The sequence below is a fragment of the Petromyzon marinus genome, unplaced genomic scaffold, assembly GCF_048934315.1.
Source record: "Petromyzon marinus isolate PM22_M1 ecotype Great Lakes invasive population unplaced genomic scaffold, UKy_Petmar_22M1.pri1.0 PM_G_Scaffold_20, whole genome shotgun sequence".
In the NCBI taxonomy this organism is placed as follows: Eukaryota; Metazoa; Chordata; class Hyperoartia; order Petromyzontiformes; family Petromyzontidae; genus Petromyzon; species Petromyzon marinus.
The window spans coordinates 804,425-876,069 of record NW_027422762.1 but is presented as its reverse complement, the minus strand read 5'-3'; the positions used below and the strand labels follow the sequence as shown (position 1 = coordinate 876,069).

General features: G+C 46.9%; 3 protein-coding genes across 3 annotated transcripts; 1 reads left to right on the top strand and 2 right to left on the bottom strand.

Moving 5' to 3' along the window:
- The first annotated feature begins 1,800 nt into the window (after positions 1 to 1,800).
- On the top strand, positions 1,801 to 8,928 carry LOC142912430 (hydroxylysine kinase-like). The gene is made up of 4 exons (XM_076060627.1): positions 1,801 to 2,753; positions 5,699 to 5,841; positions 7,280 to 7,460; positions 8,609 to 8,928. The coding sequence occupies exons 1-4, from the start codon at positions 2,429 to 2,431 to the stop codon at positions 8,926 to 8,928; spliced, it is 969 nt and encodes a 322-aa protein (XP_075916742.1). The 5' UTR covers positions 1,801 to 2,428.
- A 14,830-nt stretch (positions 8,929 to 23,758) lies between these two features.
- Positions 23,759 to 46,423, bottom strand: LOC142912393 (uncharacterized). The gene is made up of 15 exons (XM_076060565.1): positions 46,360 to 46,423; positions 46,129 to 46,181; positions 43,911 to 44,015; positions 43,615 to 43,718; positions 42,244 to 42,361; positions 42,077 to 42,147; positions 40,495 to 40,567; positions 38,945 to 39,007; positions 37,613 to 37,732; positions 35,421 to 35,528; positions 33,760 to 33,852; positions 28,357 to 28,503; positions 27,170 to 27,247; positions 25,762 to 25,821; positions 23,759 to 24,359 (listed from the first exon to the last, which is right to left on the bottom strand). The coding sequence occupies exons 3-15, from the start codon at positions 43,956 to 43,958 to the stop codon at positions 24,177 to 24,179; spliced, it is 1,266 nt and encodes a 421-aa protein (XP_075916680.1). The 5' UTR covers positions 43,959 to 44,015; positions 46,129 to 46,181; positions 46,360 to 46,423; the 3' UTR covers positions 23,759 to 24,176.
- Positions 44,006 to 65,782, bottom strand: LOC142912429 (uncharacterized). Its single transcript, XM_076060626.1, has 13 exons — positions 65,559 to 65,782; positions 63,750 to 64,537; positions 62,161 to 62,246; positions 57,024 to 57,188; positions 53,812 to 53,879; positions 52,503 to 52,576; positions 51,697 to 51,755; positions 51,495 to 51,564; positions 51,270 to 51,343; positions 50,504 to 50,612; positions 50,269 to 50,363; positions 49,187 to 49,362; positions 44,006 to 44,015 (listed from the first exon to the last, which is right to left on the bottom strand). The coding sequence occupies exons 2-13, from the start codon at positions 64,498 to 64,500 to the stop codon at positions 44,006 to 44,008; spliced, it is 1,737 nt and encodes a 578-aa protein (XP_075916741.1). The 5' UTR covers positions 64,501 to 64,537; positions 65,559 to 65,782.
- Positions 65,783 to 71,645: the final 5,863 nt, after the last annotated feature.

Genomic DNA, 71,645 nt, shown 5'->3' with positions numbered 1-71,645 from the left:
ACACATCTCATACACACACACACGCATCTCATACACACACATGCATCTCATACACACACACACATGCATCTCATACACACACACACATCTCATACACACACACATCTCATACACACACACACATCTCATACACATACCCATCTCATACACACATCTCATACACACACGCATCTCATATACACACACACTCGCATGCATCTCATACACACACACAAAGACAAAGACCCCCGTATAGCCTTAACATACTCGGGGCAATGGCTGGGAGCCAACACCTATGAAGGCCGGCCCAGCACACGATGGGGTGGGTGGCCAAACACCACGCCCGGCCGCATTTGTCTCCCAAGTGGCGATGTTCACACCCTGCACCAAGTACTCATTTAAGGCTGAGTTGACTTCAAAGACGGAAACAGGAATACTTCTTCACAATTATGGCAATTCGCCTGATAAAGCTGGTTGTAATAATCAGTGAAACGTCATACTCTAATGGTAAATGTTCTGGGTTTACTATCCAATACACCAGTGTGCTGAAGCAGTAACTTATTGGCACGTTTTGTTTACGTGAAATATGCTCTGACTTTAACATAGCTATTTCTGTGACCAGTTACAAGCTAATCACTCAGCTATTTCAATGCTAAATTCTATGCTAATTCCTTTGTTAAGGGGTACCTCTGCGGATGTGTATACTTTAACTTAGCTATTTCAATGAGTCATTTCAATGCTAAATTATATGCTAATTCCTTTGTCAAGGCACTTTGTGTTCTTCTTCTGACACAGCTTAAAGGTCGTGATCTAAGCGTGGCTTCTCTCACTCCAGCGCTGTCCTCCAGACAGTCTCGTCCCTTCACCTGATGAAGGCCGCTTGTGTTGTGGCCGAAACGTCGTGATTTTTTGTTATTTTATTTTCACCCACGTGACTTTACCCAATAGAACTAAAGAGTATATTTTATACTTTTTGCATTGTTTACAGTCTGGAAGCTACCCACATGGCAAATTTCAAGTTTGTTGCATGTCGGAAAGTATGCTAAACATTTCGAACAGACACACATAATCACAAATTTCCCTTTTATATATACAGACGAAGGGGTGGGTGACAGCACCACGCCCGGCCGCCTTTGTGTCCCCAGTGGCGATGTTCACACACCACAGCAATTACTCGTTTGAGGCTGAGTCGATCTAAGGGAGGCCCAGGAGCGGTTGAAATAATCGTCACCGGTGGTGGCCGTGAGCGGGAATTGAACTCAGGTTGCCGGGTTCGTAGCGCAGTGCGCTAACCACTACACTAATGCGTTACGCTTCCACATGCGTGGGTCACGTGACAGATTTGACGTCACAGCTCACTTGCCGTGCAGAAAAAAATGCATTATTGAGCTCCCCTCCCCTCCTCCCCCCCGAAAAAACACAAAAGTGTATTTTAATAATTTTTGCGTGGTGTACAGTCTGGAAAGTACCCACATGGCAAATTTCAAGTTTGTTGCATGTCGGGAAGTACGCTAAACATTTTGAACAGACACATAATCACAACTTTGCCTTTTACATGTGTATGGAAATAATTTCGGCCAGGGCTGCTCTGTGTCAGCGACTCTGAAAAATATGCTGACACCCGGCACACCACGTCCCGTGTGTACCTTTCGCTATCGCCGTGGCTACCGGGGCTGTGCTGCCCACTCCACTCCGCACCAGCGACCCAGAAAATATTCAGTGACAGATTAAGCCCTGATTATTATTCACACAATTACACGTCCAGTGGAATTTGAACACGTGATTTCGTGCTTACGGGACAAGGTGTTTACTCGGTGGGCCATAGCTGCAGCTCCCCAATGCTGCATAAACCCACGGTTCTTGTTAAAATTCCAGTTACAGTAATGCTACTTTATCAGGCACTGGCTGTATTTCCACTGAAATACACAAGGAGAATTCTCTGTTATTACGAATCTTATATCTGACATGTTTAAGTGGTGCTTTTCTGTTCGGTGAAATGTGTTGCTATTAAATGTGATGCGAGCAAAGAGACGTGTTTATTGATCGCTGATCGATCGATTGACTTCATGGCCGAGCGGTAGCGCGTTGCAGATGTTTGTGGTACGAGCCCCACGACCACCCCGGTTAACGCTGTGGGTGTATGAACTGTAAATATTGCGGACTGTCTGCTTCACAGTCGGATGCTGAAGATCTCGGAGATGTAATTTAAATCAGTAGTATGCCACGTGTGTCGGCACAATTCTGTAAATGCGACAACTACTGTGGGCTGTCCGTGAAGCGTAGCGCCTCCAGGGTGTAGCCTCGTGTGTACGCTGAGCTTGTTTCGCACCGTACGTAGCCAACCGTGCTCATCGGAGGCGCCTTGCGCTGCACGAATGGAGCGGACGCCAACGTGCACTTGCAAAACCCAAAAGCTTTTTGATTGCCCTCGTTTTGTCCGTTGAAGACGATGCAAGCCGCGCCGCAGGACGATGGCCGCGAGCACGAGAAGCCGTGCCTCAGCGAGTCCCGCGCGGCGGAGCTGGTGGAGCGCCTCTACGGGGTGAGCGTGGCGGGGGTGAGCCCGCTGGCGAGCTACGTCGACCAGAACTACCGTGTGCTGGCGCGCGACGGTCGCCAGTTCGTGCTCAAGGTCACCAACACGCGGGACAGCCAGCGGCCGCAGATGCTCGAGGTGCAGATGGCCATGATGAGTTTCCTGTGGGAGAGGGGCTTCCCCATGCAGGAGGTGGTGGACAACGTCAGCGGGAAGATCATGTCGCTCGAGAACATCGGTGAGCTGCGCCCGCGTGGGTCCCGGGAGCAGAGACATTGGAGAAGAGATGTACGTAATACTAAATCTTGTTCTACTTGATGTGCGTCTCCATCTCCCTTTGTCTCCCCCTACATGCTAAGGCCTCGGCACAGAGACCCTATCTCTCTGTGCTCCGTACGTTGTGTCTCTCTTTGTGTCTCTGTGTGAACTCCCTTCTACTTAGGTGTCTGTATATATATCTGCGGTTCTGTGTTTCCTCTCTCTTAAATTTTGCTCTTCTATGCCTGATGATGATTGCTTGCGTTGCAATCGAAACGTCGTATGCTATTATGTAATTTTATTATTATTTCTTATTTCTACGTGACTTTACCGAAAAAACCAAAGAGTCATTCCTGCAGTCACGAAAGTGACAAATCAAGTTTAATAGATGTACAGTGCAGTACAATTGATTTTGCTGCAACTGAACTCTGGCCCCCACAACATAGCACCACGTAGCAGCCTGTGATGCCTGTTTAATGCACGATTGTAACCCATAGAAGCCCTAATCCAGGCTCAACCTGCTTAGCTTTCAGATCTTATGATAGGGCACATTCCAGGTGATTTAGTCATAGGCTGATAGTAATCATACGAACACAGCATTGGTTTATACTTGCAAAGACAACGATCAATATCCGAGCATGAGGCGGTGGTATAATACTGGGTCTCACTCCACTGACGATAAGTGATGTAAAAGGATCGTACTTTTTAGTTTTTGTGAGGTTGGTGGATGTAACGCACTGCTTGTTGGTACTGGCCCAAGGTCCACATTGTGATATTTTGTAAATTCTTCATATATATATAAAAAAAAAACAATGTTTGGTGTGTGGGATGAAACTGGAATGACTGCTCACAGCAAAGCCACACGGACGAGACGATAACATCTGTGGTGAGAGATTAGAAGCACACTTGCTGTTTTCTCATCTACTGACCTGCAGGTTGGTAGATATAATGTTTGTACAGTTCACCGATGCCGCCATTCGCCAACCGCACAGTGTGTTCCACCTCCCCACACTTCCGATGAGCACGGTTGGCTACGTACGTATGGTGCGAAAGAATTTCAACATACTTACGAAACCTAAATCGTAATTTTTGTTTCTGCTTATCTTCCCACGAGACCCTGAGAAGCAAACGTCAAACTCTTTGCATCGAGTTCCGGATTGGCTGACAAGGGGAACACGTCAAACCAAAACCATGTATTACATGAACAAGCATAGACGGGAGAGAGATGTCACAAGCGATATATTGTAGAGATATGAGAGAGATTTATTCATGATAAAGGTTTTTGGGTGAGATCGCGTTATTTATAAATGTGTCATAACCCTCCACCACCCGACACAGCCAAACAGTAAAAAATGTGTCACGTTGACAACAGACAAAATAGTTCACTACTTTAGCCCACCGGTGTGATGAAGAGTGAATCCACAACATTTACAATATTTGAGTACGACGTTTCGCTGGTAATTACATCCAGCATCATCGGGCAATTCGCCATCATCATTTAACTAATTCAGAGAGAGATTTAATCAGAAATATGATATTTATTTGGAAGAGATAGGTGAAAGATCTATCCGCAAGAGGAGAGATTTAGAGAAATGCAAACATGTCGATACAGAGCTTATCTCTCCCCCACACCCACTCCGGCCTCCTGCATCGCATCACTTCTATTAATATTATTATTGTAATCATCATCGTTACACTTGTTTTCACAGCAGAGCCTCACTGAGTATCGGGAGGGTCTTGTCAAACTTTTCAGTTGGGGGGAGGGCGCGGGGGCGACGGTTGTCGTGTGTAATTTCAAGTGAGTATTGCTGACTGAGACATGTACTTAATTAGTTCTTGTAAGGCGTGGCGGGATAGTTGTCCTGTAGACCAGAATGAATTAATTTTGGTGGTTCGGGCTTGGCCCACGGGCTGTAGTTGGGACAACACTGGGCTGCTAAACATTTGTAAAGCAAAGTGCTTCATAGCCCATCGGATTCCTCCAGTAAAAGTACATATTTTGATTATAATGCCTGGGCTAGCAGCGCTCCTTTAAACCCAGGCTCGGGGTTCATCGCGTGAGCTGACATCGCCGCCCAACGCCGTGTTTGGAATGCGAAGATCACGGAATGCCGCTGACCCTTATATTTACGTGATGGAACGAGCGATAAAAGTCGCCTCCTGATGCAGATGGGGCCCCCATTCACCCTGCTCCTAAGTAATTTGCTCAAGCTGAACCCAGGGAATTCAGCTAGACTCGTGTGCTGACGTATCCATTCTGGCCCGAACCTGGGCGAATTGCCCCCGGTTCCAGCCAGCGTGCGCTAAGGCGTGAGGGTTGCGTGCCACGTTGCAACTTTGGCGGATGCCTTACGCATGGGTGTGGTGAGGTATTATTCCTCTCAAATGCTTTATTTAGCTACAGCGGTTTAGACAACAAGGCCATATAGGAATGCGAATTTCGGAATGCGTTCGTGTTATTAATTTCTGCGTTAATAGTACCGTGAAAGAAAGTCATGAGGAAAAAATCACTCCAATTTACTATTTTTGGGGGGGGGGGAACAAATACTCGATTCAAGTTGCTTGAGAGATTGGCGTTTTAAAGACTACACGAATTTTATGTGCGTTATATATCGGACTTAGCACATTCATTATTGTTATTAACCATTTAATACTGAGCAGCAAATTGTCGCTTAATTTCCTAAACAAAAGAATAGTAGCCTTGGCTATCAGTTGAGCAATTCATCAGAGACCCTGTGTAGTATAGCACGTGGGTAATGAACACAGGGTGCAAAGTGGTGAGTTGACACTTTGGCCAGACCTTGGAGGTTCCGATATCAGCTTCCGAACAGCTTTTTATGTTCCAGCAAAAGGAAGCGACGGTGAGATTTCACTAACCGTGGTGACCTCTTGACCTCGGTGGCGACTCCTGCTGTGAATTCTCAGACTGCGGCGAAGGAGAGAAGGAGTTCAACGTGCGGCTGCTCACGTACCTGCCCGGCGTGCCGCTGTCCAGGGTGCTGGCGGATGGCAGCCTGTACTACCAGGTGGGCAAGCTGGCAGCGAGCATCCACCAAGCCCTGCAGCAGGTACGAGCGCACGAGCGCCTCTTGACACGTGACATGAGACTGCAGGGATTCATATTCTTGTTGCTTTCGGTAAAGTCACCACCACGTAGAAGGGAAACAATAAAATAATAAAAAAATATAAAACAATGAAATTCTCACGACGTTTCGACTGCAACACAAGCAATCGTCATGAGGTGTGAAAACCACAACAAGGAAATTTGAAAAAAAAAATATTGTTGTGGTTTTCACACCTGATGATGATTGCTTGTGTTGCAGTCGAAATGTCGTGAAAAATGTATTGTTTTATATTTTTATTATTTTATTGTTTCCCTTCTACGTGACTTTACCGAAAGAAACAAGAATATGAGAATATTCGCCAAAGTAAAAAGGCAAAAAAGAAATAACTCGCAAATTACTTCATTGGGAAATGCGGAGTGATAGTTTCCCCAACCCCTTACTGCGACAATCTTAAAAAAAAAGTCTTGAGTCTCGGCGAGCCTTTTCTCTCGGTATGCAAGTGTAATGTGACGTAACGAGCCCACTCGCTCGGAACGTACGCAGCTGTTCATAATTAGCAACGTGAGAGTCCTTCCAAGTGATCGAATGGCTGGTTTTCAAGCAACGTATTTTTGTTGTCTGCCCCCCCCCCCCCAAATTTTATTCCAAGCGTCGGGGTGGAGCGGTGGCGCAGTTGTGAGCACACTGCGCTACGAACCCGGCCACCTGAGTTTTATTTCCGGCCACGGCTAACATTCGTGGCAAGTGATATCTGAACCAGTCCTGCCCCCCCCCCCCCCACCCCCCCTTTGTCCTCTATCCTTCACCAACCTACACTGACCAGTTTGGCGAAGTATGGTCAAACACCCTACATGACCAACACTGAATACGGCAGTGCCTTGATAAGGGCTGTATGAGTTGTGCTAATTGGTGCCATGTCATGAGATGGAAAAAAACATCTCATTCTGTGCATCACCTCTGGTTAGAGAATGGCCCGCAGAAGGTGATCTCACAAAACTACTTCTCAGATCCATTCAAGTGTCCTGTTATTCACAAATACCAATCAAACATTTGCCAGCCGCACGCAGGACTTGGGCAGCCTCACCCTCAGCTGCATAATAAGTCTAGATTTTTAGCTTTCATGACTGCAAGGATTCATACTATTTGGTTTTTTCGGTAAAGTCACGTAGGTAATAATATAAAATGATAGAATGAAAAAAAAGTAGTTGTTTTTTCATTTATTCTTTTATTTTATAGTTTTACCTACGTGACTTTACCGAAAAAAAACAAAGAGAAAATAATAAGTCAAGGAGAACATCTTTTCTGAAACGAAGACTATCCTTTGCTAGCTTGACGTTTTGCTGCGTTTAACTTACATGTGTACTCAACTGGCCAATGCGATGTTAATCTCGTATTGCATTTTTTGTCATCTTACCGCCTTCGTTTTTAAACATCTGCATAGTTTGAGCACCCGTTCCTGCACTCCCTGCAACGAGACGATTTCATCTGGAACCTGTCAAACACCCACCTGCTCGAGTCCTACCTCTTCACTCTGGACGGCGACCCCAACCAGGGTCTGGTCAGGGAGGTCATCGCCAAGTTCCGCGAGGAGATCCAACCCAACCTGCACAAGTTTACCAGATGTACGCTCGCCTCGCAGCTTCACCCGGGACGTAGCTCCATGCCTCAGGGGGCGAGGGGCGCTTCAGGCCACCGACGAGGCCTTGAAGCCACGACGGGTGCCGCGTACATGTGTACGTTGAACTTCTTTCGCACTGTACATAGCCAACCGTGCTAATCGGAGGTGCGGGGGAAGGACAACAAACTAAACACAAAAAATCAGTTCAAAAATAAATTAGTGTTCAATCTAGGTTTAAAGTGCATAGCTCCAGTGCCTTCCTAATATCGGAAATAAGAGCTTTTCAGACGGCCGCAGAAGTGCATCTGAAAGCGCGCGATGCGGTGACCGTCTTTGTTTGTTCGATGGTTAGCCAAAAGCCGCTGCGAGGATCACCCGAATTCGCGTGATGGTTTATGCTGCTTGACGAGATCAGCAAGGTATTGTGATTCATTTGTGGCAAGCATTTTCTTTGCAATGTGCTTCACGTGATTACTTTTACCCAGCATACACAGATGCATTACAAGGCATGCATGTAATGGGGGACACTCGCACAGACACTGATCACAGGTGAAATCAAATGACAGGGTTATTACATTCAGACGCTACTGTATATAAATCATAATTGTAATTTCTACCAAATCATTTTTCAATGGATGCTAAATTGTGTTCAACAGTTTTTGTTACACATATACTCATAATAATAATGTACAGCCCTTTGTCAATGCACTATCTGGACGAAGGCATTCCCAGGCTGTGTCGGGTCATGGGGGTTGTTTTGCCTCCTTCACCATGCTGGTCGGTGAGGAGGTAGGTAGGATCCCAGGACTGGTTCAGATATCAGTGATGTTCTCCATGGCCGGGAATCAAGGGCTCGTGATGCGGTGTGCAAACCACTACACACCGCTCCATATCTCGCCCCCGTGCAGGGTTGTACGACGCTGGTGGGTTATTGTAATTCTGTGCCTTTGAAGGCAGGAGAAGAAGTCGGTGATTCACTGAGACTCTGCAGGGGCCGTTCTTAGACTCGCACACGCGGCTTGCGCAACACCAATCGTGCGGCCGGAATAAAAACGGCACGGGCACGAACGATGACGACGGCGACGAGGGGAGGACGGTCAACAATAAAAGACAACGGACGAAATCAAATTCGATGTTTTCCCCTCGCCGCAGGCATAATCCACGGTGACTTCAATGACGACAACATCCTGGTGCAGGAGGTGGCCGCGGGAAGCGAGCAGCAGCAGCAGCAGCAGCAGGGGCCCAAGTCGGCGGAGGGAGCGCCGCGGCACCGCATCTCCGGCGTTGTGGACCTCAACTCGATGATGTTCGGCTACCACGTGTACGACCTGGCCATGGCCATCATGTACATGATGGTGGAGAGCGGAGAGGCGATGGAGGCCGGGGGTCACGTCCTGGCCGGCTACGAGAGCGTGCAGGCCCTCACCGAGGACGAGAGGAGGGCCGTTTACTTCCTGGTGGCGTGCAGGTGAAAGCAGAGGTGGGGACGCTAAAATCCCAGCTGATCAACAAGTCGGCAGCAAAAACCCTCTTGAATAACAAACGATATTAACCGTCACGACAGCAACGGCAACAACAACATGGTCTACTTTTCCCCGCAGGTTCTGCCAGTCGCTGGTCATGGCCCGCTACACGATCCTGCGATACCCGCAGAACGCCTACTACCTGCTGATAACGGCGCGCACCGGCTGGGTGAAGCTACGCGAGCTCTGGACGAGGGGCCTGGAGGACATGCAGAGGCTGTGGTCCGATGTTGCGGCACGGTACAGAAACTAGAACCGCGGTGGAGATCGAGACGGACGGCGAGGAGAGAGAAGGGGGAGTTTGGGGTGGGGGGGGGCCCACCGTGAGACACGTCCTCCCACTCGCCCCACCGGTACCTCCCGATGCTTCGCAAGGAACCGGTTTCAACTTGAACGTGGCGCCGTTGGTTTTGGACAACGTGCGATCTTTGAATACGGAATCTGAAAAATGTGAATTGCTCATGCCAGGCACTTAATGCATAGGAGAGGTTTTTCGTGGCTTCAGGTTGAGGAGGCCACAAGTGCCACCTCGGGTTTTCCAGTCTCGGGCGATGGCGCGCGCGTCCGGTGGATCCGTTGAGTAACTGGAATGCGACGGCATTGGCTTCATCGGCAATACGATCCAAGCGCATTGAGAGACCGTCTAAATCCGCATCGCTGGGAATCGCCCCAAAACAGGAAAGTATTTATTCATTTTCTTCTTTGAAACATTTCGGAGACTTGAGACGATCGTAGACAAGAAGGACGAGGAAAGATTTTGGGCTGGACTTGAACAGGGGGTAGTAAGATGGGAGATCTTAGTTGCCAGTGTGCAGATAATATAGGCGATTAGAGGGGGGGGGGAGAGGTAGGAGCGTTGAGAGCCCATGGAAGATCTTGAAGACATTGAAGGCGTCTTCAAGATCCTCCATCTTGCGGTTGAGTCGGAATTAGATTGAAAGCACAGTGGAGGGATCCGAGTACCGGGTTGATGCGTTCTCATTGATGGGTGCAAGTTTGAAGGTTGGACGATCACTTGCACTTAGGAAGGTGGGAGATTTGTGGAGTCCACAGAGAGGGGTCCCTCCATGATTAATCAACGAGCACGATGAAGGCACGAATAAGATTCGGAGCGGCAGTTACATCGGCGCTTTCTCCAACCGGACAGGGGCACATATCTTCCCGGGATAAACTGCTCCGTATAATTGGTCCCTAGCAAAGCAGCTTCTTCATCATCATCATCAGACTTTTTTTTCACGTTCCAGTTCTCAATGAATCCACCTGTACGCGCCAAGTGACGGGCGGGGAAAGCACAGGGCCGTCACAGACAAAATCCATTGTCGTATTGTGCTTCTATGCTCCCGTGTCCATTCTTGGCCGCCTTTAACCCGCACTGACCGGCACGGTGAATTGTGGTCACGTGACCCCAACGGAGCAGCACGACGTGGGGTGGGGGTCGTCCTCATACAGCAGTGGATTGACACGAGGCCTGTACGCGTGCCTCTCAATCTCACGTCACCGGAGGTTGAACAAACCTGAAGTGGAAGCTGTTGTTTCCTCAACCTGGAGGCACTGGTCACCCACTGCCTTGTTGCATATGTACATACACGGATTTATACATATTTCCATACACATGTACATTTGCTTTCCATAGGTTACGTGTGTATGCATGGATGTATACATGCATGTGTACATTCATACCTACACACATGCATTCATATGTACAGATATAAATATATAAGTCCACTAATAATTTACATAGGAACTTGTTGGCAGATCTATACATTTGTAAATACATTTACAAACATATACCCATGTATGTGTACGCAACACATGCATGGGTATATGTCTGTATGGCGCGTACATTGACACGTATACGTATTTCCATACACATACATTTTTTCCCATAGGTCATGTGTGTATGCATGCATGTATGTATACATGCATGTATGCATGTGTACATTCATACATAGACACATGCATTCATATGTACAGATATATACATGTAAGTGCACTAATAATAAACGTAGGAGCATGTTTGCAGATATATACATCTGTAAATACACGTACAAACATATACCCATGTATGTGTACGCAACACATGCATGGGTATATGTTTTTATGGGGCGTACATTGACATTGCTTACTTAGGCCCATATAATTATATTCGTATGTATAGCACATTGTCCTGTACAGGGTGTGTTGTCCTTGAATGTACCCATAATTAAATAATCGTAATTATACATCTAATTGAACTGTGCGGTTCAAGTTTCAAGTTTGCTATGTTCATGCAGGTGAGAACCCAAGAGACCAGGATGGTCTCATGTGAAGACTGACCTGGGGCATTCGGATGGGCAGTAGGGAGAGTGATGAACACCATGTATCCAATCGAGATAATTTGCGGTGTAATTTTCGCCAAACGTGGACCCTGACGCCAGCGCACAGTGGTCCCACTCTTGCGAACTACGCCAAGGGATCTTTAACGTGTCCCCCTGGCTGAAATATTGGCAGCAAAAATCATCCTTGCCGTGCTTGCATTTAACGTTTGCGAAAACCTCGAGCGAATCCGTGTCGGCAGCACGCACAGAGGCGCGTGCCGAGCGCACAAAAATGTCTCCGCCTTGGTCATTGTGCAAAATCACCAATTCCTAAATAACTGCATCCGTTGGTCATCCATCTTTCTAGAGTGGTCGCCGATAGCAGCACACGAGAAAAGCACGTGATGTTGGCAAACACCTGGGACTTTTAAATCTCGATATGATGCGTGTCAACGCGATGGTCGACATGTGGCGGTCGAGAGGAGGGCATGAGACACAGATGATGAAATCTTCACATTACCAAGTGTGAATGGGTTATGTGATTTCATAAACATAGCTAGGACTGCAGTCTACTGTAATCCATTTTCTTCAGTGATTGGTGGACACCCCTGTAACAGGTACATTCACAATCTTATACAGTAAACGTGTACATTGAGACATTAAATGCATGCTGTTAGAATTATGATGTATATGTATTACTATTAGGGATGTTCCAGATTTTCAGATTAATCTGAAAAATCTTGCAGTCCAGGCTGAGACGTAAAATTTGGGACAAAATAAATAAATATTCTTTATATTGATCTGAAAAAGTGATGTCACAAACAGGTGGCATCACCTTCACGCCAAGAGTGGTGTCACTTGACAGGAGGTAATTGCCACGTGACATCACTTGTTAAAACCCCCAAAACGCATAAAAATTAGGACATCGTGTAAGTGGTCAAAAATCCATAAGAAGATCCATAATTGTTGTTACAAATGCAAGCAAGTAATTTTTTTAAAATCAGAAAATCGCCCATAGTATTTTACATGCATAAGCGTATCTGTACACACAAGTATGGGTGTGCATACACAAATACTAGGCGTGTAGCGATGCATAGACCGTAAACAAACGATTCCTACACCCACAAACGTTCGCATCTAATCGTGCATTTGGGAATTTGTCATTTACAAGTGATGCAAACGATGTCCGAGCGACACGGTACGCATCACAGTCGGGCCAAGTTGAGTGAACGAAAACCGTAGAGACGAGAACGAAAAAAAGTGTGAAACAATACAAATGCGAGTTTCATCATCGATGGTGACCCACTGCAGGACCGGTGTTTTTATCGGTCGTAGTAACGACGCAGCGGATCAGAATCCTTGATCGACGGCGATTCCGTATGCTCGCAACACGTGTGGCAAATAGTGAACGTTACAATCGCCCAGTAAACCGTTTGGCCAACGTTGGCCGAATGTTCACCCCTTGCGCTGGTCCAGATGTTCCACTTTTACTGGGAAACCACTTGCATTCCATCCGTGCAATCCACCTAATTGATCCGGTCACCTAATCCACCGCAGGCACTCGAGGTGCCGCGTTCACCACATTTGGTAATTAAAACCAAATTGTTTAATCTTGAATCTATCGAAGCGCCCGAGTGATGACGATACGTCGAACTGCTGGGTGGTGGGGGGGGGTAGTCTTATTCGTACATGCCTAATATTTACCTACATGCATAACCTGCGCGCACAGGATAGTACTGGCGTAACGCATGTAGCCAGTTTTACGCCTTCAAAAGTGCCTTTATTTTTTAACAAAACAGGAGAGACGCGAGCGGCCCAGCTGCGGAGAGCTATCCTTCGGAAACGATGCTTGCGTTCCTCTGCACGGCTACCTCCTGGGGCGACAACCTGTGGTTAATCCCAACATTGCTCCCTGCCATAGCTGCTCGTGCGTTAGGAACGTATTGTTGCTGCATCCAGCGCTGTTGACAAAACGGCGTTCACAGTTGACATGTAGTTCACATGTAGTTCACATGTAGTTCACATGTAGTTCACACAGAGTTTCAGTGCAGCGTGCAACGTGTGCCTAGCTTTGAACTATTGTGTCGTGTTGTTTTAGTTTCCTGCCCCCCCCCGCCCCCCTCCCCGAATATATTTCACGTTAAGTGTATTTTTTTTCGGCGCAGGTGAGAAGCAAAATAAAAATTGGCGCAAAAACAACTTTCGGCACGTAAAATATAAAAATCGAAAAAATAAAAATATAAATGAATGTTATTGAAGATATTCCCTATGGCGCTTGTCGATGTGATTTCCAATTATGCTGTCAATGTCGCGCGTATCCATTTGAAAATCCTGCATAGCAGCGCACCACCCTGTGTGCCACGCACTTACAAAAAGAAATCCGAAAATTCAGTTATTGAAAAACGCGACATGTTTCGAATGCCAACCCCCTTCAAAGCACCGTCTATACGTACACACGCAAACCTGAACAGGCTTAGGCTGAAATTAAGCAACAATGCGGATGCCGAATTTTTTTAATTCTGTCATGTTTGGATTTGACATCCTTCAACACTTCCAGACAATACTTTCGCAGGACCCAAGCTTGCAAACGACAAACACACACACAAGTTTTAGCCCACGGAATTTTTAAGAGGGCAAATCGCAGTTTTCGGATTTTAAAATCTGATGTCATGTTTGGAATGTGTCACCCTTCAGCATCTCCAGATGCAAACTTGATTAAGTCTGAGTTTGTGAAAAAATAAGACGCCCAAGTCTAAAATGTTTTGGTCTTACATTTGAGGGGCCTGTCATTAAAATGGCGGTTTTTCAATTTTTCCAAGTCGTAAATGTCGAGACTCCGCTCTCGTTCTTTAAATTTTAAGCTCTCCAAACGCTTTAGAACATCATTATAATTGACATCGCTCGCTCGGTGAACTTACTCGCCACTGTAATTAGATTGGGGAGGCAGGAATGGTGATGTTAAGTCGCTTATTATTACTGGAATCTTTAGATGTTAATAATGATTTAGTTGCGGTTGATGATCAAATGTGACGGTGCTGTCGTAGGGTCTCTAGCAATTGCACCACAATCGAGGGGTGTCCCAGAATAACCTGGTAACCCACACTTATTATTCTTCTCTCTAACCCCACGTGTGACTTCTTTGAAGCGCTTGACAATACAACTTTCCCCGTACAGATGTTCCGCACAGTGGCCTTAAAACATTCGCTCGCATCATCTCTTCCATCCCCTTACTCTCTTTTACAAAGCCCTACCTCTCACGAAGGTGTGCTGCTTGTGTGGGTTATCAAGTTTTCCTAACACGCCCGCCAGTTGCAGTAGAATCTGGATATAAGCACACCCTTTACAGAGCAAGGCCACCAGTGTAACGTAAGAATGTGTTGCCATATAAGAACTGTGCTTATAGCAGGTGTGCTTATATCCAGCTACTTATCTGTTTTTATTTGCCAATGATTATTGCCCAGGGTCCACAGCATGGCGACTAGTCGCTCGTGACGCCGACGTGCAGTGTTGTCAACGCAAACCACAATGACATGCGATTTGTGTTCTAGAAGTGTCTGCATGCGACCCCTATTGGCCTGCGGCCTAACCGCGCACCTATCTCGTCTGAGCAGGTTTTGAGCCTGGATACTGCTCGGATGGGCGACCACCTTGCACAAAACACAGGTGCAGTAGTAGTGGGCGTTCCGGGCAGTGCAGCTAAATCCATTTTGTGTCTGTACTCCCCCTGAGCTTTATCAAGACACACTGACGTGTGGTCAGATAACCCCTCACTACCGACTGCTGGGTGGCGTGAGCCCTTATCCAGCAGTGGATTGACAAACGGGGGATGTATACACGCACACGTACGGCTGTGTAGCCAAGACGAAAGATAATCCGTTTGATCTCTTCGAAACAATGGCATTGTAATCGAACAAATTGTTCAGTCATTTTCACAAGTGAGGGGGAGAGAAAGAAGGGGGAGGGGGGGGTGGACCTTTTCCAACTCTGACCTCTTTTTAGCTCGCTGGTTGCCCCCAGTGGTCCGGCAAAGGCCGTGGTTTTATTCCGGGGGTTTGTGCAGTGCACGGAATTTATAGCGGTCCGCATCCAGTTGGGCCAACCACCACACCCCCCGTACATTCCACGTACAACCAGAGGACCAGAGCCCCCCAAAGTCCATTCAGTCTTCACGCGTGGCGCGCCCGCACACGAGGAGGCCTTACATTTCTCATGGAATATTTTCCGGGTCGCTGGTAGACCGGAGGAGGCACACGTGATTTCTTTTGTGTAGCCACGGCCGTAGTGCGAGACGTGCGTACTGGACGTGGTGTGCCGTGTGTGGGACGTGGTTGAAATTAAGCCCCGCTCACATGCGCATCCGTGGGTGATAATAATAATACTGTCAGAATATTTTTTTTCCCGTTCATTTACTCAGGAAATCCTGACTGTTTCTGAGATTTTGTATTCATGAAGTTCCAGCGTTCAGATGTTCGACCAATTCCTTTGTAGCTTGTTTGGCTCGTGAGAGGAAACCGGAGTAACTCGGAGATTACCTGTGCATACGAAAGGTGGTGGGGGGGGGGGTAACACTCGACAACTGCATAGATGTTTTATATTTTTATTTTATTGTTTCCCTTCTACGTGACTTTACCAAAATAACCAAGAATATAAAAAGCATCACCGTACACAGACATCTGTTGGCCAACTTGCAGCGCAAGGCCTGAAACGTCTGCTTTTCCCAGACAGTCTTCAAATTAAGCACTAAACCCAGGCTCTTCCCCGGCTGAGCTTCAAAGATCTGACGAGATTTGGTGCATTCTGGGTTAATTTTGTTATTTTGTGAGTTGCGGTTGCATTCAGATATTTTTGTTAATCTAAACTACAGTTGACCTTAGAACCCTCAGACACGGGCGTGGGGAGTCCTGGCCTCGTGAAAGATCAGTGGACTTTCTTGCGTTGCCATGACCTTCCACTCGGCGGACTTTGGGAACGGTAGTGGGGTGGGGGTGGTGGGTGTTTGATGATTTTGCTGTAAAGGTTTCCTCTACAAAAGTGGGACACTCCTGGGTTTTGCCACCAAGTACTAAGTCATGTTTTGCAGAGGGGTCAAATACTTATTTCCCTCATTAAAATGCAAATCAATTTATAACCTTTTTGAAATGCGTTTTTCTGGATTCTTGTTGCTGTTATTCTGTCTCTCACTGTTCAAATAAACCTACCATGAAATTATAGACTGATCATTTCTTTGTCAGTGGGCAAACGTACAAAATCAGCAGGGGATCAAATACTTTTTTCCCTCACTGTAAGTTCGATTACAGGGAATGACTATAACATGAATTGGAAGTGATATCTGGACCCCTTCAAACAAACCGCATTGACCAGTGTGGTGCAGTATGGTCAAGCGACCCATATAATATGGGGAAAGGCATCATCCAGCAGTGGATTGATCTGAGGCTGTGAAAATTGGCTAAGCCTCGAACGCAGATGCACCACGTATACACTGCCGCCTCCTGTCTTATGCCATTACCGACGAGAATGTTGCGCTCTCATACTAAATTAAAACTATTTTTTATTTTACCAGGGCCCACTGAGCTATGAAGCTCTTTTTTTTAGAAGTGACCTAGCCACAAATGATAGCTCAACGAAGTGGCTTATCGTGTGAAAATTTCTAGCAGCCAAATACTCCAAACGCATGCTTCTGAATGGGGAGGGAAAAACCGGAGGACTCGGAGAAAAAGCCACACGATCAATGGGGGAACATCCAAATATACAGCAGCAGGCGTCAGGGTCGAGATCGAACCAACGACCTCCTGTATACCAGGCGAGGTAGTTAACATCTGGCCACTGTGCTTGCAGCCCATCTTACCCGAGTGAATGTGAGCTTGCATTCTGTGCTCTGGTAACCCGTAATTGTACACAAGCGAGAGTGAGAAAGTACACCGCCAGTTTTTCAGGTCGCCCTATCCGATGAGAGCGATCAAACACGATGTGCGATTCTCAGAGACAGCAATAATATAATCCCATTCCTCTAGAATTACTGTCAGCTGTGCCCCTATGATAGGAAAGGTTATGCCACTCTTCAGAGGTATGGGGTGCTCTCCTTTCCTTCTCACCTCATCTATGCCAACCGTGTCACGATGTATTTATTTCAATTGTGCCTCTCGTTCGCCAGTCTGATTCTTCAGCTTGTGTACGTCTTGTATCGAGTAATTATCGAATCAAGAAGGCGTCCTGTTCTTACGCGGTGCTAAATGGATCGCTACATCCCAGGACCATGAGAGATGCCAACGGTTTTGGGAGTGGATTATGGCTGATGAAAATGATGATGAACATACACATGAACCCAGAAATCTGAGTTGAATTCGCAGCCGTGACTCACATCAGTGGAGAGTTACATATTTATTCATCGTCCCTGGGACTTCCCCCGTTTACCATCCCACACTGACCAGCGTGGTGAAGTATGGACCCTAAACCCGGCCCTCGACCGCAACGGCGTTGAACCCCACCCGGAGGCCGCGAGGGCACTGGCCGAAATCGTGAACAGACAGCGGTTGCTTGATGCGTGGCGCCTCCAACATCCCGCACAGCGCCAATACATGTGGTGCAGGTGCGGCGCTCAGGGGCGGAACAGCCTCGCGAGGCTCGACCGCCTCTGCATCAGCCCGGACGGGGCCAACCTGCTCGGCGAGAGTCGGGTGGTCCCGACGGGTTTCTCTGACCACCACATGGTCACCGCACGGCTGCAGCCCCCCCTGGTCGAGCGGCGCAGCAGTTGCTGGGTGGCAACTTAGCGTTTTTGAGGGTTGCAGCGATTTCAGATCTTGCTACGTCTGCAGCGATGGGACTCAAGCCCTTGAGTGCAACGTCGACATGGGCAATGATATCATTAACCGGTAAGTGTCTCGGTGTGACAGCAAAGTTTAGACCTTTAGCTAAAACGGATTTCAGACCATCAGAAATGGAACTGTTACTGCGATTAATTACGACTTTGTTGACGTCTATCTTTTCGGTGTGTGGGTCCGATTTTTTGTTGGAGACGTGATTGAATTTGGAAATCATATTGTCCCTACATTTGGGCGACATAGTGGCAGCCGAAGAGGTAGTCATATTGTCTACATGTTCCCAATCCGATGTAGAAATTGTTGCTGTTAATGTTAAGTGTGATTTGTAGAGTGTCTTGTCTAACTGATCGAGTTCGGTGCGTGTAAGTCTGATTTTTTCCGAGATAAGAGCGAAGCTAGTTCTAGCTAGAATTCGTTTTGCATTGAGAGAAGTTGCAACAGCAGAGGTTAGTGTAAATGCGGTTGGTATTACCTTAGAGTCACGGCATCTCTTCAGAAAGGTGAGAGACTCGATTAGTTGAGCCTTCTTATCCCGGAGTCTGTTGAATGATCTTAAGGATGTGTGAAATCCCTCCCCGTAGAGGCGGTTAAATTTCGATTTAAAGCTTTCGTGACTGCAAGGATTCATCTTCTTTGGTTCTTTCGGTAGTCACGTAGAATGAGAATAAAAAAATAATAAACTGGCACGTTTTCTTGCTGATATACTGCGACCTTTCACTGGAAAAACCACCTCTGCGGTACTAAATTCTACTCACCTGGTATCGACAATCAAAGGCATTTCCCTGTCCCCAGACGACCTGCTTGTCAGTTTTGATGTGGTGTCCTTGTTCACCAAAGTCCCGGTACCTGACACCATCGCTATCATTGAAGACCTGGTTCATCAAGGACTGCACACTGATGTACCCCCCCTGGTGAGACATTGCTTAACCAACACACACTTCACCTGGAATGGAACTTTCTACAAACAGAGGGCACCCCAATGGGCTCCCCCTATCTCCGGTTGTAGCCAACGTATTCATGGAAAATTTTGAAACTAACACCATCCAGACTGCCACTCTACGCCCAACCTTATGGAAGAGGTACGTGGATGCCACCTTTGTCATCTGGCCACATGGCCAGCCTGCTCTAGACCAATTCCGTGACCACATCAATTCCATACACCCAGCCATCAGATTTACCATGGAGGTCGAAAAAGATGGCAAACTACCCTTTTTGGATGTCTTAATTAAAAGGAGACATGATGGTTCAATGAGCCACTCTGTCTACAGGAAAGCCACCCATACAGATGCTTACTTGAAACCGGATTCCCACCACCATCCATCCCAGAAAAACTCCCTCATCAAGACTCTATACCATAGAGCCCAATTCATTTCCGACCAGGAACACATTACCAGTGAACTCATGCACGTACACCAGGCTCTCAGGGCTAATGGTTACTCCGACTACACAATCCGCAAAGCCATCACTCCAGTCATGAAGAAGGATTCTCTTGTGGAGCCACTCAAAACCATCACCTTACCCTACATTGCAGGGGTCACTAAAAAGATCTCCAAAATCCTGAATAAACACAAGATCCAGGTCCGATTCAACACAATACATAAAATCCGTGATCTAGTTCAATCTGTAAAAGATGCTGTTCCAGACATACAGTACCCAGGCGTTTACAAACTAAAGTGCCTCTGTGGTAGTAGCTACATTGGAGAAACCAAACGACATATCTCGGACCGCATCCGTGAGCATAAAGCAGACTTGAAACACGGTAGGACGAACTCCTCTGCCGTGGCAGATCACTGTTATAATTCAGTGGGCTCACATGACATTGACTTCTCCAAGACGGAGGTTCTTTGCAAACCAACCGGCTACCATGAGAGATTCGTTCATGAGGCCATTCACATATACAAGTGTAGGGGTGCTATGGGGAATAAACACATGGCACGGGAAGGTGTGGTTCACCCACACCTTGGTGGCTACAACAACGTCCACTAAGGCTCCAGTGGGTATAAAGTGCGGGGAGCCAGGGAGCTCGGGGCAGAGTGTGGGGCCCGAGGCTGAAGCAACCAGTGAAGAAAGAAGGCCAGCTAGGTGAGACCCTGGAACTCCTGTGACCGCTGCCCTTTTCAGGGCCGGCACAGCAAGCCAGTGGTGCGGCCCCAGAGCCCCAGAGTCAGAGTCCTTCTAAGGGCCGGTCTGGTCGGCGGGGTGCCGAGATCTGTGCCTAACCAGGGCCGGATCTGATAGCCTCCCTTAGAGCCCTACCAGGAGGAACTGGGAGCCTAGAGCTTAGGCTAGAGAGCCTGGGGTGTGTTCCTGAGTTATACGGGTGGAGGGGCCGCTACCCCTTCTAGTGTAACCCTTGTTAAGGTTTAAATAAATAGTGCTGCTTCTATTCTGCCGTCTCCGTGTCCTGGAACCCACTACAGTAGTATAGTGTATAGTAGTGTATAGTAGTGTAGTGTATAGTAGTGTAGTGTATAGTAGTGTTGTGTATAGTGTAGTGTATAGTATTGTAGTCGTTAAACACCGCCACCGCCCGACACTGCCAATTCGTAAGGTTGCGTCAGTATACAAAATGAGTTCCTCTCCAACATCCAAGCTGTGAGTCCTAAACTCATGCCACATTTTTCTAACTTTCTAAACCCTTACTGGTTGGCCATGCCGGGTGGTGGCGGGTTTAATGACATTCATCACCCAAAAACAACGACTACTGGATGTTAATGTAGATGTTGTTTATTGTTCACGTTATTCCTCGTTATTAAAGAAGCCTACTACTACTGGATGTTAATGTAGATGTTGTTTATAGTTCATGTTATTATTCCTCGTTATTAAAGAAGCCTACTACTACTGGATGTTAATGTAGATGTTTATTGTTCATGTTGTTATTCCTCGTTATTAAAGAAGCCTACTACTACTGGATGTTAATGTAGATGTTTATTATTCACGTTGTTATTCCTCGTTATTAATGAAGCCTACTACTACTGGATGTTAATGTAGATGTTGTTTATAGTTCACGTTATTCCTCGTTATTCAAGAAGCCTACTACTACTGGATGTAGATGCAGTTTATTGTTCACGTTATTCCTCGTTATTAAAGAAGCCTACTACTACTGGATGTTAATGTAGATGTTGTCTATTGTTCAGATTGCCACGTATTCTTGGTTCTTTCGGTAAAGTCACGTAGAAAGGAAACAATAAAATAAGTAGGCTCACATGACATTGACTTCTCCAAGACAGAGGTTCTCTGCAAGCCATGTGGCTACCATGAGATATTCGTTCATGAGGCTATCCACAAACACAGAGACAATTTCAACCGAGAAGATGGATTCTGGCTTAGCAATCATTGGAAGGATTTGATAAACCATTTCGGGTCTTAATTGATTGTTCACGCTTATGGTGGCTTTCAGACCGCATCAATTATTTCCGTCTCCCCCCTCCTCTTTTCCGAACATAGATGGACTCGTCCATCTGAACAAACTTGTCAAATCGCTCTCCGTGGTGCTAACGTTAAAAATAACTGCCACTTTTTTCAAATTTTCTTGCTGTGGTTTTCACAACTGATGATGATTGCTCGTATGGCAGTCGAAACGTTGTGAGAATTTTATTGTTTTATATTTTTATTATTTTATTGTTTCCCTTCTACGTGGTGACTTTACCGAAAGAATATCAATCCCTGCAGTCACGAAAGCTTCAAATCAAAATTTAGATTGCCACGGTTATTGCTTTTAAATCTTTACTGCGGGAGTTTGCCACCGGCGATGGTTCTCCCAAGATCGCCCTCTCATCGAGGTCAGCCTCCCGTGGGACATCTCCAAGTCTTCGCAGAAACGTGACTGAGCAACTCCTGTTTTTTTTTGTCAGTCGCGTGAAAGTACGCCACTCAATCCCGTAGGCATTGTACACGCACCAGTCACCCGCCCCTCCTCCGCCGTCGTGAATGCAGGGCGCTTAAAAAAAAAAAACGTCAACGCCTCCGAGAATCTGCAACATCGCCACGGGAAACGCGCCGCCGCCTCCGGACTCCGGAGAGCCACCTGGAGAAGACCCCGGGCGTAGCGTCGACAGCGACGGTGACGACTCATCGACTTTCTGAAGCCGTTAGGACGAACCGCCGTTGACGCCCGCCAGCGGCGACGACGTCAACAACGCCGAAAGTTGCGAAGGGGCCGAGTCGACGCTCGCGACGGGGTTTAACGAACTCGCGACAGCGCTGTCCTCCAGACAGGTCTCGTCCCTTCACCTGATGAAGGCCGCTTGTGTTGTGGCCGAAACGTCGTGAGAATTTTATTGCGTTATTTTATTTTGTTATTTTATTATTTTATTCTCATTCTACGCGGTGGTGACTTTACCGAAAGAACCAAAGAAGATGAATCCTTGCAGTCACGAAAGCTTTAAATCGGAATTGAACTCGCGACCTTTCCCGATGTATTTCCTTACGCTGAACAAACAAAAAAAAACAGTACGGAATTGCTCGCAGATTTTTAAGCGCTTTAATTTCGAGCGTACGCTTGACGTCGCCCTTACGGGACGGCACTCGATGAAGCGATATTATAGCAACGAACGGAACAAAACGAACATTTACTTTACAATCGCAACGTATACATTACCACGAAAGTCCACGCCCGTCAGTGAAGTTGTACTGCTCCTGTTCTGCCAAGCGTCTTTATTAAACAGTTCATGGCCAAATTTCGATTTAATGCTTTCGTGACTGCAAGGATTCATCTTCTTTGGTTCTTTCGGTAAAGTCACCACCGCGTAGAATGAGAATAAAATAATAAATTGATAAAATAACACGATAAAATTCTCACGACGTTTCGTGTTGTGGCCGAAACGTCGTGAGAATTTTATCGTGTTATTTTAATTTAATAATTTATTCTCATTCCACGTGGTGACTTTACCGAAATAAACAAATAAGTTTATGGCCAGTTCATTGCTACCGACGTGAACCATGTGCCGCCTATTCCGAATGACCCAGCTTGTTGTTGTTGTTGTTTATTCACCACTTGACTGGCGTGGCCTTCAAACGTCGACCTACACGGAGTTCGCTCTTCATTGCAAGGCCCGCAGGCCACTGGCGGCCACTGATCGGCCTTTAGCGCGGCCCTCTGACGTGCGCCCCCCCCCCCCCGACAATACACAAATGTGAAAACCCCACCCCCCACCCCCAATCATCATGATCATGCTGCTGTCAACCCCAGCTGTGGTTTCAAATGTGTGGCCGCCCGACTCAAACTTATGGGAGAAAGTGTCCCCCCCCGCCTCCTCTCTGAAAATTGGTGAAAGACACTTTTATTATTCTTGGTTCTATCGGTAAAGTCACCGCCGCGTAGAAGGGAAACAATAAAATAATAAAAATATAAAACAATAAAATTCTCACGACGTTTCGACTGAAACACAAGAAGCAATCATCATCAGGTGTGAAAACCACAGCAAGAACATTTGAAGAAAAAAACGCCACTTTTTTCAAATGTTCTTGCTGTGGTTTTCACACCTGATGATGATTGCTTCTTGTGTTGCAGTCGAAACTTCGTGAGAATTGTATTGTTTTATATTTTTATTATTTTATTGTTTCCCTTCTACGCGGTGGTGACTTTACCGAAAGAACCAAGAATATAAATCCCTGCAGTCACGAAAGCTTTAAATCAACAGAAAGACACTTACTTAAAACTGAACACCCAAAACATTTTAACCGCGGTGGCTAAAAGTCTCCACCCTGGCCACCATTTCGCCAAGAACATTGAACGCAAAACATAGCGTTAAAACGTTAAAACAATGTTAAAACAGCGTCAAAACAACGTTAAAACGTCAAAACAACGTCAAAACGTCAAAACAACGTTAAAACGACGTCAAAACAACGTTAAAGCAACGTTAAAACGTCAAAACGACGTCAAAACGTCAAAGCGACGTCAAAGCAACGTCAAAACGACGTCAAAACGACGTCAAAACGATGTTAAAACGACGTCAAAACGACGTCAAAACAACGTTAAAACAACGCCAAAACAACGTTAAAACAACGTTAAAACAACGTTACAACAACGTCAAAGCAACGTCAAAACAACGTCAAAACAACGTCAAAACGACGTCGCTCAAAAAAAAACCCCGCTTATTTTAAAATCCTCGGGTTCAAAAGCGTCGACGTCTGGATCCTCAAACCAGTCAAAGATGTTGCCCCACTCTTTTGCAGGACGCTTGCCGGGAGGCAACGCAGGGACCATCCTCCCTCGTTTCACCTTTCTCGTCGACGCGGCTTTTCTTGAGACCTCGCTCGCCTGCGACAAGCGGACACATCGGAGACGCCACGACAACACCGCCATCGTCAACGGCCGCAAAGACGCGGGGACGCAAACGCAGAGGCGCTCGTAAAGAAGCACGGCGAGATGCTCCGCTTGGGATCACGCCGAGAGACGGTGAAAGGAACAACGTTTTCGTCGTCCGTCCAGCCCGCACCTCCTCCGATTGGCACGGTTGGCTACGCGCGGTGGTGCCAAAGAAGTTCAACACGTACGTACGCACGTACGTACGTACGGACAACACGAGGGTCAGATAATGTACATGGGGTTCGTGGCGACGCACCGTGGTGCCAAAGAAGTTCAACACACGCACGTACTGCACGGACAACACGAGGGTCGGATGATACACATGGGGGTTCGTGACGTCGTTCAAACTGTCGAGAGAAGCCGGCCTGGGCAGGAGAGGGACGATGGGACGATGGTCTGGGAAAAAACGGACCGGAGCGGCGCCCAATGGAAGATACTCGGCCGAGGCGGCGCCAACCGAGGAGACGGAGCGACGAGTTGAGCCCCGCGTGCACAGGCGCTAAGTGTGGATCGTTATAGATCTGCAGGATCGCGAGAGAGGTGGCGATTGCGCGGGGAGGCCTCCGTCTGGAAAGTGGAATGATTACAGCCGACGGGAGTCTCCATGCCACAAAAACAAGAATGTAGAAGCGTGAAAACGAGGGCTCCAAACATGTGACACGAACACAATATTATTGCAAACATTAAACAGCGTTTACATAAAAGAGGGGGGGAGGGGGAGCACTCAAAAGCTCCACACTTGATAGATTCAAGAATCCATGGCTGCACTGCCATCTCCTGACCACCTCGTAGGCCAAGCCTGGTAGTCCCCGGCAGTCTCCCATGCAAGTATTGCACCGGCTAAACCCTGCTTGGCGTCTGAGATCTGATAAGAGTGGGCCCTTTTAAAGATCGGTCAAAATTGTTGGCTTAAATTGGGTGGGTGACCGATCGGGTGACCGGCATTGACGCTGCAATACGCGGACTGGGAATGGGAGCGACCGTCTAGAAGCAATGCAATGAGATAAGCAGACAATAGAAGTGACGCTGCTATACGTGGACTGGGAATGAGACGCCTAGAAGCAATGCAATGAGATAAGCAGACAATAGAAGTGACGCTGCTATACGCGGACTGGGAATGAGACGCCTAGAAGCAATGCAATGAGACAAGCGGACAATAGAAGAAATAAAACTAACTTTCGTGTTGTTTTATTTTTACCGAAAGAACCAAGAATATGAATCCAATACTATGCAGGCATATCCTCGGCAACTTCGCAGCAACACCTGATATCGTTAGCAGACCCCCGCAAGGTATATTCAACATTTGCCACGAACAATTTTGCCAAGAATTTAAAGTGTAGTGGTAAAGCCTCACTCGGATTGTGTCCGTGTCATCGTCATCGGAGTCACCTGACCCCTCGGCATCACCAAGGTTCTGAGGGAAATGTAAACAGTGATTAGAAACAAATTAACTTGGGCAGCTTCAGAGGTCAAATCAATTTCTAGGTTCACCTCCTCCAACCACATTTTGCCACACCGCGTGCACTCCAGCCACGACCAATTTCATTCCACAAATGCCTCAATGACGTAGCTGCTGCAACTTGGCACAGCCACGTTTCAAAGCTTGCCTGAGTCGTTTCAAGGCCCCGGTTACGGATATTCAGTTGAGGAAATTGTTTCCATTAAAAGTGAAGTCACTTGATGAAGTAATCAATCCCATTCATTAAAACAGCTCATTCGGGGGGGGGGGGGGGGCGACGGAGCCGGGGGGGGCGACGTTTCGGCCACAACACAAGCAGCCGTCCTCAGGTGAAGCAACAGAACTGTCGGGAAGACGGCGCTCCAGTGAACACCGCTAAGCTTGGCAGCATCTTTTAAGCTGGGTGGGAGGAGCAGAGCACCTTGACAAAGGAGTTTATATATCAACAGAAGGATTTAGCATTGAAGTAGCTGTGTTAATGTGTTGGATTAGCAGGGTGTTAAAGTGACAAATTAGCATGTAACTGGGAGATTAGCATGATGTTAATGTGAGGAATTAGCATGTAACTGGGAGATTAGCATGATGTTAATGTGATGAATTAGCATGTAACTGGGAGATTAGCATGATGTTAATGTGAGGAATTAGCATGTAACTGGGAGATTAGCATGATGTTAACGTCAGGGACTAGCATGTAACTGGGAGATTAACATGTTATTGTGAGGAATTAGCATGTAACTGGGAGATTAGCAGGATGTCAATGTGAGGAATTAGCATGTAACTGGGAGATTAGCATGATGTTAATGTGATGAATTAGCATGTAACTGGGAGATTAGCAGGATGTTAATGTGAGGAATTAGCATGTAACTGGGAGATTAGCATGATGCTAACGTGAGGGACTAACATGTAACTGGGAGATTAGTAGGATGTTAAAGTCATAAATTAGCATGTAACTGGGAGATTAGCAGGATGTTAGTGTGAAGAATTAGCATGTAACTGGGAGATTAACAGGATGTTAATGTGATGAATTAGCATGTAACTGGGAGATTAGCATGATGCTAACGTGAGGGACTAGCATGTAACTGGGAGATTAGCAGGACGTTAACGTCAGGGACTAGCATGTAACTGGGAGATTAGCAGGATGTTAACGTGAGGCACTAGCATGTAACTTGGAGATTAGCATGATGTTAACGTGAGGGACTAGCATGTGACATAAACAGTTCAGGTTGAACCTGGTCCAGGCACCATTGGTGCCGCGTCAGCGAAACCTCGACATCCACATGAGGAAGACGTCGGAGACTCTCACCTTGCCTGCTGCCCTGGCCTTGCCGGTTCGCTTGGACAGGATCGCGCCAGACGCACTTTCTCTCAGCTGTTCATCCGCCTAACGAGCATTCGTAAATATCGACGACGATAAATCTTGATTTAAAGCTTTCGTGACTGCAGCGATTCATACCCTTAGCTCTTTTGGTGAAGTCACGTTGAAGGGAAACGATAAAATATACGTAAAACAATAAAAAAAATTCTCACGTTTCGACCGTAACGCAAACGGTCGTCATCAGGTATGAAAAAACCAATGGCAAGAAACATTTGAAAGAAGTGGCGGTTTGTATTTATTTTTAAACGGTGCTTGTATTTATTTATTTATAAACGGTGCTTGTATTTATTTATTTTTTAAACGTTAGCGCCACGGAAAAAAGCGATTTGGCAGTTTGTTTATAAGGAAGAGTCAATCCATGTTCGTAAAAGATCCTGCAATTTAACAAAACATATTCGGCCTTGCTGGAATACGGCGTTAAGACAAAAGGCTTCCTGAAATTTTTTTACGTAATTTACTTTACAAAAAAAATCAGTTCTCCCGTGCGCACATCGCACGGGCAAATCTGAAATCTGCGTCGAGGTGTTGCACGTTGAGATGTTTGAGAATTCAGAAACCCGTCCCCCTGGTCACGGGCATGCTTTGTGAGCGCTCCGTCTCTGGCACATCCATCCTACGGTTATTTAACAAAATGCTTCAAGCTCGCCACGATGTTTATTCCACCTCCACGCACCCAGTGACCTCGGCCTTTCGTTCCGCTTCATGGTGATGGAGACTCGCATTAAACTGCAGAGTAGAGATTGTTTGTTTTATTTAAAATTTATATTTTAATGCCAATTGTCAAATTAATGCCTTAAGATTCCAATTACACAGCCATGCAATTATCAAGCAACTATTTTCATTAGATTATAGCAAATGTTTAATTATCTGCGGCATGCCAGTCAGCCCCCCATAACGGGAAAGGCTCTCCCCCCAGTTGTTCCGGCGTTGAGTGTTTTGACTGCGCGCCGTACATTAGGAGGAATGCCTCGAATCAGCACGAACATCCACAAGTGACCCTGGCATGAGGCGAATCATCCCTGGGGTCAAGCGAGCCGCTCCTTCCCCTACGAGAGTGGATCGAGTCCCATTGCGGCGTCCAAAGAATCTCGATCAAAGCGGTCGCGTTAACTCACCGTCAAATCCATGCCTTCCGAGCTCTCAAAGTCCGACCTGTAGGGTGACTTTCGCTTTTTATTCACCATCTTCGCCGTGGCAAGGGGCTCGCGAACGCCCTTGGAAGCCGACTTGGCCACTGTTGCTGGTGCGGGCAAAGGTGGAGTCTTGCAGATCACACGGACACACAGACAGAGATCCCACATTTAGGTCTCGCAGGCTGTAGGAGTGAAGTCTTGTAGGTCACACGACACACAGACAAAGATCCCACATTTAGGTCTCGCAGGCTGCAGGGGTGAAGTCTTGAAGATCACACGACACACAGACAAAGATCCCACATTTAGGTCTCGCAGGCTGTAGGAGTGAAGTCTTGCAGATCACACGACACACAGACAAAGATCCCACATTTAGGTCTCGCAGGCTACAGGAGTGAAGTCTTGTAGGTCACACGACACACAGACAAAGATCCCACATTTAGGTCTCGCAGGCTGTAGGAGTGAAGTCTTGCAGATCACACGACACACAGACAGAGATCCCACATTTAGGTCTCGCAGGCTGTAGGGGTGAAGTCTTGAAGGTCACACGACACACAGACAAAGATCCCACATTTAGGTCTCGCAGGGTACAGGAGTGAAGTCTTGTAGATCACACGACACACAGACAAAGATCCCACATTTAGGTCTCGCAGGCTGTAGGAGTGAAGTCTTGTAGATCACACGACACACAGACAAAGATCCCACATTTAGGTCTCGCAGGCTGTAGGAGTGAAGTCGTGTAGGTCACACGACACACGGACAAATATCCCACATTTAGGTCTCGCAGGCTACAGGGGTGGAGTCTTGAGATCACACGACACACAAAGATCCCACATTTAGGTCTCGCAGGCTGCAGGAGTGAAGTCTTGTAGATCACACGACACACAGACAAAGATCCCACATTTAGGTCTCGCAGGCTGTAGGAGTGAAGTCTTGTACATCACAAGACACACAGACAAAGATCCCACATTTAGGTCTCGCAGGCTGTAGGAGTGAAGTCTTGTAGGTCACACGACACACAGACAAAGATCCCACATTTAGGTCTCGCAGGCTGTAGGGGTGAAGTCTTGTAGATCACACGACACACAGACAAAGATCCCACATTTAGGTCTCGCAGGGTACAGGAGTGAAGTCTTGAAGGTCACACGACACACAGACAAAGATCCCACATTTAGGTCTTGCAGGCTGTAGGAGTGAAGTCTTGTAGGTCACACGACACACAGACAAAGATCCCACATTTAGGTCTCGCAGGCTGTAGGGGTGAAGTCTTGTAGATCACACGACACACAGACAAAGATCCCACATTTAGGTCTCGCAGGGTACAGGAGTGAAGTCTTGAAGGTCACACGACACACAGACAAAGATACCACATTTAGGTCTTGCAGGCTGTAGGAGTGAAGTCTTGTAGATCACACGACACACAGACAAAGATCCCACATTTGGGTCTCGCAGGCTGTAGGAGTGAAGTCTTGAAGGTCACACGACACAGAGAGATCCCACATTTAGGTCTCACAGGCTGTAGGAGTGAAGTCTTGAGATCACACGACACACAGACAAAGATCCCACATTTAGGTCTCGTAGGCTGTAGGAGTGAAGTCTTGTAGGTCACACGGACACACAGACAAAGATCCCACATTTAGGTCTCGCAGGCTACAGGGGTGAAGTCTTGCAGGTCACACGACACACAGACAGAGATCCCACATTTAGGTCTCGCAGGCTGTAGGAGTGAAGTCTTGTAGGTCACACGACACACAGACAAAGATCCCACATTTAGGTCTCGCAGGCTGTAGGAGTGAAGTCTTGAAGGTCACACGACACACAGACAAAGATCCCACATTTAGGTCTCGCAGGCTGTAGGAGTGAAGTCTTGTAGATCACACGACACACAAAGATCCCACATTTAGGTCTCGCAGGCTGTAGGAGTGAAGTCTTGTAGGTCACACGACACACGGACAAAGATCCCACATTTAGGTCTCGCAGGCTACAGGAGTGATTGTAGGTCACACGACACACAGACAAAGATCCCACATTTAGGTCTCGCAGGCTACAGGGGTGCTGTGCCGATCGCAAACGCCGAACATCGGCGCCTAACGCAGCGGGATTTATTTAACGAGCCCGACTCATCGAGTAGAGACCCAGAAAAATCTGGACTTGAAGTTGTCGCGACCGCAGGGACCCACGCTCTTTGGTTCTTTGGGTAAAAGTCACGCGGTAGGCAGAAAACAAAATAAATTAAATCACGACGTTTCGGGCGCGCGACGCCGGCGACTTCGGGTCGGCTGCGACACGTCAATGTTGGCTTCCACACGGGGATGAACGCGAGAAATCAAATCGCCACGGCAAAGCTGCGGGCTCATTTGAGGGGCGAGTTCCATCGGCAAGCGGGAGCCAGTATATTTTTTCAAGTAGTGGTACCCCAAACTTTCGCGGCTTCTTAAAAAAATCCCTTTTCACACCACCACCAGCATGTGGACTCCACCTTGCCCCCTCGCCAGCCTGCGCAGGTTGACCCTCTGCCCACCTTTCATCATGCTAAGTCCGCCTATTAAATGCTAATTTTTACGCTAATTCCTTTGTCAAGGCACCTTAATTACTCTCACACAGCTTAAAGGTCCGCGGTCTGAGCGTGGCTGTGTTTCACTCCAGCGCTGTCCTCGAGACAGTCTGGACCCTTCACCTGATGAAGGCCGCTTGTGTTGTGGCCGAAACGTCGTGATTTTTGATGTTTTATTTTTTTACCTACGTGGTGACTTTACCGAATAGAACCAAAGAGTATGGATCCTTGCAGTCACGAAAAATTCAAATCTAGAAGGGAGCCAGACTCTTTGTGACTTTCGGTAAAGTCACGTGGTGGGTGATAAAAATATGAAATAAAAACATTGAAATAAATCACGACGTTTCGATTGCAACACAATCAATCATCATCAGGTGTGACAACCACAGCAAGGACATTGTTTACTCAAGTGGGAGAGAGACCAGGGGTTAGTTAACTGCCCGAACCCTGGTCACTCTGTCTCTCTGTCTCCGTGTCTCTGTGGCTGTCTCTCCGTCTCCGTGTCTCTGTGGCTGTCTCTCTGTCTCTGTGGTTGTCTCTCTGTGTCTCCATGTCTCTGTCTCCGTGTCTCTGTGGCTGTCTTCTCTATCTCCGTGTCTCTGTCTCTGTGGTTGTCTCTCTGTGAGTGTCTCCGTGTCTCTGTGGCTGTCTCTCTGTTTCCGTGTCTCTGTGGTTGTCTCTCTGTCTCCGTGTCTCTGTCTCTGTGAGTGTCTCCGTGTCTCTGTGGCTGTCTCTCTGTTTCCGTGTCTCTGTAGTTGTCTCTCTGTGAGTGTCTCAGTGTCTCTGTCTCCATGTCTCTGTGGTTGTCTCTCTGTCTCCGTGGTTGTCTCTTTGTGTCTCCATGTCTCTGTCTCTGTGGTTGTCTCTGTCTCCGTGTCTCTGTGGCTGTCTCTCTGTGAGTGTCTCCGTGTCTCTGTGGTTGTCTCTCTGTGAGTGTCTCTGTCTCCGTGTCTCAGTGTCTCTGTGGTTGTCTCTGTGAGTGTCTCCGTGTCTCTGTCTCTGTGGCTGTCTCTCTGTCTCCGTGTCTCTGTGGTTGTCTCTCTGTCTCCGTGTCTGTCTCTGTGGTTGTCTCTCTAAGTGTCTCTGTGGTTGTCTCTCTGAGTGTCTCCGTGTCTCTGTGGTTGTCTCTCTGTCTCCGTGTCTCTGTGGCTGTCTCTCTGTCTCCGTGGTTGTCTCTCTGTGAGTGTCTCAGTGTCTGTCTCTGTGGTTGTCTCTGTCTCCGTGTCTTTGAGTGTCTCCGTGTCTCAGTGTCTCCGTGTCTCTGTCTCTGTGGTTGACTCTCTGTGTCATTCGTGTCTCTGTGGTTGTCTCTGTCTCCGTGTCTCTGTGGTTGTCTCTGTCTCCGTGTCTCTGTGGTTGTCTCTCTGTCTCCGTGTCTCAGTGTCTCCGTGTCTCTGTCTCTGTGGTTGTCTCTCTGTGAGTGTCTCAGTGTCTCTGTTGTTGTCTCTTTCTCAGTGTCTCTGTCTCTGTCTCTCTGTGAGTGTCTCCGTGTCTCTGTCTGTCTCTCTGTCTCAGTGTCTCTGTGGTTGTCTCTCTGTGTCTCAGTGTCTCTGTCTCTGTGGCTGTCTCTCTGTATCTGTGTCTTTGTCTCTGTGGCTGTCTCTCTGTCTCTGTGGTTGTCTCTCTGTCTAAGTGTCTCTGTGGTTGTCTCTCTGTGTCTCTGTGGCTGTCTCTCTGTCTAAGTGTCTCTGTGGCTGTCTTCTCTATCTAGTCTCCACTGGTGTTGGACCAGATGACGCCTTTTGGCCCTTAGTCTCCACGAAAAGCCGTTTCGGGTGTGGACCAATCAAATTCAAGGACAGTGCATATTATTATCAGAGTTGTCTCTTTTGTTTGCATTTTGACTGCTTGTGTTGTGGTTATTGCAAACATGATCCCTTGTATAAAGGTGTCAGTTTTGGTGCCAGATAAAAGGGTAAAAATCTATTACATTATAAGCTACTCAAGGAAACTTCACGTGCATCTCTGTACGTGTTTCCGTGCCTCCCTATCTGTGTGTCTGTCACGTGGCTCAGTATCTCAGAAGAGTGGGGAGCGGTAGCGTAGCGGTTAGTGCGTCGCGCTACGAACCCCGCGGCCAACACCGTCAGTGACGATTATCTGAACCGGTCCTGGGTCTCCCCTAGGTCGACTCAAGCTCAAATGAGTACCTGGTGTAGCGGTGTGTAGTAAACATCGCGAGCACTGGGGAGACAAAGGCGGTCGGGCGTGGCGCCGGTCACCCACCCCCTCGTGTGCCGTTCCGGCCTTCATAGGTGCTGCTACTCGCTAACAGCACTTGCCCCTGCAGTCTGTTAAGGCTACACGGTGGGGAATCTCTGTCTCTGTGTCTCTGCGTGCATCTCAGTGTCGACTACTTTCACGATAATTGAACTGCAGATCCGTGGAGTGTTTCACGGGTAACGCAACTGAGCGGACCGTCTCTCGGTTAGATTTGTATGCGGTGTGTGACCGTGCAAAACGGAGCGCTCGCTCTGCCTTCACCAAATTGTCACCGTTCTGATTTAAAGCTTTCGTGACTGCAGTGATTCACATTCTTGGTTCTTTCGGTAAAGTCACCACGTAGAAGGGAAACAATAAAAAATATATAAAAAACAAAATTATTATTTTATTGTTTCCCTTCAACGTGACTTTACCGAAAGAACCAAGAATATGTCACCGTTATGTTTCTACGATGAGTCTTTAATCTGCTGCGTGACTTGGCAACGTGGCTCGCCTGCCACAGCGTCACCGGGGATCGTGAGGCTGGGGTGAACGTGAGCGCGGCGACTCCCAACGACAATTCACCAAATGGGGAAGATCCAAGCAAATGGTGCAACAAACGGGAAACTTACCGACGTTCGCGCACGTTCAAGTGCTTCCTGATATTTGTGGTCGAGAGAAGAATAGTCTTTGTCTTTAGCTTCCAGCTTCCGGTCACACTCGCGCTTTACGTCAGGGATTGCCGGAAAAACAAAAAAAATCGCGAAACATTTTAACGGCATTTACCAACTGCACAAAACACTCAGGAAATGCTTGTAAATGTGTGTGTAACACTTGTAGATGTGTGTGTAACACTTGTAGATGTAACACTTGTAGATGTAACACTTGTAGATGTAACACTTGTAGATGTAACACTTGTAGATGTAACACTTGTAGATGTAACACTTGTAGATGTGTGTGTAACACTTGTAGATGTAACACTTGTAGATGTAACACTTGTAGATGTGACACTTGTAGACGTAACACTTGTAGATGTAACACTTGTAGATGTAACACTTGTAGATGTAACACTTGTAGATGTAACACTTGTAGATGTAACACTTGTAGATGTGACACTTGTAGATGTAACACTTGTAGATGTAACACTTGTAGATGTAACACTTGTAGATGTAACACTTGTAGGTGTAACACTTGTAGATGTAACACTTGTAGATGTGTGTGTGTGCTTGGGCTACGGTTAAAATTGCGTCTCGATGTTATCTTGCGAACATGTCGCGAACACTGTAGGGGCGGAAGACGGCGCTTCGAAAATTCTAAGACGGACTCGCCGCTGAAAATAAATAAATAAACCTGCAAGATAAGTAAGTTGAAACATAAACGCCGGCGAATGTACGTTCACAGAGCTCCAACGCATCTGTCAATAAAACCGCCCTAAAGAGGAACAAGATAAGACACGAAGGGGCCGTCTAGAACGCTCTCCCTTTTGATATTAGGAAGCTACCGGAGCGACTCACTTTGAAATCTAGATTCGAGGAAAAACTAATTTCTACCGGACATCTGTGAAAGAGAGCTTTACGGCTCATCTGATTCCTCCTGGAGTATAAATAAATATTCAAATTGTTGCTGCTTAGTCTGTTGTCCTCCCACCTACGCCTACGGTAAACACGGGTTGGCTACGTACGGTGCGAAAGATGTTCAGCATTAATCGGATGGTAACACCGGCATATAATATATATAAATATCGATTTAAAGCTTTCGTGACTGCAGGGATTCATATTCTTGGTTCTTTCGGTAAAGTCACCACCACGTAGAAGGTAAACAATAAAATAATAAAAAATATAAAACAATAAAATTATCACGACGTTTCGACTGCAACACAAGAAGCAATCATCATCAGGTGTGAAAACCACAGCAAGAACAATTTGAAATTTTCTTGCTGTGGTTTTCAAATGTTCTTGCTGTAGTTTTCACACCTGATGATGATTGCTTCTTGTGTTGCAGTCGAAACGTCGTGATACATTTTATCGTTTTATATTTTTATTATTTTATTGTTTCCCTTCTACGTGGTGGTGACTTTACTGAAAGAACCAAGATTATGTTCCTGTTGCTGTTAAGAAGAGGGCCATTGCAGAGCGTGCTAAGTTATTTTACAATCCACCACTGCCAATGAACTATCAGAAGACAAAAAGGCATTTCCTTATTTTCCTTTTACAAACTTTGCAGTTATTTTGAAGCAGCTTAAAAAAACACGTGAGGGCGTATCCAGGACGAAGTGCCAACTTCCGCACGTTACCTTCCACTCTTCCACCACCGCAGTCATTTCTGTGATTTTGAACTGTGCGGTTTCTTCCGCTCTGATTTTCGCCTCCTCAATCTCAGCTGAAATGTTCCGGGATCTTACCTGGAAGAGGGAGATTTCAACAACGGTCACGCTATGCGCCTCGGATTTTGACTCGGTTAAGAAATTCATTACGAAATGCCGTGAAGGCAAAATCTTTGCCGCTTTTTTATATATATATAACATCGACGCAAGTTGACGCTCCACGTGTAGAAACGTAACATCTGCCACGGCACCATTAGGCTCTACCGCACTTGTGTAAATCACAGCTCGCACGCGACAACACGCAGCATCCTCTTCGTCATGAGCGGTGGGTTTGGCTGTCTGCGAATCCGGCACCCTTCGAAGCAAGGCCAAGGTCGTTGATCGTTTGCGGAAACCCCCCGAACCCAACTTCTGTTGATAAGGAGGGGTCAAGAAAATACACGGAAATCAGGTTGCGCAAACCTGCGACTGAATTGCCCTCATGTGAGCGGCGAATCTTTGGCCGGGCGCTCCGGTTTCGATATACCGGACGCAAAACGCTCACGGATGATGGGGACGTGGCCAACGATCTCCAAGCAGAACTCTTACGTGATCGGTAAAAAGAACTCGAGACTTGGTGAGGTTTTTACTGAATAAATGGCACTCTTATTAGTTTTAGCATTAACTGCTTTTTGTTGTGTTTAGGGTTGTTGTCCTGTCCCCCCCCCGCACCTCCGATCAGCACGGTTGGCTACGTACGGCGCGGAAGAAGTTCAACGTACATACGAAGACTCGCACGTAAACCCATAGACTCACACAGAAATCCACAGACTCACACATAAACCCATAGGCTCACACAAAAATCCACAGACTCACACATAAACTCATAGACTCACACATAAACCCATAGACTCACACAGAAATCCACAGACTCACACATAAACCCATAGACTCACACAGAAATCTACAGAATCACACAGAAACCCATAGACTCACACAGAAATCCACAGACTCACACATAAACCCATAGACTCACACAGAAATCCACAGACTCACACAGAAATCCACAGACTCACACAGAAACCCATAGACTCACACAGAAATCCTCAGACTCACACATAAACCCATAGACTCACACAGAAATCCACAGACTCACATAAACACACAGACTCACACAGAAATCCACAGACTCACACAGAAATCCACAGACTCACACAGAAATCCACAGACTCACACAGAAATCCACAGACTTGCACATAAACCCATAGACTCACACATAAACCCACAGACTCACACATAAACCCAAAGACTCACATAAACCCACAGACTCACACATAAACCCATAGACTTACACATAAACCCACAGACTCACACATAAACCCATAGACTCACACATAAACCCACAGACTCACATAAACCCATAGACTCACACATAAACCCACAGACTCACACAGAAACCCATAGACTCACACATAAACCCACAGACTCACACATAAACCCATAGACTCACACATAAACCCATAGACTCACACATAAACCCACAGACTCACACATAAACCCACAGACTCACACATAAACCCATAGACTCACACATAAACCCACAGACTCACACATAAACCCACAGACTCACACAGAAATCCAGACTCACAGAAACGCATCATTTGCTGTCTTTCCCCCGCACCTCCGATCAGCACGGTTGGCTACGTACGGCACGGAAGAAGTCCAACGTACTATACATTATACTCGATGCGATTTTTTTTACCAAGACTAAAACTGGAGGTAAACAACATTTGTCAATATACATTATTGGAAACCTCATTTGCCAGCAACAAAATATGATAATTGGTTTTTTACCCTTTTATCTGGCAACAAAACTGACACCTTTTTTACAAGGAGTCATGTTCACATTGACCACAATACCTGCGGTCGGAACGCGTCTTCTGGTCCAACACCAACGTGAGACGAGGCTCTAAAGAAAGCTGTCTCGAGTGTGGACCAATCAATTTCAAGGACAGTGCCACATACATTATCAGAGTTGTTGTTTTGTGTTTGCGTTCCGACCGCAGGTATTGTGGTCAATGTAAACATGACTCCTTGTAAAAAAAAGGTGTTAGTTTTGTTGCCAGATAAAAGGGTAAAAAAACAATTATCACAACAACATTTGTCAAGTTCATTTCGCAAACCTCCTCCAAGTGTCTTATCTGCTCCATGTAGTCCGCTAACTCCGCGATCGCGTTGTCGCGTGCTCGGTCGTCCTGCCGCTGCCGCTCAAGCGAGTCGATCTCAGACTCCAAATCCTTGATCTGCAAAGTGAAGTGAACTCGGTCAGGGCGAACATTTGCAGTCACGGTAACGACTGCTTAGGTTTTTAGATGTTAAAAAGGGGGTTGTTTTAGAAGTGCTGTCAACGTTAATAGGTCACCACGCCCTGTCTGCTCTTTATAAAGTCAACAACAACAACGCCGGACTTACACATTCTGTAAGTCCGTTAAAAATAATTAAATTTATGCAAACCAACACACCTGGTGACGACCGTTTGTGTCATGGTCGAAACGTCGTGATAATTTTTTTATTGTTTTATATATATTTTATTGTTTCCCTTTAACGTGACTTTAACCGAAAGAGCTAAGAATATGAACTTACTGTTAAATGAAATACAGTAAGCTTTATCCACGGTTGTCCTTAGCCTCCCCCGCACCTCCGATTAAGAACGGTTGGCTATGTGCGGTGGGAAAGAAGTTCAATATACGGGTGGAGGAGTCCATGTTATAATCCGGGAAATACGATATACAATTTTTTTTATCAGCCGGTGTTAGTGAAATAAGAAAGTCGGTGTCTTTTTTTGGTATGAAAAATAACAATAGGTTTTACCTTTTCTGGGTATATACAAGAGGAGGTGTTTTTTATTGTTTGCATTTTTACTGCAGGTATTGTGGTTAATGCAGTGACATGAAAGCTCGTAAAAAGGTTTCAGTTTTGTTGCCAGAAAAAAGGGGGAAAATCTCTCTTATTATATTTTGGTACTGGCAAAGGAGGTCTAATGATGATGTAGATGCTCACCCCGAGCCCTCATTACTTTGATAGTGGCATTGTCTTTGAGCTGTGTGACGCCTTTTGGCGTCATCTGGTCGAGCACCAAATGGGTCAAGGCTCAAAAGAAAGCGGTCCCTTGGTGTGGACCAATCAGTTTCAAGGACAATGCATCATATTATCATAGTGTGTGTTTTAATAATGATGAAGTATGTGTTTTGTTTGCATTTTGACTGCAGGTATTGTGGTTAATGCAGCGACATGAATCCTCGTAAAAAGGTTTCAGTTTTGTTGCCAGAAAAAAGGGGAAAAACCCCTATTATTATTACAGCAGCAGGTGTTTAAGATGTTCCAACTCCAAGTAGACACCTTCTGCAAGGTATCAAGCACCGCATTAACCACCACGTACCTGCGGCGAACACATCGAACGCAAACACGCTCCGGTAATGATACATGCGTTGCCACGGAAACGTTTTGGCGCTCACCTTGTTTTCATTGCGGCTGTCCTTCCGGCGGTGCGCCTCCCGCTGCTCGTCCAGCTCGTGAACCTGTTGCGGTTCGCGTGCAACGGACGTGTTAGGGGTTGATAACCCTCGCCTCCTGATTGAAACGAGGCTCGCAAACTTCTTCTTAAAACAGACCGCGCGGCAAAACACTGCCACGGACTGCGTTCATCGCCACCATGCGGCCGCTTTGCCACCGACCAACGAGTGTAACTGTCCGAGGTGACCGACCGGTACTATTCAAGCGCGGCGTCTTTAAACGTTGAATGTGTCAGGTGACACAATTAGTGCTGGAAATGTGCACCGGTCAAGCCCTTATCAGTGTCTACCTTATCACGGACCAATTCAGAGCTTATCGGTCACCCCGTGCCTTTATAAATCTCAATGTTCATCCTATACACTACACACTATACACGACACTATACACTACACTATACTACTATACACTACACTATACACTACACTATACACTACACTACACTATACACTACTATACACTATACACTACACTACACACTATACACGACACTATACACTACACACCGGTCAAGCCCTTATCAGTGTCTACCTTATCACAGACCAATTCAGACCTTATCGGTCACCCCGTGCCTTTATAAATCTCAATGTTTATCCTGTACACTACACTACACACTATACACAACACTATACACTACATACCAGTCAAGCCCTTATCAGTGTCTACCTTATCACGGGCCAATTCAGACCTTATCGGTCACCCCGTGCCTTTATAAATCTCAATGTTCATTCTATGCACAGCACTACACACTATACACAACACTATACACTACACACCAGTCAAGCCCTTATCAGTGTCTACCTTATCACGGACCAATTCAGACCTTATCGGTCACCCCGTGCCTTTATAAATCTCAATGTTCATTCTATACACTACACTACACACTATACACAACACTATACACTACACACCAGTCAAGCCCTTATCAGTGTCTACCTTATCACGGACCAATTCAGACCTTATCGGTCACCCCGTGCCTTTATAAATCTCAATGTTTATCCTGTACACTACACTACACACTATACACAACACTATACACTACATACCAGTCAAGCCCTTATCAGTGTCTACCTTATCACGGACCAATTCAGACCTTATCGGTCACCCCGTGCCTTTATAAATCTCAATGTTCATCCTATACACTACACTACACACTATACTATACACTACAAATTCTCGACTCACTGAGAATGAGGTAATGCCCCCCATTAAAGAACTAGAGGAATCATAAATTGATCAGAATAGACTACGTGGCAGTCTGCGTAACAAAAATATACAGGGTGCGTATCTTAAAACTATACTCAAGTTTACTGAAACGCAAAACTTGGGTACACTTTTAAGACGCATTTCAGAATAGTCCTCATTGTTTCAACTGTCACACCAGAGGATTGATCCGTCTACTTCTGGATTGGAAACCTAGTGTGCTAACCAATACATTATGATAATCAATGATTAAAAGCACTTTGTAGAGTACTGTTTTATGTTTCGTATTTACCAAGTTTGTATATTTCTGTACGTGGGCTTCAAGCTGTGCCTGATGTTGCGTTTTGGCAGATTCCAACTCTTCCCTGGATTAAAAGAAAAAAAAACATCATTGCAGGCGTAGTGATCGTCCCACACGATTCCCCGGGACAGAGTAATCAAGAAGGCGGGAGCAAACACATCCACGCGACGATTGGTTAGGGAACGGGGAGCCAAGAGGATTGGCCCGGAACATTCAAAAGGTAAAAGAGCGAGAGGGTTGGGTGGGCATCAGGTGGGACGGTTAGGCCAGGTTCCATAGTTCCATTTGCATTTATTTGGTATAGCCCTGTGAGCCATTCAGCTCTTGAATCAGGTGCAACCACAACAAACAAAAAACATGAACAAGAAAACATCTTAAAGTGATTATGTGACTGTGCAAACAGAAAATACAGGAAAAAAAAAACATCAAAATATTCCTGAAATAGCACCGTACACCACCAACGCTGTGTGCAAAAATCCCAGTGGGATGCAAGTCAAACAACAACCACCACAAGACAACTTAGATTAAGGCCATCAGTCTAACTCCATACTACAATAAACAAAAACATGGCCAAACCAAATAAACTTTTCAAAATCACCAAAATAAAAGCCATAAATGCAATGTAACAGTGATCATAGGGACTGTGACCGAATTTTTAACAATAAACTACATAAATAACATGCAACACCAAACCCGAGCCATATTTTAGGCCACTGAATAGCAGTGGCAGCTAGGGGTGTACAACTCCTCCAGAGCAGTTTTGAGTGAAGATCTCATAGGTAGTGATGGAGGTTGCAGGTGAGGGTGAGAGAGAGGTGACGATTGGTGGAGTGCAACGAGGGGCGGAGCCAGGAAGAGGTTAAAAGAGGGGGCGGGAGGCGGAGTTGAGGTCGTTGCGGGAGAGAGAGAGAGCTGGGATGAAGGTGTGGACCCATGCCGTGAAATAAAGACCTTACCATGCGGATAAAGGGCCAGAGTCTTCTTTCACAGAGATGGGAGTTGTGTTTGTAACAAAAGTATGTCATCCACAAAAAGGAAAATATTGTGAATTGAAAAGCCCCCCCAAAAAAATAGGCAGGAACAACTTACTTTAGTATTATTATTTGGTTCTTTCGGTAAAGTCACCACGTAGAAATAGAAAATAATAAATTACATAATATCATACGACGTTTCGATTGCAAAGCAAGCAATCATCATCAGGTACAAATGAAAGAGAAACAATTCCTAGTAAACTTAGAAATATAATGCAATACAGCGCAGAAAGTCGGCTGACATAACAGTCAACACCCTACCTGGTTGATTACGTTTAAGAGACAGATAAGACACAGAACCGGAGACACATACATATACAGACGCATAAGCGGAAAGAGTTAACACAGAGACAGAGAGAGACACATGTATGGGCATGGTTCTTTGCGGTAAAGTCACCACGTAGAAGGGAAACAATAAAATAATAAAAATATAAAACAATATAATTCTCACGACGTTTCGACTGCAACGCAAGAAGCAATCGTCGTCAGGTGTGAAAACCACAGCTGGAAATTTTCAACGAAGTTTTTGAATCAGAACTTACGTTAGGTTTTTATTAATCGATTCCAACTTTTGAACTTTGACCTGTAACGCAGCTTCGTTGCGCTTTGTTGTCTGAAAATGAGAGCGTGGATCATTTTGTAAAAACAGTTTTGCGGTCTGCAATGTCCCACAAAGATGTGAATCGTGCGTACGTCCGAGCCAGAATACCTCAATGATGTCGGTAAGTTCCTCGTTTTGATTCGCCACGCGAGAAAACAGCTCGGTCAGTTCCTCGTTTTCCAAAATAACCAGCCCAAACCTGTTGCTGATGTCAAGGCTGCATATTCTGTTAAAAATTCAAGATCGTTCGGGTACTTTTATTTCACACGCGGTTACTTAGCTCCAGGATAAAAAAAAAAAACCATAAGCAACAGTTGTGTAAATCCAAGAGAGGAGCAATTTATTCTCTGGATTGTACGATGCTGTGGAATGCTTGATGCACCATAAACCTTGGCCCAGTGTCAATAAAGCTAACACACACACATCGATATTGGGTAACATTATACTATAATCAGTAAGAACTTGTTTGCGATATCTACTATTTTCAGGTTTTATTTTATCTATCGTTTGAGTCAATTGACAAGCATTCATCCGAGAAAAAATAAAACCATGATTTTTAGACACCCACCGTTCAACAATTCTGTAACTAAACACACTGCCAAACTGTCTCAAAGCTTCACCATTTTTTGTCCGAAAGCTATTTATGGAACCAACGCTTAAGGTACACACACACACACAGACAGACGACATTGCCTGGGACTTGGCACCTGTCAAGCACGCCGATTATTCACCGGCGTTTTATATCTTTAACCCGTCGATGCCATGCGTTTCAATAAACTCTACTTCCCTGGTGTCTACTTCCTGAACTCGGATAACCCTGTAGGGCAGTGGCTCTTCACAACCTGAGGGTGCGAGATTCCCTTTCTGGGGGGGTGCGAGACCCGGCCAGATTTGTTTTCTTTAGAAGGTGAAAAAAAAAACGCAAATTTAGCGCGGATACGTTAGTACAACTACTTTGTTTCATCAACCCCTGTGTATTTATTGTGGCCTTACGTCCCACAGGGGGTGCAGAGGAGTTGCTGTGTACAGTAAAACCTTGGATTGCGAGTAACTTCGCCTGCGAGTGTTTGGCGAGACGGGCTACATTTGTAAATAAATATTAACTTGATAAACGAGCGAGGTTCTCGCGACACGCGCAGCGCACATGTAGACACGCTTTGTACTGCCGGGCGTCACGTGATCACAACTGATGTACCGAGTGCTCTGATTATACGCGAGTGCTTTGGATTACAAAACACGTTTCTGGAACGAATCGTGCTCGCGATCCCACGGTTTCTACCGTATCGACGTCGTACGACGTTGTTAACGGCTGAGAGCCACAGGGGGTGGCAGGCTGCGATCAAGGTGAAGAGACACCGCTCTCGGGGGAAGGACGGCCGGGGGTTGAAACGATAAAAGGGAGAGAGGGCGAAGGGGGAGGAGGGGAACGCCTAAATGCGCCCGAATGAGCGAGCTGAAAAATAACGCTCCAACATTTACCTCTCCTGAGACAGCTCTGATTCCAGGACGTTCGCCGCGTTCAAGGCGTCTCTGAGGTCATTCTCCAAGACGCGCTCTTTTGCTTTCGCTCCGTTGAGTTCGCTCTGGAAGTTAAACGACGCCCCAAGATGCGGCGCCGGGCGACGCGAATTGCCACATTTGTGCGCGTAAAAAAGAGCATCCGCAGCAACGACAATTGACGCAATTCTAACACGCGTTTGCAAACGATAACGCTCATAGGGAAGTGTTGCGCAGGTTATTATTTTACCCGTAGATTTAAGAAACGTTCGAAATACCTTGCTTTCGTTTTTCAGCGTTTCCATGGCGGCTATCCGCTGTTCCATTTGACAGACGGCTTCTTGGAGTGAAGCTCTCTCTCGTTTGAACGCGTCTAAGGATTCCTTCACGCAAGACACGACGCGAGACCAACACCTCCTACGATACCCCAAGATGTGTTTATTGCACCACGGTGGGCGTAAGCTCTCGGATGCCGTAGCAATAGGTTTTACCCTTTTAACTGGCACCAAAAACTGACACCTTTATTCAAGGCATCATGTCTGCAATAACCGCAACACAAGCAGTCAAAATGCAAACAAAAAGACAACTCTGATAATGATATTGGCACTGTCCTTGAATTTGATTGGTCCACACCCGAGACGGCTTTTCTTAGAGCCTAGTCTCCACTGGTGTTGGACCAGAAGACGCCAAAAGGCGTACAACTCAAAAACAACGCACTATCAGAGTATTGAGGGCTCGGCGTGAGCATTTACATTATGAGACCTCCTTTGCCAGTAACAAGATATAGTAATAGGTTTTTACCCTTTTAACTGGCACAAAAAACTCAAATTCAAGGACAGTGCCAATATTATTATCAGAGTTGTCTCTTTTGTTTGCATTTTGACTGCTTGTGTTGTGGTTATTGCAGACATGATGCCTTGAATAAAGGTGTCAGTTTTTCGTGCCAGTTTGAAAGGGTAGAACCTATTAATATATCTTGTTACTGGCAAAGGAGGTCTCATAATGTAAATGCTCTCGGATGCCGTCTGAACGTTCCCTTTCTCTCCCCCCTCCCCCCCCCACGTGCTCCCCAAGCCTCTCGGGAGCTCAACGTGAAACGCCTTGCCAAGCAAAACAAAAAATATTGGGACGCGACCCAAAGGCCGTTGCGAGCACAGCGACGGAGACCGAAGCAGTGGCCGGCGTTCCGTGTTTGATAAAATCGAAAAGCATCGTTAGACCTCCTTTGCCAGTGCCAAAATATAATAATATAATAGGGGTTTTCCCCCTTTTTTCTGGCAACGAAACTGAAACCTTTTTTTACAAGGATTCATGTCGCTGCATCGACCACAATACTTGCAGTCAAAACGCAAACAAAAAAACCTACAATGATAATATATATGTGGCATTGTCCTTGAAACTGATTGGTCCACACCTAGGGACGGCTTTCTTTTGAGCCTCGACCCAATTGGTGCTAGACCACATGACACCAAAAGGCGTCACACAGCTCAAAGACAATGCACTATCAAGGTAATGAGGGCTCGGGGTGAGCATCTACATCATTGGACCTCCTTTGCCAGTGCCAAAATATAATAATATAGGGGTTTTCCCCCTTTTTTCTGGCAACAAAACTGAAACCTTTTTTTACGAGGATTCACGTCACTGCATTGACCACAATATACCTGCAGTCAAAATTCAAACAAAAAACCTACTATGATAATATATGTGGCATTGTCCTTGAAACTGATTGGTCCACGCCAAAAGGCGTCACACAGCTCAAAGACAATGTACGCCTTTTGGCGTCATCTTGTCGAGCACCAATTGGGTCGAGGCTCAAAAGAAAGCCGTCCCTTGGTGTGGACCAATCAGTTTCAAGGACAATGCCACATATATATTATCATAGTAGGTTTTTTGTTTGCATTTTGACTGCAGGTATTGTGGTTAATGCAGTGACGTGAATCCTCGTAAAAAGGTTTCAATTTTATTGCCAGAAAAAAGGGGAAAACCCCTATTATTATTGTAAATCGAAAAGCGATTGTGGTTTTTTTTTGGGTAACAAAGTGCGAGCCCCAATACGGCAACGCTGCATAGCTTGCTCAAGCAGGTGACTTCGCTGGCGGAAAACAATCCCAACGCAATTGAACCATTTCAGAGAAGTGGGGCGGGTGGGAAGATAAATCGAAATCATTTAATGTAGCTGCTACAAAGCTTTGGAACCATCTAGCATCGTCTCTTAGCACCGTCACTCTGTCATCTCTGTCCTCACCTAAACCGACTGTTAAGATCACAAAAGTTTCAAATGTGAATGTAAATAGTACAATCTAATTTATTTATTTTAAAAATGTAAACCTGTGTAATTGTTCAAATAGAATGATTTGCTGAGCCACCATTGACAAAGAGCTTTTTTGGCTCATTGGGCTTTACTTGGCTAATGAACTTGTGAACTACAATCGCGACGTTGAACGTCGTCCGCTCTTCTGGCTGATATTGCGATAGACGACATTGAAATGTGCTCACCAGCGTTTCGCGATGTTTCACGTCGTTATTGTCGCTTGCAATCTTCAAATTATCTAAAAATAATAATCGAATGATAATATTAATCAAGGATTACCAATAAACGTTGGACAACGATGAAAATATATTAAACAGACGTTAACAATGTACACTCCGGATAGAGGTCAAATGTCGCACGTGCGATAAATAATTAACACTCGCAATGGTCACTGACACTCTCAAAACGTTGCCTACCTATTTCTGTATTTTTTTCACAAATATTTATTTCAAGCCTGCTACGAATCTCAGCTTCTTCGCTGCGCCTGATAAAAAAAAACATAACAAGACATCTGCCTCATTTAATTGTTTAAAAAAATGTCATACGCAATGCAGCACACAATCAATGCAAGACGAAAATCATCCCCGTGTAGCCTTAACAGACTGTTGGGTCAAGTGCTGCTCGCGAGCATCATTGAAGGCCGGCACGGTACACGAGGGGGTGGGTGGCCAGCACCACGCCCGGCCGCCTTTGTCTCCCCAGTGGCGATGTTCACACACCGCACCAGGGTACTCATTTGAGGCCGAGTTGAGTGGAGGCCCGGGACCGGTTCGGATAATCGTCACGCGGACGTTGTGTTCGTGATGTGCGGCAGAAGCCAGATTAAACGATGCAGATAACTGCATCGGTGAACAAACTGTACTCTATTATTAGTTCTTTCGGTAAAGTCACCACGTAGAAGGGAAACAATAAAATAATAAAAATATAAAACGATAAAATTCTCACGTGTGAAAACCATATATCAAGAAAATTTTATTGCAGTGGTTTTCACACCTGACGATGATTGCTTGCGTTGCAGTCGAAACGTCGTGAGAATTTTATTGTTTTATATTTTTATTATTTTAGTGTTTCCCTTCTACGTGGTGACTTTACCGAAAGAACCAAGAATATGAATCCCTGCAGTCACGAAAGCTTTAAATAAAAATTTAAACTGTACTGTATTTGTTTTGCTTTACAGATACAACAACAGTCAGAGATGTTCTACGCAATGCAGCGCCTTCCCCTTAGTAGCTCCCAACGTCTGAAATTCACAAACTTGAAAACTCGCTAATAACTTAATTGGGGGAAACACGAAGCAACTGTCGCCCCCTACTGCAAAATAATTGCAGACCCAGCGCATCGTGGCTGCTTCTCCCTCTCCCCCCTCCTCCGTTCCGAACAATGATGGACTCGTCCGTCTGAACAAAGCTCGTCGCTTTCCGTGGTGCTAACGTTGAAACAAGGAAAAAATAAACCGGCATGCTAATCCCTCACACTAACATTCTGCCTTTAACATCCTGCTAATCCAACACATTAACACAGCTATTTCAATGCTAAATTGTTCTGTTGATATGTAAACTCGGACTTTAACACCCTGCTAATCCAACACATTAACACAGCTACATCAATGCTAAATCCTTCTGTTGAAATGTAAACTCTGACTTTAACATAGCTACTTCCGTGACCAGTCACATGCTGATCCCTCACACTAACATCATGCTAATCTCCCAGTTACATGCTAATTTCTGACTTTAACATCTTGCTAATCCAACACATTAACACAGCTACATCAATGCTAAATCCTTCTGTTGATATGTAAACTCGGACTTTAACATAGCTATTACCGTGACCAGTTACATGCTAATTCCTCACATTAACATCCTGCTAATCTCCCAGTTACATGCTAATTCCTCACATCAACATCATGCTAATCTCCCAGTTACATGCTAATTCCTCACATTAACATCCTGCTAATCTCCCAGTTACATGCTAATTCCTCACATCAACATCATGCTAATCTCCCAGTTACATGCTAATTCCTCACATTAACATCATGCTAATCCAACACATTAACTTAGCTACTTCAATGCTAAATCCTTCTGTTGATATGTAAACTCCTTCGTCAAGGGGCTCTGCTCCTCCCACCCAGCTTAAAAGACACTGCCAAGCTTAGCAGTGTTCACTCGAGCGCCGTCTTCCCGACAGTTCTGTTCCTTCACCTAAGGAAGGCTACTTGTGTTGTGGCCGAAACGTCATGAGAATTTTATTTTATGTTTTATTTTTATTATTTTATTTCCATTCTACGTGGTGGTGACTTTACCGAAAGAACCAAGAATATGAATCCCTGCAGTCACGAAAGCTTTAAATGGAAATTTAAACTGTACTGTATTTGTTTTGCTTTACAGATACAACAACAGTCAGAGATGTTCTACGCAATGCAGCGCCTTCTCCTTAGTAGCTCCCAACGTCTGCAATTCACAAACTTGAAAACTCGCTAATAACTTAATTGGGGGAAACACGAAGCAATTGTCGCCCCCTACTGCAAAACAATTGCAGACCCCCTTCTAAACGTGAACACTGTGGGGCAGTGTCCTTCACTGCAAGGCCAGCGGGCCACGAGCGGCCCCTGGTGGCCTCTTGTGCGGCCCCTGACAATACCCAGATCTGAAATCACCTCCCCATCGTCGTCGTCGTCGTCGTCCTCGTGTGCTGCTGTCAAACCCAGCGGTGTTAAAACGTGTGGCGGCCCTCACGCTGTACCGTGTCTTATCGGCGGACGTGCCCCACCCCCCCCGACCCGCCCTCGCCCTCCGCCACCTCTGAAAATGAGTGAAGAACACCGCCGTGGGGCTTTCCTGCATCAACCAGCGTAGTACGTGACAATAGCGACGCAACGATAATTAACGTCTTCTTTGGTTCTTTCGGTAAAGTCACCACCACGTAGAATGATAATAAAATAATAAATTGATAAAATGACACGATAAAATTCTCACGACGTTTCGGGCCACGACACAAGCGGCCTTCATCAGGTGAAGGGACGAGAATGTCTGGAGGACAGCGCTGGAGCGCTGAGGCAGTCTCGTCCCTTCACCTGATGAAGGCCGCTTGTGTTGTGGCCGAAACGTCGTGAGAATTTTATCGTGTTATTTTATTTTATTAATTTATTATTTAATACAATTAATCCTTGCAGTCACGAACGCTTTAAATCGATGAATAACGTCTCGGCACGCGACACGTGCCGTGTTGTAAAAGTTCACCACTTGCCTCTGGCTAGCTGCTGCTGTCAACTCTTCGTTTGCCTTCTCCAGGTTTTGCACAATCACGTTCAGGTCCCGACGTTCGTGCTGCAGCTTGTCGCACGACAGCCGCAGCTCCGCGGTGCTTGCGGTGAACTCTCGCTCCTTCTCCGCAAAACTTCTCTCCGCGTTTTGCATCCCAGCCTGCATTCAGACCGTACGATGATGAAATCGATGAGGCGGGTGACCCGCTGCATTTGTTCAGATACAGTGAAAAAAGCTTGAGACTTTTCCAAAAAGGCTAAGAGAAAACCATTCCTTATTCGTGGTTCTTTCGGTAAAGTCGCCACGTAGAAGGGAAACTATAAAATGATTAAAATATTAAACAATTAAATTCTCACGACGTTTCGACGGCAACACAAGCAATCATCATCAGGTGTGAAAACCACAGCAAGAACATTTGGAATAAGTGGCGGTGAAATTTTTTTCTTGCTGTGGTGTTCACACCTGATGATGATTGCTTGAGTTGCCGTCGAAACGTCGTGAGAATTTTATTGTTGTATATTTTTATTATTTTATTGTTTCCCTTCTACGTGGCGACTTTACCCGAAAGAACCAAGAATATGAATCCCTGCAGTGACCAAAGCTTTAAATCAAAAAGAAAACCATTCCGTTAAAAATATCCAGTTAAGGAATGCAGACAATATTAGCGATGTAATAAATATGAACGGATACATATTCTTAGCTTTTTCGGTAAAGTCACGTTGAAAGGAAACAATAAAAATAATAAAATATATAAAACAATAAAAATTCTCACGACGTTTCGACCATAACACAAACGGTCATCATCAGGTGTGTCGGTTTGCATTAATGTATGTATTTTTAAAACACCGTTTAAACACCGTTTAAAAATAAATAAATTAATGCAAACCGACACACCTGATAACGACCGTTTGTGTTATGGTCGAAACGTCGTGAGAATTTTTATTGTTTTAAATATATTTTATTATTTTGTTTCCCTTCAACGTGGTGACTTTACCGAAAGAGCTAAGAATATGAATCGCTGCAGTCACGAAAGCTTTAAATAAAAAAAATGAACGGATAGGTCACCTGCAGCGTGCTTTCAACTTCCCGACGGCGATTTACTTCGAGTTTCAGGGTACCACTTTCTTTCTGCGTTTGCTCAAGCCGTGCTTGAAAGTTGCCTGTTAATTCACGCAAAACAAACGAAATCGGGATCGACTTTCACGGTCGGGACGTGCAGACATTTGCCCACCGCGCACACGCACAAACACATCCGGGCTCGTTGGCAATAAAAAGCGGGCAACTTGAAGTGTGCTCTCACGCTCTGTTTCTTCGAGTCGAGCGCAGCTTTCAATGGAATCTTGCAGCTTTTGCGAGGCCGTTTTGAGCTCTTCATTTTTTAACTCCAACAGCTCGGACATTTCTTTGGCCTAAGAGCGATGAGACGGAACTCTCTGTTTGCTAACTACTGAACGACAACGATAATAATACGACTTTACGCACGGATCTATGAAATGACCTACTGCTGGGCAAGGCGAGTTTTCTGGTTTGCAAGTCATCATTGAAGTCAGATAAGTTGTGTTTACCAGACTGAAATGAACTTGAGAAATCAAGACAAAGAGGTAGAAATGTGCACATCCCATATATTTCGTTGAACAAATGCGTTTAGGGCACTGAATACGTTCTAAAGTGGAAATAATTCACATTTTAAGCATTATATTGTTATACAGACGTTTGTAAATTGTAAAAGCAATGTATGAACACTGTACACAATGGCAATAGTAGGCATTAAAGGCAATAGTTTGGGATAGGAACATTAATATATCAGTTTTTATTTGAAGGTGATCTTGATCTTCAAAGGATATTTTATGATTGAGACAGGCATGCCTTTAGGAGCTACATTTCTTACATTTGAAATCAACAAAAATGTATGAGCCTGAATTATAACAGACCCTTGGGGTTTGAGCTATATATATACACACTGGTTTGTAAAAGGTAATGCGTGGTCGTTTAATCCAATATTTTTTTAATCCCAACGTGCATTTAAAATGTGAGCAAAAGCGATCAGCTCATGAATTCACACGAACCTGGCTTTCTTTAATCGTCAACTTGTTTACAAAGTCCCACCGCGCTCTTCCCATCGCGTCCACAGCTGCTTCCACTGCGTACGACACACGCGTCGTACGTTCAACAAAGTGGCTGAGCGCGTCAATATTCATCCAGTAAAAACCACAACGGTCATCGATCATCATCGACGGTGCTCTGCGTATCACTGAGCAGCCGTGCATTGCGTCACCCGGCACGAGACTCACCTTTGCCCAACGCAATATTCTTGTCATTTTGAGACTTTAAATTCAATTCGCTGAAAGTCACCGCAAACGTCTTTAAGAGAGGATGACAGCGGGGATCCAGCATCAATGTTAAATGTGCACGTGCGTACGTTTATACCGTTACACGTTTCTCAAGAAATACAATTAAATGAAAACAAAATTTAAAAAGCATCACACATTTTACCTTCAGTTCTGCTTTCAGCGACGAATGAACAGCTTCCACTTGTTCCTGTTCTGTTTCAGCTGCCATTATCACCGTGCGGACGTGACCCACGTGAGTCAACGACAAGCAAGTTTAATCACTAAACGTGTTACACCGTCAACGTCCATTATCACCGTACACACGTGACCCACGTGAGTCAACGACAAGCAAGTTTAATCACTAAACGTGTTACACCGTCAATGTCATTATCACCGTACGCACGTGACCCACGTGAGTCAACGACAAGCAGGTTTAATCGCTAAACGTGTTACACCGTCAATGTCCATTATCACCGTACGCACGTGACCCACGTGAGTCAACAATAAGCAAGTTTAATCGCTAAACATGTCACACCGTTAATGTCATTATCACCGTGCGGACGTGACCCACGTGAGTCAACGACAATCAAGTTTAATCACTAAACGTGTTACACCGTCAATGTCATTATCACCGTACGCACGTGACCCACGTGAGTCAACGACAATCAAGTTTAATCACTAAACGTGTTACACCGTCAACGTCCATTATCACCGTACGAACGTGACCCACGTGAGTCAACAATAAGCAAGTTTAATCGCTAAACATGTCACACCGTTAATGTCATTATCACCGTGCGGACGTGACCCACGTGAGTCAACGACAATCAAGTTTAATCACTAAACGTGTTACACCGTCAATGTCATTATCACCGTACGCACGTGACCCACGTGAGTCAACGACAAGCAAGTTTAATCACTAAACGTGTAACACCGGCAACGTCCAATGGTCGGCGAATGTTGAGAATGTACCTCTGGTTAATGTTTGTTGCACTGAAGAGGACTGGCCCTTCAGATCGTCACACATCTGCCTGGTGGCACGGATCCTTACGGACACGGGCACATTGCAAGGACGGCGGGTCAGAAAACCTTCGTAGGAACGTATCCGCCATTTTAAGGCAAAGCGCATTGCAGATGAAGATATTCTTGGTTCTTTCGGTGAAGTCACGTAGAAGGGAAACAACAAAATAAAAACTCACCGTGATTTTGTTGTTTTCTGTGACTTTACCGAAAGAACCAAAGAACGTGAATTCCTGCAGTCGCGAAAGTTTTTAAAATGAAAATGCAGAGAGGATGTTGGTGTCATCAACAAGTCGCTCGTTTGTTCTGCCGGCGTGACCTCTGACCTCCACCCAGTAGTCCACTCAGGGGCGGAGCAACAGGGGGGAATGGGGGGGGGGTCAGCCCCCCCCCCTGAAAATTTGGGGAAGTCGGTAAATCGGGATAACCGGATATCCGGCTGCTGCAAAATGCCGCAGGCTGCCACCTTGTGATGCCACCTTGTGTGCTGCCCTGCAGGCTGTCACCTTGTGCTGCCCTGCAGGCTACCACCTCGTGTGCTGCCCTGCAGGCTACCACCTTATGATGTCACCTTGTGCTGCCCTGCAGACTGCCACCTTGTGCTGCTGCCCTGCAGGCTGCCACCTTGTGATGTCACCTTGTGTGCTGCCACCTCGTGCTGCCCTACAGGCTGCCACCTTGTGCTGCCCTGCAGGCTGCCACCTTGTGTGCTGCCCTGCAGGCTGTCACCTTGTGCTGCCCTGCAGGCTACCACCTTGTGCTGCCACCTTGTGATGTCACCTTGTGATGTCACCTCGTGCTGCCCTGCAGGCTGCCACCTTGTGCTGCCCTGCAGGCTGCCACCTTGTGCTGCTGCCCTGCAGGCTGCCACCTTGTGTGCTGCCCTGCAGGCTGCCACCTTGTGTGCTGCCCTGCAGGCTGCTTGAGCGGCAGCCTTGCGAACTTATCGAACTTACTGGCCACGTCGGCGGCTCCAACCTATTAATAAACTCCGCAGCTCAAATCCAATAATAAGTTTTATACATTTGTGGTGCCCATTGGAAAACACAAACACACTGAGATATCTCAGAATGTTGAAGTCAGCAACCCCCCCAAAGTCAAAATCCTGGCTCCTCGCCCCTGAGTCCACCGGACATCTCTGAAATCTACCGGACATTTGTTACAAAAAAAGAGCTTCATTGCTCTTCGGGTTTCTCCAGTAAGTTGAGGAACCTAAACAGAGGACAGAGATGAAATTCGAGGGAAATGAATAACTTCTTACTTCTCCATTAAATCTCCTTTGATGTCAATCACGTCTTGAAGTTGCGCGCTGAGGTGTACATTTTCAAGCTGAAAGGAAACACGACACACACACTTCGCTGAGGTGACGCATACCGCTTCAACACAGTTGTCTGATAATTGTTATCTGACACACAGCACTGATAATGACGTTCGGGTTTCATAAAGCATCGTCAATCATGCAGACAAAGCGATCGCTGAGGAACCACAGACACGAATCTTATTGCTGTCCAGTTGAAGCTACAAACAGATCAGAAGCACCTTTAAATCATTGTCTTGGCAAACCAAGTGTTTCTCTATTTTAGTTAACAATGACGAATGATGAGTGGACACAATTACCAATCATAATGATGACTATGGGGAATCCACAAAAACAACCTAATCGTGATTATAACCAGACGAAATTAATGAGTTTGAAACAATATGCAGACTAAGATAATGTAGCAACGTTATTTGAGATGCCACTGCATCTCCCATTGAGCACGGTTGGCTACGTACGGTGTGAAAGAAGTTCAACATACACACACGCAGCACGGTTGGCTACGTACGGTGTGAAAGAAGTTCAACAAACACACACGTAGCACGGTTGGCTACGTACGGTGTGAAAGAAGTTCAACATACACACACGTAGCACGGTTGGCTACGTACGGTGTGAAAGAAGTTCAACATACACACACGTAGCACGGTTGGCTACGTACGGTGTGAAAGAAGTTCAACATACACACACGTAGCACGGTTGGCTACGTACGGTGTGAAAGAAGTTCAACATACACACACGTAGCACGGTTGGCTACGTACGGTATGAAAGAAGTTCAACATACACACACGTAGCACGGTTGGCTACGTACGGTGTGAAAGAAGTTCAACATACACACACACATAGCACGGTTGGCTACGTACGGTGTGAAAGATGTTCAACAAACACACACATAGCACGGTTGGCTACGTACGGTGTGAAAGAAGTTCAACATACACACACGTAGCACGGTTGGCTACGTACGGTGTGAAAGATGTTAAACATACACACACGTAGCACGGTTGGCTACGTACGGTGTGAAAGAAGTTCAACATACACACACACATAGCACGGTTGGCTACGTACGGTGTGAAAGAAGTTCAACATACACACACATAGCACGGTTGGCTACGTACGGTGTGAAAGAAGTTCAACATACACACACATAGCACGGTTGGCTACGTACGGTGTGAAAGAAGTTCAACATACACACAGTGCACTGAGGAAAACCAAACCTGATCATTGGCTACGTGTCTACGTCAAAAGATTGATGAAGTTTACCGATTAGCTGACAATAAATGTTTGGGTTTGGAGAAATGAGGAGCCACTCACACCAACATTGAATGAAAGCGTTCCACTGCTTTAGTTGACAAGACTAAGAGATATATTTTTGGTTCTTTCGGTAAAGTCACCACGTAGAAGGGAAACAATAAAGTAATAAAAATATAAACAATAAAATTATCACGACGTTTCGACGGCAACACAAGCAATCATCGTCAGGTGTGAAAACCACAGCAAGAAAATTTTTAAAAAGTGGCGGTGACATTTTTTTCTTGCGGTGGTTTTCACACCTGATGATGATCGCTTGCGTTGCAGTCGAAACGTCGTGAGAATTTTATTGTTTTAAATTTTTATTATTTTATTTTTTCCCTTCTACGTGGCGACTTTACCGAAAGAATCAAGAAGAAGACGAAGAAGAGATTTGAAGTTTACGTCACTGCAGGAATCCATAATCGTTGGTTCATTCGGTAAAGTCACCACCACGTAGAAGGGAAACAATAAAATAATAAAAAATATAAAACAATAAAAGTCTCACGACGTTTCGACTGCAACACAAGCAATCATCATCAGGTGTGAAAACCACAGCAAGAATTTTTTTTTAAAGAGCGGCGGTGAAAATTGTTTTCTTGCTGTGGTTTTCACACCTGACGATGATCGCTTGCGTTGCAGTCGAAACGTCGTGATAATTTGATCGTTTTACATTTTTATTATTTTATTGTTTCCCTTCTACGTGGCGGTGACTTTACCGAAAGAACCAAGAATATGAATCCCTGCAGTTACGAAATATTTAAATAAAAATTTAATAAGACTAAGAGATTTGAAGTTTTTCGTCACCGCAGGAATCCACAGTCTTTGCTTTCATTCAAGTAAAGTCGCGTAGCGCGTATAAAAATACAACACAAAATAATGAATCAAATCACGACGTTTCCATCGCGACACCACAGGCGGCGGTCGTCCTCAGGCGAAAATAAAAAATAAAAATTAAACCTCTTGCTGCTGCTGCTGCTGTTGTTGTTGTTGTGACAGGACTCTCTCGCTGGTTCAGCAGTTCCACTGCAGGGATAACTTTTTTTACCGCCCGAGGACAAAGCGCTTGAGGTGTTGCGATCGAAACGTCGTGGACATTTTATCATCTTTATACCTACCACGTGACTTTACCGAAGTAACCAAAGATTAAAGGCCAAGAGAATGACCGCGCGCAATGCACAAATAATCCGCGGAAACTCGACAAGTCGTCGGCCCGCAAACCAACTCAGCCACCCCTAGCGACAAAATGCATTTGCTTGTTTCTCTAAATAGCAGTAACACTAAATCACTCATATTACGGGAATACAAACGCTTTATTTTTTTAAACGCAGCTATGAGGTTTTTTTTTAGGGGGGGCGCATTTAGACCCGAGGGTTAAGGTCGTTTTTCCTCACCTAATTTTTGAATATCACGAGTTTAATTTAATAATTATAATGACGTACATTGTAATTACTCTCCGGATCAGCCTGCATCACAACCCCGCGAACCACCCGGAGGAGCGTGGAGGACCACCGGTGGTACGGGGGAGGGAGGGAGGGTGACCACACTGTGAGAAGCACTGCTTTAGAGAAATGAGACCACTTACTGCTGCTGCTGTTGCCCACCTGTGTTACTCACAGCCCTGAGGACCACCCGGAGGAGCGTGGTGGACCACCGGTGGAACCGGGAGGGAGGGTAACCACACTGTGAGAAGCACTGCTTTAGAGAAATGAGACCACTTACTGCTGCTGCTGTTGCCCACCTGTGTTACTCACAGCCCTGAGGACCACCCGGAGGAGCGTGGTGGACCACCGGCGATACCGGGGGTGAGTGACCACACTGAGAAGCACTGCTTTAGAGAAATGAGACCACTTACTGCTGCTGCTACCCACCTGTGTTTGTCGAGTTGATTTCTGCAGAGCGTCGGCCGTCTCCTGGGCCATTCTGACAGCTTCCTCCTTTTTGCTGAGCTCAGAGTGAACTCTGACCTTCCACATGTTCAACTTGTTCATTTCACAGCGCAAAGAATTGTACGTCCTTGACACGTGATCTTTATTCTGCGAAGAAAAAAAACCAACCAAACACAACACACGGCATGAGGAGCGTGTGTCAGCAGCTTCCCAAGCTGTAGTGTCGTGAACACATCAAGATTTTCCGCTGCCCGATGACCGATTATTCGCGATAAACGTTCTTGGGTTGGCTCGCGTAAGTGTGTGTCGTTACCCTCCACCACCCGACCCAGCCAGTGAGGTTTGTCACGTAAACAAAACGCGCCAGTGAATTACTACTTCGGCCCACCGGTGTGTCGGAGAGTAAATCCACAACATTTACACATTCATACTTTACGCGATATAACCAAAAAAACATTTATTATACGAATATAATTGGTCGCGAAAGCCTATGTGTTGAACTGATTATTATTACTCCATTTCAACCGAAAACTCGATCAAGTCATGTACAAGCACAAATACAGTTTTTTTATTTTTTAAATCTACTTTCCCTCAAAACGTCTTTGCCAAGTGCTGTGAACGTAAAAAGGTTTAAGGCGCAGATCTGAAATTGTTTGATCGTAATCACTGCAGGCAAAAGGGCCTCCACTAGAGGGCGCTCAGTAGAGGCTGAACTCTTCCACGCTGTTCAAGACGTCTTGGAAGAGAAACCCTCACTAGGGGCTGAACTCTTCCACGCTGGGGAGACGTCTTGGTAGAGAAACCCTCACTAGGGGCTGAACTCTTCCACGCTGTTCAAGACGTCTTGGAAGTGAAACCCTCACTAGGGGCTGAACTCTTCCACGCTGGGGAGACGTCTTGGTAGAGAAACCCTCACTAGGGGCTGAACTCTTCCACGCTGTTCAAGACGTCTTGGTAGAGGAACCCTCACTAGGGGCTGAACTCTTCCACGCTGTTCAAGACGTCTTGGTAGAGGAACCCTCACTAGGGGCTGAACTCTTCCACGCTGTTCAAGATGTCTTGGAAGTGAAACCCTCACTAGGGGCTGAACTCTTCCATGCTGTTCAAGACGTCTTGGAAGTGAAACCCTTACTAGGAGCTGAACTCTTCCACGCTGTTCAAGACGTCTTGGTAGAGAAACCCTCACTAGGGGCTGAACTCTTCCACGCTGTTCAAGACGTCTTGGAAGAGAAACCCTCACTAGGGGCTGAACTCTTCCACGCTGTTCAAGGCGCCTTGGTAGAGAAACCCTCACTAGGGGCTGAACTCTTCCACGCTGTTCAAGACGTCTTAAAGGAAGAGAAACCCTCACTAGGGGCTGAACTCTTCCACGCTGTTCAAGACGTCTTGGTAGAGAAACCCTGACTAGGGGCTGAACTCTTCCATGCTGTTCAAGACGTCTTGGTAGAGAAACCCTCACTAGGGGCTGAACTCTTCCACGCTGTTCAAGACGTCTTGGAAGAGAAACCCTCACTAGGGGCTGAACTCTTCCACGCTGTTCAAGACGTCTTGGTAGAGAAACCCTCACTAGGGGCTGAACTCTTCCACGCTGGGGAGACGTCTTGGAAGAGAAACCCTCACTAGGGGCTGAACTCTTCCACGCTGTTCAAGACGTCTTGGAAGAGAAACCCTCACTAGGGGCTGAACTCTTCAACGCTGTTCAAGACGTTTTGGTAGAGAAACCCTCAATAGGGGCTGAACTCTTCCACGCTGTTCAAGACGTCTTGGAAGTGAAACCCTCACTAGGGGCTGAACTCTTCCACACTGTTCAAAACGTTTTGGTAGAGAAACCCTCACTATGGGCTGAACTCTTCCACGCTGGGGAGACGTCTTGGTAGAGAAACCCTCACTAGGGGCTGAACTCTTCCACGCTGTTCAAGACGTCTTGGTAGAGAAACCCTCACTAGGGGCTGAACTCTTCCACGCTGTTCAAGACGTCTTGGTAGAGAAACCCTCACTAGGGGCCGAACTCTTCCACGCTGTTCAAGACGTCTTGGAAGAGAAACCCTCCCTAGGGGCTGAACTCTTCCACGCTGGGGAGAAGTCTTGGTAGAGAAACCCTCACTAGGGGCTGAACTCTTCCACGCTGTTCAAGACGTCTTGGAAGTGAAACCCTCACTAGGGGCTGAACTCTTCCACGCTGGGGAGACGTCTTGGTAGAGAAACCCTCACTAGGGGCTGAACTCTTCCACGCTGTTCAAGACGTCTTGGAAGAGAAACCCTCACTAGGGGCTAAACTCTTCCACGCTGTTCAAGACGTCTTGGTAGAGTAACCCTCACTAGGGGCTGAACTCTTCCACGCTGTTCAAGACGTCTTGGTAGAGAAACCCTCACTAGGGGCTGAACTCTTCCACGCTGTTCAAGACGTCTTGGTAGAGAAACCCTCACTAGGGGCTGAACTCTTCCACGCTGTTCAAGACGTCTTGGAAGAGAAACCCTCACTAGGGGCTGAACTGTTCCACGCTGTTCAAGACGTCTTGGAAGTGAAACCCTCACTAGGGGCTGAACTCTTCCACGCTGTTCAAGACGTCTTGGTAGAGAAACCCTCACTAGGGGCTGAACTCTTCCACACTGTTCAAGACGTCTTGGTAGAGGAACCCTCACTAGGGGCTGAACTCTTCCACGCTGTTCAAGACGTCTTGGAAGAGAAACCCTCACTAGGGGCTGAACTCTTCCACGCTGTTCAAGACGTCTTGGAAGAGAAACCCTCACTAGGGGCTGAACTCTTCCACGCTGTTCAAGACGTCTTGGTAGAGAAACCCTCACTAGGGGCTGAACTCTTCCACGCTGGGGAGACGTCTTGGAAGAGAAACCCTCACTAGGGGCTGAACTCTTCCACGCTGTTCAAGACGTCTTGGAAGAGAAACCCTCACTAGGGGCTGAACTCTTCAACGCTGTTCAAGACGTTTTGGTAGAGAAACCCTCAATAGGGGCTGAACTCTTCCACGCTGTTCAAGACGTCTTGGAAGTGAAACCCTCACTAGGGGCTGAACTCTTCCACGCTGTTCAAGACGTTTTGGTAGAGAAACCCTCACTATGGGCTGAACTCTTCCACGCTGGGGAGACGTCTTGGTAGAGAAACCCTCACTAGGGGCTGAACTCTTCCACGCTGTTCAAGACGTCTTGGTAGAGAAACCCTCACTAGGGGCTGAACTCTTCCACGCTGTTCAAGACGTCTTGGTAGAGAAACCCTCACTAGGGGCTGAACTCTTCCACGCTGTTCAAGACGTCTTGGAAGAGAAACCCTCCCTAGGGGCTGAACTCTTCCACGCTGGGGAGAAGTCTTGGTAGAGAAACCCTCACTAGGGGCTGAACTCTTCCACGCTGTTCAAGACGTCTTGGTAGAGAAACCCTCACTAGGGGCTGAACTCTTCCACGCTGTTCAAGACGTCTTGGAAGAGAAACCCTCCCTAGGGGCTGAACTCTTCCACGCTGGGGAGAAGTCTTGGTAGAGAAACCCTCACTAGGGGCTGAACTCTTCCACGCTGTTCAAGACGTCTTGGAAGTGAAACCCTCACTAGGGGCTGAACTCTTCCACGCTGGGGAGACGTCTTGGTAGAGAAACCCTCACTAGGGGCTGAACTCTTCCACGCTGTTCAAGACGTCTTGGAAGAGAAACCCTCACTAGGGGCTAAACTCTTCCACGCTGTTCAAGACGTCTTGGTAGAGTAACCCTCACTAGGGGCTGAACTCTTCCACGCTGTTCAAGACGTCTTGGTAGAGAAACCCTCACTAGGGGCTGAACTCTTCCACGCTGTTCAAGACGTCTTGGTAGAGAAACCCTCACTAGGGGCTGAACTCTTCCACGCTGTTCAAGACGTCTTGGAAGAGAAACCCTCACTAGGGGCTGAACTGTTCCACGCTGTTCAAGACGTCTTGGAAGTGAAACCCTCACTAGGGGCTGAACTCTTCCACGCTGTTCAAGACGTCTTGGTAGAGAAACCCTCACTAGGGGCTGAACTCTTCCACACTGTTCAAGACGTCTTGGTAGAGGAACCCTCACTAGGGGCTGAACTCTTCCACGCTGTTCAAGACGTCTTGGAAGAGAAACCCTCACTAGGGGCTGAACTCTTCCACGCTGTTCAAGACGTCTTGGTAGAGAAACCCTCACTAGAGACTGAACTCTTTCACGCTGTTCAAGATGTCTTGGTAGAGAAGCCCTCACTAGGGGCTGAACTCTTCCACGCTGTTCAAGACGTCTTGGTAAAGACACCCTCACTAGGGGCTGAACTCTTTCACGCTGTTCAAGATGTCTTGGTAGAGAAGCCCTCACTAGGGGCTGAACTCTTCCACGCTGTTCAAGACGTCTTGGTAAAGACACCCTCACTAGGGGCTGAACTCTTCCACGCTGTTCAAGACGTCTTGGTAGAGAAACCCTCACTAGGGGCTGAACTCCTCCATGCTGGGGAGACGTCTTGGAAGTGATGGTAGTACCCACACTTTACCCCACCACATGCGGCCTGCCATTCAACTGCGGTGTACCAATATATACTGCAGAGTGGACAGAGGTGGGACATTGTAGACACGTGCCTATTAAACCTGGCACGCCTGGACATCACGACCTTGTGGACCGCAAGTCCAACGTGCTGAACCATTGCGCACCGTGGCAGCAGCCCCAAGCTTCGTGAAACTAAATAAATTTTCACTTGAAGCTTTCGTGACTGCAGTGATTCACATTCTCGGTTCTTTCGGTAAAGTCACCGCCACGTAGAAAGGGAAACAATAAAATAATAAAAATATAAAACAATTGCATTATCACGACGTTTCGACTGCAACACAAGCAGCGATCATCGTCAGGTGTGAAAACCACAGCAAGAAAATTTGAAAAAAGTTTTTTTTAAACGTCAGTACCACGGAGAGCGATTTGGCAGCTTGTTCAGATGTCTGAAACGTCGCGAGAATTTTATTGTTTTATATTTTTATTATTGTATTGTTTCCCTTCTACGTGGTGACTTTACCGAAAGAACCGAGAATATGAAACTAGATGAATCGGTATTTTCTTAGAATGACCGTATTATTAATGTGAAATAACGATGCACATCTGTGGACACGTTTCAATGTGATCAGCGAGTCATCTTGCCTCTTGCCAATCAAGCGGCACCGGCGGCAGCGGCGGCGGCGGCGTGCTCTGCCGAGGTTGATGCTGCTCAGTGATGTTTGCTTGAGCTGCGAACAAAAATTGCGCACAATTAAGTTAAAGTACATCCTAGATTTAAAGTTTTTGTGACTGCTAGGATCCATACTCTTTGGTTCTATTGGTTCTATTGGGTTTATTTTCACCTACGTGACTTTACCCAATAGAACCAAAGAGTATTAAAGTACATCGTTCATAATAGCACCGCACGAGATGTACATTGGTACACGTTGACACACGTATCGCTTTTTAGAACTTTCCAACTGAGGTTTAGTGCTCAGCTCAGTCGGGGTGTCTGTCGGCAATGAGAGGTTATGATGAGCATCATAAATATGAATAAATCTTCAGTAAAATTGCGTTCTGATATAAAGTGCTTGCCCTGTAGAAAAATCGGCGAACTGACCAAAAGTTTTTTTCCAATGTATATCAGCCGTTTTTTTCCAAAAAAACTTTGGAGACAAAAGCCAGCGTTAAAGGAACCCATCAACTAAACGAAACTAAACTTGTTATTTTACCATGTAAGAGCCCGCTCGGATACGTAGCTCTTGTTCAGAAGCGACCTGGCCACAGTTGATAAGCTCAACAAAGTGGTTCCTCACCACGTGTCAATGTATATCAGCCGCATTACTCTTAAACGTCACGTTTTTCTAAATGCGCGGGGAAACAATGCAGGGCATGGAGCAACATCAACACCGCCGTGGGGAGAACGCGCAAACTTTCAAACGCACGGGCGTCAGGGGTCGGGATCGAACCCACGACCCTCCTGCGTACCAGGCGAGGTAGTTAACATCTCCTAGCCACCGTGATGATGATGATGATGAGAGAGAGACACGCAAACTCCAAATACACAGCAACAGGCGTCAGGGGTCGGGATCGAACCCACGACCCTCCTGCGTACCGGGCGAGGTAGTTAACATCTCCTAGCCACCGTGATGATGATGATGATGAGAGAGAGACACGCAAACTCCAAATACACAGCAACAGGCGTCAGGGTTGGGATCGAACCCACGACCTCCTGCGTACCGGGCGAGGTAGCTAACGTCTCCTAGCCACCGTGATGATGATGATGATGAGAGAGAGACACACAAACTCCAAATACACAGCAACAGGCGTCAGGGGTCGGGATCGAACCCCCGACCCTCCTGTGTACCAGGCGAGGTAGTTAACGTCTCCTAGCCAACGCGGTCCACCTGCCCTAGGCACGCACACCTAGGACGAGCCGCTTTTCATCGCGACGTGACGGACGTACCGCCTCTTGCGTTCCTGGGGCAAGCGCTGCCTAACCATCGTTATCGTCAATGACTAAGCAGAGCGCCGCACCGTACTTCTGACGTCAAACGCCGGTTGAAAAGCGCAAGCGGAATTCGTGCTCGGCGATCAATGTGGACATCGGAGGATTGAGATCGTTTTAAGTAAAATAAGCGGCGCGATTGGTTTACAGATCGGAGCCAGGCGATACACGGGGCAATGATCCACAGCTGAAACGAATACCTTGACCTTGGCGGTGTCACTTGACCATGACCAAGTTGACTGACCTTGCAATAGCATCCTCTGTGCTTGACCTTGTTGAACCTGTCCAGTTTCACCACGACCCACTTGACCTTGTCCAAGTTGACCCCAAGCGTGACCCAATGGCTCCTGGACTTGGCCCAGTGGACAGTGAGATTGCCTTGGCTGACTCAGGCCCTGATTAGGTTGACCTCGGCCTTGCCCCAGCAGACCATGGGCGTGCCCTGACAGTCCCTGGCCCTGCTCGGGTTGACGCTGACCCTGTTTTGGCTGAGTCTGACCTCGGCCCAATTGGGGTTTTTTTTTCCCGTCGTGATATTGGCTCTGCCCTGGCTGATTGTGGCCTTGAATTGCCACTCCGTCACCTTCCCCCGGCTGACCCTGCCCTTTATTACCCCAACCTTGAGTCGATGGCCCCTGCCCTGGCTGATTGTGGCCTTGAATTGCCACTCCGTCGCCTTCCCCCGGCTGACCCTGCCCTTTATTACCCCAACCTTGAACCGATGGCCCCTGGATTTGCCCCCCAGATTGACCTTCACCTTGTCCCATCTGACACCACCCGTGACCCAACATCACCTGGAATGGCCCCGTTTGACCGCGACCTTGCCCTGGCTGACTCTGGCCACGGCTCGATGGCTCCCGGACCTGCCTAGATTGACGGTGACCTCGTTCATTCTCTGAAACACTGCCCAAGATGCACTGTATTTTGAAGTCAGGGAGCGTGGAAAAACTGCTGCCCAAATTTCGGCCGAAGGTTTCATTGTCGTTCCCCTCCATGTTGTATTCTTTGCACACTCCTCAGATAGCCGTCTTCCTGCATGACGCACAGACACCGTGTACGTGCACGCAAGAAAAAAAAACAAATGTGGAATTTATTAAGACAGCGCCACTGCTGCAGAGCAATCCAGATGGCACCAGCGAGATCTCTCGGCAAAGCAACTTACAAGTTTAAATGGGAATCATTTTTTTTAATTGCCACCGCCCGTCTGTTTACGCTGTAGCGTTAATGGAGGTGGGGGCAAACAGCGTTGTTGCTGCAATTTTTACATTTTTTAAAAATACGAATGCAACAAGTTTCCCAATACGTCAATCGGTAATTGTATTTTCATGGTGTTACTGTATTGATTTTGTGCTTTGCTGCACTGACAATGAGAATCTAGATTCATTTGTCGATTTAAAGCTTTCGTGACTGCAAGGATTCATCTTCTTTGGTTCTTTCGGTAAAGTCACCATCACGTAGAATGAGAATAAAATAATAAATTGATCAAATAAAATAACACAATAAAATTCTTACGACGTTTCGGCCACAACACAAGTGGTCTCTCTGTAATGATGATCGTGAACAATCTCTCTCTGTAATGATGATGATCGTGAACAATGTCTCTCTGTAATGATGATCGTGAACAATCTCTCTCTGTAATGATGATGATCGTGAACAATGTCTCTCTGTAATGATGATCGTGAACAATCTCTCTCTCTCTGTAATAATGATGATCGTGAACAATCTCTCTCTCTGTAATGATGATGATCGTGAACAATCTCTCTCTGTAATGATGATCGTGAACAATGTCTCTCTGTAATGATGATGATCGTGAACAATCTCTCTCTGTAATGATGATGATCGTGAACAATCTCTCTCTGTAATGATGATGATCGTGAACAATCTCTCTCTGTAATGATGATGATCGTAAACAATCTCTCTCTCTAATGATGATGATCGTGAACAATCTCTCTCTGTAATGATGATGATGATCGTGAACAATCTCTCTCTCTGTAATGATGATGATGATCGTGACGTCTGGCACAGATGATGATAGAGTTAGGCCCAAATCAACCTTCGGCGATGCTTTGATCCGCCGGCGATTGTAGGCGCAGGAGTCGCCTCGATTGTTGCGGCCTGTACGCCTTGCGGTATACTTCGTACAACTACAGACTCCTAAAGCAACTTAACGAGACGTGAAAGTTAAAACTTTTAAAAATAAAACCAAGCCGCGCTGCGTGAGTAGAATAGTGACGCTCGCGCGCCAAGAATCGACTCTTTAAATCGAGAGCAAAGGAATCGAAGGTTGTAGATTCCTTTAGAATCGGCCTATTCCCGTTTAATCGATGCCACAGACGCTCACCGGATATCGATTCTCGCCGGTCGTGCACCGTGCGATAAAGGTCCGTTACCCGAAACGTCGCCTATTAAATATTATTCCCCCCCTTTTTAAAGCCGGAGTTAACGACGACTGACGCCGTTGAGTTCGGGTTTGGCTAATTGTGTTGTGTGCCCGTTGCCCCACTGCCAAACGCAGCGCCACCAAATCACGTGGTTAAGTAATCGATTCCAAATCGATAATCGAAAATCGAAACGACGATTTTCCAGCAGCGGCTTGGGGGCCATCGCCGGTGGCGTTCACGTTCGGTGTGTGTGTGTCTGTGTGTATGTATGTGTGTGTCTGTATGTGTGTGTATGTGTGTGTGTATGTGTGTGTCTGTGTGTCTGTGTGTGTGTCTCTGTGTGTGTCTGTCTCTGTGTGTGTCTGTGTGTGTGTCTCTGTGTGTGTGTGTCTCTGTGTGTGTGTCTCTGTGTTGTGTCTGTCTGTGTGTGTGTCTGTGTGTGTGTCTGTGTGTGTCTCTGTGTGTCTCTGTAAGCCTCACGCAGCCCGTCAGGGAGACTACACGGGGGAGACATTTGTGTTGTGTTTGTGTCTCTGTGTGTGTCTCTGTCTGTGTATCTGTGTGTGTGTCTGTGTGTATCTGTGTGTGTCTCTGTGTGTTGTGTGTGTGTCTCTGTGTGTGTGTGTCTCTGTGTGTGTGTCTCTGTGTGTGATGTGTGTGTGTCTCTGTGTGTGTGTCTCTGTGTGTGATGTGTGTGTCTCTGTGTGTGTGTCTCTGTGTGTGTGTCTCTGTGTGTGTGTGGTCCCCCTTTTTAAGAAGGGGGACCACGCACAGACTGTAACAACTACAGGGGCATCTCACTCCTCAGTGTGCCGGGAAAGGTCCTGGCAAGGATTATTCAGCATCGCCTTGCCAGGCACGCTGAGGAGAGGCTTGCGGAGCCCCAATGCGGTTTCAGGAAAGGGCGGTCCTGCACAGATGCCATATTTTCTCTCCGTCTGCTACAGCAGAGGTGTAGGGAATTCCAACAAGACCTACATCTCTGCTTTATTGACCTGGTGAAGGCCTATGATACCATCAGTAGGCCTGGGCTCTGGGTCGTTCTTCGTGCTTTTGGAGTACCTGACCCTCTGCTCACGATCATTAAGGACCTTCATGATGGTGAGCGGGCCCGGGTAAAACAACGTGGCCGGGAGTCAGAGCCATTCCCTGTACACCTTGGGGTGCGACAGGGATGTCCTCTGGCTCCCACATTATTTAACATCTATTTTGACCACGTAGTTCGTGAAGCCTTCAATAGCTGTACCGGGGGAATCTCCTGGAGCGTGCCACTAAGAGGTGGGGCCTTACCATCAGCCCCACCAAAACTAAGCACCTGCCTGGGTATTTTGTACCATCGGACACTCCACCCTCACAACTCCCAATCGGTGATGGGGCAGTTGTGGAGAAAGTGGAGAGTTTCCCATACCTGGGCAGTGTGCTTATGACTGGCTCCAGTTTAACAGCAGAGGTCTCACTCTGAATCAGTCGAGCGGCAATATCTTTTCATCGGTTGTGTAACGCTGTGTGGAAGCTACCCTGTCTGTCGCTCCGCACTAAGCTTCAGGTCTTCTCGGCCACGGTCATTCCCTCCCTTCTCTACGCTTGCGAAACGTAGACCCCCCTAATGGAACATCTTCACCGGTTAGAAACATTTAGGCTGGCCTGCCTACGATCCATCCTGGGTTTAACCAGACTGGATTGTGTGAGGAGCTCACAAATCCTTGAAAGATCTGGGCAAGGTTCCATCGGTGAGCTCCTCCGGCGGGCAAGGCTGCGATGGCTGGGTCATGTAGCCCGCATGCCCAGCCACCGCATGCCGAAACAGCTTCTGTTCGGCCGGATTGAGGAGGCTAAGCGGGCGCGGCACGGGCTAGAGAAGAGATGGAGTGATGTGGTACAGGGGGACGTGGAGCTGAGTGGACTTGCCGATGACCGGTACCAGCGGTGTCAAGATCGGCCTCTGTGGAGGAGGCTCGTGAAGGACGCTACTGGGCAGTTGGAGGTAGTCGCCCTCCAACAACAACGGAGGGTGGAGGAGCGACGCTCACAACAACGAGCGGAGCGCCGGGTGGCTAAAGCACAGCGGGTTGACACAGTAGGGGGCACAGGTGGTGCATCAGCCAGTCATCTCAGTCAGTCGACCCGTGGCACCTGGGTCTGCCCCGTGACCTCCTGCCTGCGGGCGTTCGACACTTCACGTGGCCTCAGGGTGCACATAGCCTGGCACAAGCGTCGTGGTGACATCACCGCCACTTAGTGGTGAATGGCGGTTATTGTTATATGTGTTTGTCTGCGTGTGTATCTGTGTGTGTGTCTGTGTGTGTGTATGTATCTGCGTGTGTATCTGTGTGTGTACGTGTGTTTTGACGATGATGATGGCGATGTTTGTGACGGTACGGGAAGCGTGTGTGGGCCGAGGCGGCATCCAGAGGAGCGCCATGGAGAGTGGAGGGGGAGCGAGGAGAGGACGCGGCAGGGAGGAGGAAGCGAGGCGAGGGGGAGAGAGGGGGGTCGAGAGGGAGCCGAGGAGAGAGCCGGCTGCTGCGGGCGTGCGGGCCCGACAGGGGCTCATCGCAGACAGGGACCAGTGGCGGAGAGAGATGCCCGTGAGGAGGCTGGTGAACCGGTCGGTGCCCCGCGGGGAGGACGTGGAGATGGCGATGCCCAACGCGGAGAGAGCCAGGCTGCTGACGGCGTGGGTGAGACGAGCCATTGGCGAAGAGAGGACGCTCAACAGGGAGGAGGCGGGGAGAGAGAGGCTGGAGGCGGAGAGATCTGCGTGGGACAGACAGGCAGACGCGAGGAGGCGAGTGGATCAGAGGGTCGGCGACTCGCGGCCAAGGACCGAGGCGCAGCAAGCTCGGTTTGATATTGCCGCGAGGGGGAACGAGAGGACGGTCGACAGACTGGTGGAGAGGGCGGTGGAGGCGACGAGGCGAGAGGTAGGGAGAGCGAGAGAGGGAGGCCGCCGGGACGTGGAGGGGGGGCGGCCGCAGACGGGGGCGGCGGCGGAGCAGAGACGGACGCTGCGGCAGATCGCCGCGGCCGTGGGCGCCGTGGGGCTGCCGGGAAGGGTCGTGCCGATTAGGAACCGGCAGGGAGAGAGCGGGAGGGAGGGCGGGAGAGGAGGTGGAGAGAGGGAGGGCGGGAGAGGAGGTGGAGAGAGGGAGGGTGGGAGAGGAGGTGGAGAGAGGGAGGGCGGGAGAGGAGGTGGAGAGAGGGAGGGTGGGAGAGGAGGTGGAGAGAGGGAGGGCGGGAGAGGAGATGGAGAGGGAGAGAGGCAGAGGGGTCTGTTGAGATTGTTGGGGAGATTCGTTCTGATTAGGAGCCCTGAGGGAGGCCAGGAGAGGGAGGGAGGGAGAGAGTGAGAGGGACACGGGGTGCTGTAAGGAGAGGGTGAGCGGGGGGGAGGGAGGGAGAGGTGTGGGGTAGAAATGAAGGAGAGTGTGAGAGGGCTGGATGTGCGAGAGGAAAGGAGCGAGGTAGCTGTGGCACACTGCAGGTTCACTTCCCTGCAGAGTGGTGCTCACTTTAGTTGTGATGATGATGGGCTGAGTCAACCAGGGATTGAATCTGGCCCCCTTTTCCACTGAGCCACTTTGCCGGTGTTCATTGTTAACTGCTCGTTCACCGTTGGTTCTTCATGGGCGATCATATTTTAATATTTTGACTTGAAGAGGATTTGTCATTCCTTTGCCGAACACGACGATTGTGCGTATATCCGCCGTGTGATGATGCGTAGCGAGAATCGTAATTTTAGAGTTAATTTTACAAACTGCAACTCGATGCCGGGATGTTTACTTGTATTTACTTAATGTTCATTGTAAAAAAAAAAATGTTTTATCATTTCCACCGCCCTCTGCGGGACATCGACCACTCAAACCGAAAGCGAGATAGACACAGACAGGGAGACAGAGAGAGACATGGAGAGACAGAGAGAGAGTTGGAGACGGAGAGACATGGGGAAAGAGATGGGGAGAAATAGAGAGAGAGACACAGAGACAGCGGAGACACAGAGAGACAGAGAGATACATGGCCACACAGAGAGACGGATAGGGAGAGGCATGGGGAAAGAGACGGGGAGAAATACACAGAGAGACACAAAGAGACAGAGAGAGAGACGATGTTGATGATGTTGAAGATGGTGTTAATGACTTTGATGTTGATGATGTTTTGAATGTTGTTAGTGATGTTGATGATGGTGTTGAGGCAAGGTAAATCAACACCCGTTCATAATAAAAAATCATCCATCCACCACTACCACTGCTGCTTGTTGCCTGCTCCTGGTGGTGCGATTCCAACCTTCTGCAGTCCGATACAGAAATTGCCATTGGCCTGCGAGAGTGCCGAGGCGAGTGGGGGGTGTTGAACACCCGGTCAGCCTATCCCTTTGACAATAATTTCATGCGCACTTGATATCGGTGTGCGACTCAAGTCTCCATTTGTCACGAGTCTTAACTTTATCACAAACTCTTAGCTTAGTGCAGTACAACTTCTTGAGGTCCTTGACTCTGCAAGTGACTCGAAATATTAAGAAACAAAATAAAATAAAACGTTCAGTGATACTTCATCTGCTTGAGCAATAACTCAACTCTTAATTGATCAGAGCTTTTGCTTCTGCAAATCTCAACTTAAGGCTGATTGCGAGTACTACTCGGAATCTGTCTGTGCAGGACTGACGAATGTGAAGTTTGTACACGGTATCTGTTATGTAGGAATTTCTACCTTGCTTCATTAATTCTCTTAGACGCATCAAAAGCTCCTGCCACTTTCACGCCTCCTGAGGATTCATGAGGCCAGCCTTGGGTCATCTTTGCTTCTGGCTCCACGGACCTCCTGGCGCTTAATGTCATCAACCCCCCTCCCCCCCCCCCCCCCGCTAGTATTCTCCCTCCGGAGGTCGTCCCAAAAAACTTGTGTAGATACAGGGCCACTGAATTGCCCCTTGGAATGTTTTTCAACTCATTAGAGCGAGCCCCCGGATGTGGTGTGTTTGTGTGTATGACGTCACAAAGCAGTCCTTATAAGGGCCTCAATGCACGTTGGTGTATGACGTCACAAAGCAGTCCTTACAAGGGCCTCAATGCACATTGGTGTGTGACGTCACAAAGCAGTCCTTACAAGGGCCTCAATGCACGTTGGTGTATGACGTCACAAAGCAGTCCTTACAAGGGCCTCAATGCATGTTGGTGTATGACGTCACAAATCAGTCCTTATAAGGGCCTCAATGCACGTTGGTGTATGACGTCACAAAGCAATCCTTACAAGGGCCTCAATGCACGTTGGTGTATGACATCACAAAGCAGTCCTTACAAGGGACTCAATGCACGTTGGTGTATGACGTCACAAAGCAGTCCTTACAAGGGCCTCAATGCACGTTGGTGTATGACGTCACAAAGCAGTCACGAGGCCGTCCCACAGCGCGACAAATGCGGTTTCCTCCTCCACCCCCCCCCCCCCCACCAAAATCTTTGGCCTTTTCGCAGTGAGAGCATGGAGCGGTTTTGCAATTTTTGCAAAATTTGGGCACAAAGCGGCGGTAATACGACAAAGCTGCAAACGTCACCCACCGACGTGGGGGTTGGCCATGTTGCGCACGCACGCAGTTTTGTTGGGGTCCGTGGCTATCCCCGGACTCGCTGACGATGCGCCCCAAGTAGCGAACCGATGTCTGCAGAAGGTGACACTTGACTGTGGTTTAAACGTAAGATTGGCCGCCCGAACTTTGAACAAACACCGATCGCGGCCGCTGCAGCTGCTCCTGGAACGTGCGTCCG

Bases quoted from the DNA above. Each gene is read 5' to 3' on its own strand.
- LOC142912430 (XM_076060627.1), top strand. From the start codon at position 2,429: ATGCAAGCCGCGCCGCAGGACGATGGCCGCGAGCACGAGAAGCCGTGC. The intron at 2,754-5,698 runs GTGAGCTGCGCC...GTGAATTCTCAG, and splicing joins CATGTCGCTCGAGAACATCG to ACTGCGGCGAAGGAGAGAAG. The intron at 7,461-8,608 runs GTACGCTCGCCT...CCCTCGCCGCAG, and splicing joins CCTGCACAAGTTTACCAGAT to GCATAATCCACGGTGACTTC.
- LOC142912393 (XM_076060565.1), bottom strand. From the start codon at position 43,958: ATGGAACAGCGGATAGCCGCCATGGAAACGCTGAAAAACGAAAGCAAG. The intron at 28,504-33,759 runs GTAAGTTTCCCG...GTGATCTGCAAG, and splicing joins TTGAACGTGCGCGAACGTCG to ACTCCACCTTTGCCCGCACC. The intron at 27,248-28,356 runs GTGAGTTAACGC...AATGCTCGTTAG, and splicing joins CGGAAGGCATGGATTTGACG to GCGGATGAACAGCTGAGAGA.
- LOC142912429 (XM_076060626.1), bottom strand. From the start codon at position 64,500: ATGGAGGGGAACGACAATGAAACCTTCGGCCGAAATTTGGGCAGCAGT. The intron at 53,880-57,023 runs GTGGGTAGCAGC...GTTTCCTTTCAG, and splicing joins AATCAACTCGACAAACACAG to CTTGAAAATGTACACCTCAG. The intron at 50,613-51,269 runs GTTCGTGTGAAT...CATCGCTCTTAG, and splicing joins TGACGATTAAAGAAAGCCAG to GCCAAAGAAATGTCCGAGCT.